This window comes from Rhinolophus ferrumequinum, chromosome 23 (genome assembly GCF_004115265.2).
Source record: "Rhinolophus ferrumequinum isolate MPI-CBG mRhiFer1 chromosome 23, mRhiFer1_v1.p, whole genome shotgun sequence".
NCBI classification, from domain to species: Eukaryota; Metazoa; Chordata; class Mammalia; order Chiroptera; family Rhinolophidae; genus Rhinolophus; species Rhinolophus ferrumequinum.
In genome coordinates, this window is record NC_046306.1 from 598,713 (window position 1) to 665,619 (window position 66,907).

The 66,907-nt window shown below is 61.7% G+C and overlaps 3 protein-coding genes across 12 annotated transcripts; 1 reads left to right on the forward strand and 2 right to left on the reverse strand.

Moving 5' to 3' along the window:
* The first annotated feature begins 6,716 nt into the window (after positions 1-6,716).
* On the forward strand, positions 6,717-17,060 carry CHRNA4 (cholinergic receptor nicotinic alpha 4 subunit). Its single transcript, XM_033094379.1, has 6 exons — positions 6,717-6,976; positions 8,410-8,561; positions 10,794-10,838; positions 10,939-11,048; positions 12,822-14,205; positions 16,647-17,060. Exons 1-6 carry the CDS (start codon positions 6,898-6,900, stop codon positions 16,770-16,772), a joined length of 1,896 nt encoding a protein of 631 aa, XP_032950270.1. The 5' UTR covers positions 6,717-6,897; the 3' UTR covers positions 16,773-17,060.
* A 2,742-nt stretch (positions 17,061-19,802) lies between these two features.
* On the reverse strand, positions 19,803-42,002 carry COL20A1 (collagen type XX alpha 1 chain). Its single transcript, XM_033095054.1, has 37 exons — positions 41,896-42,002; positions 41,712-41,822; positions 38,675-38,818; positions 38,231-38,374; positions 37,814-37,936; positions 36,766-36,924; positions 36,353-36,472; positions 35,583-35,747; positions 34,908-35,072; positions 34,487-34,656; positions 34,033-34,162; positions 33,029-33,174; positions 32,818-32,941; positions 32,486-32,625; positions 31,924-32,053; positions 31,347-31,489; positions 31,078-31,207; positions 30,539-30,681; positions 30,215-30,344; positions 29,142-29,180; positions 27,969-28,107; positions 27,532-27,674; positions 27,253-27,362; positions 26,670-26,828; positions 26,478-26,555; positions 25,930-26,016; positions 25,280-25,333; positions 23,773-23,868; positions 23,625-23,678; positions 23,466-23,519; positions 23,176-23,229; positions 22,302-22,373; positions 21,650-21,685; positions 21,463-21,529; positions 21,166-21,312; positions 20,316-20,393; positions 19,803-19,942 (listed from the first exon to the last, which is right to left on the reverse strand). The coding sequence occupies exons 1-37, from the start codon at positions 41,945-41,947 to the stop codon at positions 19,917-19,919; spliced, it is 4,062 nt and encodes a 1,353-aa protein (XP_032950945.1). The 5' UTR covers positions 41,948-42,002; the 3' UTR covers positions 19,803-19,916.
* Positions 42,003-47,950: 5,948 nt separating this feature from the next.
* ARFGAP1 (ADP ribosylation factor GTPase activating protein 1) lies at positions 47,951-60,234 on the reverse strand. Of its 10 annotated transcripts, none has more exons than XM_033095179.1 (14): positions 60,091-60,234; positions 57,095-57,158; positions 56,780-56,889; positions 56,465-56,636; positions 55,924-56,024; positions 55,395-55,481; positions 54,778-54,874; positions 53,360-53,416; positions 52,112-52,144; positions 51,143-51,172; positions 50,345-50,401; positions 49,804-49,863; positions 49,279-49,355; positions 47,951-48,408 (listed from the first exon to the last, which is right to left on the reverse strand). In XM_033095179.1, the coding sequence occupies exons 2-14, from the start codon at positions 57,152-57,154 to the stop codon at positions 48,099-48,101; spliced, it is 1,251 nt and encodes a 416-aa protein (XP_032951070.1). In that variant the 5' UTR covers positions 57,155-57,158; positions 60,091-60,234; the 3' UTR covers positions 47,951-48,098. The 10 variants fall into 10 exon arrangements, with proteins under 10 accessions (XP_032951070.1, XP_032951071.1, XP_032951074.1 ...); XM_033095180.1 differs by having other exon boundaries at positions 57,095-57,155; positions 60,091-60,229; XM_033095183.1 differs by lacking the exon at positions 49,804-49,863 and having other exon boundaries at positions 49,279-49,349.
* Positions 60,235-66,907: the final 6,673 nt, after the last annotated feature.

Below are 66,907 nucleotides of genomic sequence, written 5' to 3' on the forward strand. Positions count from 1 at the left end.
CTGTGCAAACTTTCCAGGAAATGGCCTGCGGCCTCCAGGCTCTCTGCCTGCCTCTGGGCCTGCACTGTCCAGCTGGCTTTGGGTGGAAGTGCAGGGTCTTCCTCTCCCATCTCCTCCGCTGGGCCTGAGGCAGCTCAGACCCCAGAGAGACCCCACCGCTGCAGAGCAAGCACGAGGAGCTCTGGCCAAGCCCGGACGTGACTCCTCCATTGGCCCAGAGGGGCCAGGCCTCGGAGTGGGGTGGGGGCTCCTGGCCCCAGGCAGACCTCCATCTGCAGCGGCAAGGGTCTCTGACTGGTGCCAGGTTTGGGGCTGGCAGGTGTCTCGGAGGTGAAGGAGGAAGGGCAGGTCAGTGTCCCCTGCAGGGCCTCAGCTCTGCTCAGCAGCTCTCAGTCGCGGGCAGTCACTCCGACCACGTCCTCCCTGCTCCACCAAGGGACATGGTGACCCTCGGCCCTCAGCCGATCCCCTTGGGACATCTGCAAGGCTCAGGCAGGGAGTTATTGGCAGGCGGCCAGCTGGCCGGGACAAAGGGCTTTTCTGTGCCAGTGGCCTGTCAGGACGCAATTCTTCACAAGGAGCTGAACTCTCTCTGCTAACATCTGCCTTGGGGGCGCAGCCGGAGGCTCCGTGGTCTGTGTCCACTGGCTAGAGGGGACCCAGAGACCTGCCATTTGGGTCCTCTGTTAGGCTGTTTGCGACGGAGCCCTGTGTGGGGTCCTTGGCCCAGACCTGAGCACATGCCGCTCGCACACGCTGTGGTCCCTGGGGCAGGTGGCAGGGCCCACACCGGGCCTGGCCCGGGGGCTTCCATGCCTGGACTCTGAGGGCACCTGAGTTGTGACCCTGAGTCTAGCCCCGTAGCTGTTGGCACATGGACCTTCCCCTGGAAGGGCAGAGCAGGAATTGCCAGGGTGGCTTCCGTTTAATGGCAATTTTAAGCCGCAGCAGCAGTGACAAGTCAGCAACTGCCAGACACTCAGCCAGGTACTCTGAATGCCGCAGGCCCAACCCCGCTCCATCCTCGCAATGGCCCCATGAGTTGGGGGACTGTCACTACCCCCACTTAGCAACTGATGCTCAAAGAGGTGTCTGGCTGGCAGAGGCAGAGCCAGCATTTTAAACTCACGTCTAAGCACCCATTGGTGTTTGCTGGGTCAACCTGCGAGCCTGGACGCAGAACACACGTGCCCAATCGTTCGTGTTCATTGCAAACTGAGTCTTCACTCTGCAGACGGCTCCACCTGGAGGCTGCAGCCCTCCTGGGGGTGTCTATGGATGGGGCAGAGGCGTGTCAGGTGTGGAGCGGGGGCAGGCACACTTACAGCCGTGAAGGGGACGCCAGCCAATGGCTGCCTAAGGAGACCCTGCAGGTTTCAAGGATGACCTCAGCTTACAGGAAGCCCAGCTGTGCAGGCGTGCTTTGGAAGGTCGGGGGTGGGGCTCAGCCCCACTCGATTGGCTCAGAGGGATAAGGGGGGCTGCCAAGACACTCCAGCTTGGGCCGGAGCCCCAGCAGTAAGGGGGGCCTGTCGACAGCTGCCAGCTTTGGGCAGCACAACCTCCAGGCCAGGGCTGAGGGACGGAAGCCCAGGACGCTGGGCCAGGAGGAAATGTGCTTGGGGTCCACGGCTTACCCCAGTCCTCGGGGAGAGGCCAGCTGTGCGCTGCTGTCCAGCCTCCTTTGCAAGACAGTGCCTGGGATTTTAGGTGGTGACGCTTGGACGGAACTGCCCTCTGCCCTGTCCCACCTCTCACCGCAGTCTATGTGGCCTCCAGCTGACTGGCACCGGTGTCTGTGTAAGGAGTCTGCTTGGAAGCTTGTGCAGCTGGGGAAAGAGGAGGGCACTGCCCCTTTGGAGATATGGCCCCAGCGTCCACGTTTCTCCTGCTTTCAAAACTTTTGCTGAAAGAAATGGGCAAAGACGGCCTCAGATGGCCTTTGTCCCCTGGGAGCTGGGAGGTGGGTGGAGCTGTCCCTGGTGCTGAGAGCGGGGAGACTACAGGGGCCTGGAGAGCACGAGGAGCCAGCCTGGGGGAGGTGGTCAGCAGAGGCCTCTAGCCCAGGAGGATGCCTGTTCCCCCACAATGATCAGGGTGGCTGGGGGCTGGACCGGCACCTTTCATTTACTCGCCGGTAGTGTGTGCTGGACCACAGTTCCTGCTGAGGGACAGATGCCAAGGCCAGGCTCGGTCCTCCTAATAGCCCGAAGAGAATGTCGCCAGGCCCAGCCCAGGGCTCTGCCAGGCAGGGTCCACTGTGCATTAGGGGAGGGTCCCATGGGCATAAATGGCCCAGAAGAGTTTCAGGGGCAGCCAGACGGTGGGCGCCAGGGCATCAGAGGGAGGGCAGAGTGGCCTCGCCAGGCCTAGTGAGGCGAGAACCACCAAGTCACTCCAATGCATTCCTGACAGATGACAGGAAGCTCAGTGAGGGGAGCGTGGCTCAGGCCCCTCCCCAGTCCCCGGCCCCTTGCTGCTGCCTCACCAACATGGTCATCATTTCTCCCTCCCGGTGTCACCTGCCTGGAAGTTCAGGGCCAACATAAACCACCTGGGTCCTCCCAGCCTGAATGTGCAGAGTCTGGGCCAGCTGGGGGTTGGTGTGCAGCACACAGGGGCCCAAAGGGACCTGGCCTCACCTGTATCTTCCTGACAATCATCCATCATCCGTCTACTCACTCAACAGCCCTTACTAAGAGCCAGGTGTTGTGTGTGAAGCCTAGAGCCTCCCCTCGTGAACTTACATTATTAGCAGGGATGGGGGCCGGGGAGAGGCAACAGAAGACATGCAATATGTGTGGTGGTGACGAGCACTAGGAAGAGACATACAGCTGGTTATGCAGCAGAAGTCGGGGAGGCGGGGTGAGAGAAAACACTTCTGGAAAGTTTAGTTACAAGGGAGCACTGCACTTCGCACGGGTCCCCTCCATCAGGGGTACTTGGTGTTCAAGGGCTGCTGTGGCTGACCCTAGGAAGAAATGGAGGGACATCTGGTACCGTGTCACCCTGGGTGGGGCAGAGGTTTGAGCAGGGCAGGGATGGACATCCCCCGCCCCTTGGGTGAGGCCAGGCAGAAGGCGGGAGGAGAAGTCTCTAGGGCTGTGGGAGAACAGGTAAGACTCTGCCTCCCAGCCGAGCTCACCAGCACTGCCCCTGGGCTCCTGGGGGTCATTAAAGCCCCATTGGGTTCTGGTGCTGATGGGCCCCTCCTGTCCCCTCCCAGCGTCACCTCCCTCAGACCCTACACGATTCCCCCACACACCATGCAGCTCCGACTGGGCACCCAGCCGAAGCTCCCACCTTTAATTCCAATCCCTGCTTACACCAATAACTGGTTACCATGGAAATGTCCTTGGGATAGGGTGGAGGGTGGAGAGGGCAACAGCAGGGGGGAGGCCTTCCTGCAGAGATGACGTTCTGCTTCAGCCGCAGCCTTTGGAGCTAGTGTGACATTGGCTGGGGTGGGGTGCAGGTGGGGAGGGGTCTCCGGGAGCCTGCGCCCACACCCCTGCCCCTTGGCCTCCACCCGTGATCACCCTCAGAGGACCCCGACCTGCCGCAGAGGACTCGGGGTATGGAGGTACCCTCTCCAGAGCTGGTCTCATTTGTCTGTGAACCACGTTTTCCTTCCCTCAGAACAGTTTCAGCAGCAGCCAGAGGGAGGGGCCTAGAGGCTTGGAGTAGGACCCAATTCAGAGGCTGCGATGATTGCTAGGTTCTGTGCTTTCCAGCGGGCCCAGGTGGGGAGGGAGGGCTGTGCAAATTAATGAGTTAGACCCCATTAATCTTGCCACATTAGCAAATCCTCTGGGAAAGCCAAACGAGGTTGGACAGACGTGTGAGTGTGCATGTCAGAGCCCTGAGGACTGGCGCTAACCCAGCTGGCCTCGGGCGCCGGGAGACACGGGTCTGCTGGCCTTGCTGGGCTCACTGGCTGAACTTACCTGTGGGAATGGCACAAGCGCACCATCCCCACCCACTGTTTGAGCCAAAGTGAGGGGACACACGACAGCTGACTGCATGTGTGCTGCTCCTGCCGAGAACATGGGGCCTCTTTCACCAGAGACATGTGCCATGGGGACGATTCCAGCACCTGCCCAGGCCAGGACGCCAGGCTGAGCCGTGGCCAGGGGTGGGGGCCCCACCTGACTGCTACATGACTCCTTGGCCAAATCAGCTCGAAGGCTGAGGCCTCCAGCATCAGAGCTGCCTGAGATGGCAGTCACAGATCACAGGTGTGGGGGTCTCCGCCCAGGCTGAATAAGTTGCGTGGGGGAATTGCCAGAATCTGGAACTTAAGCAAACTGCAGGCTATTCTCTGTGCATGATGGAGTGGATGTCCATGGTCCCTGGGCTACGATCCTGTGTGCCCCTTCCTCCAGGAAGCCTTCACAGACTGTCCAGCCTCACCATGCACCCTTCTTTCTTTTAAACATTCTCGGAGCACCCAACCTTAAGTCCCAATGGATGAGCCCAAATGCAGAAGCATGAGGAAGCATTCTCACCTCAAAAGGTCTGTGTGCACAGGATGACAGGACAAGGCAAACGTCACTTTATCAGGCAGTGACAGACCGTTTATGCCTCACCGTTCTAGATCGTCAAGAGCGTAATGGTGACCTCTGCTTCTTAGGGGTGCTGACATAGCTGGGAGTGACCCATCCAGAGCACGGTTGGCCTCTCCACTAATAAAAGAATGTGGAATCAGCTCTGCAAACCACCCCATCCAGCACTGTCCTGTGTGTTCTGGGATTTCTCATCAAGATAGCATGTACAGACAAAGGAGGGCTGTACGCACTTTTCCCCACGCTCATCACCCTCCCTGGACCCCTCCCAAGAGGGGGGCTCTGGCAGGTTCTAAACCTCACTAGCCCTGCCCTGGGAGGAGATGGCCTTTGCCTGCCACGTGGTGGGACATGGTCTGGGAGCCTTCACCCCTCCCTGTGCTCTGTCAACGACAGGCAGGCCCTGCTCCACCAGCTCCTGCTCAGCCCACTCTCCACTCAGCTTGCAGAACCTTCTGGTTCCTAGCACAGAGCTGGTTCATGAAGGAGCATACAATGCAGAAGAACCCAGTGTCTGGCACTGCCTGAGAGGCTTCGGCGGGTAAGAAGGAGGAGAGGGGGGACAGGAAGTCTTGTTTGGAGGGACTACGGCTCTAGGTCTGTGGGTTGGTCCGAAGGAGGGGCAATGTACCAGAGCTGGGAGGTCCAGGGGTTTCCCCAAGGGCAGACTTCCCTTGGCTCCAGGGAGGACAGACCATGGCTGCCACCAGGAGTTCATCTCAGTAGGGGCACAGGCCAGCCTGGGGACATGCTATGCCCCAGGCCTGGAGGAAGCCAGGTTGCAGACCCTGAAGAAAGGCGGCCTGGGTTGGACTCTCACTACTGGCTGTGTGACCTTGGGCACGTGGCTTAACCTCTCTGGGCATCCCTTTCCTCATCCCTATCCAGGGACAAGCCCAGAGCCCACCTCCTCAGGGTGCTGTGAGGGTCCAGTGAGTCCACACCTCTCAAAGGCTTGGACCAGCATCTGGGAAGCCCACAGACCTGAGCAAGCAGCACCGCTGAGACTGGACACTCAGGGCCCAGCAAGTGAAAGTTCTGTGTGTGCCTGCCCCAGGGACGAGTGAGAAGAATGGGGAGGTGGAGGGGGCAGGGCAGGAGAGATGGGCGCAGGGGCTGTCACAGACATTCTGGCCCTTCAGGGGCGGGCTGCCTTCTTTCTCTGCCCCCATGCTGGAGGGAAGTCTCTGGGGGGCTGGGTCCCCCGCAGAGCCTGGGATGGCCGCCCATCTCATTCCTGCCGCGCGCCCCCTCGCCTCGCCCTCGCCGCAGACTGGTTTTATCGTACAGAGCAGCCCCTCCCGGGCCTTCGTCCAGGCACCTGCTGCTCTGTGGGTGGTAACCTTGACCTGCCTGAGGACGGAGACCCTGCCTGTCAAGCAGCACAGCCCGCGGGACCTCGGTTGAGGCCCAGAGTTTTGAAGATCCCTGCGGGGACGCCGGGGGTCTGTTCTCCAGGCACCTGAGCCTGACACCCTCCGTGCTGCCCCACGGCCACTGCCCACAGAGCGTGGGGTGGGAGGGTGCCCTCACGCCCTGGCAGTCCAGGGCTCCCTGGCACGAGGAGGTGGGGCTGAGACTCCCGCCCCAGGCTTGACCAGGAGGCAGCAAGAGGCGGCTTGCCTCTCCCCAGAAGTAGGGCCGCAGGGCCTGGGCTCCCTGCTGGACGCTGCCCAGTCTGCCGGGAACGGGCCGATAGGGGTGGGCTCTTTCCCGAACGCCTCACCAGGCAGATGATGAGGGATTTGTGATTTCCAAACTGCAAAGCGGGGCGGGGGTGATGGAGTTAAGCAGACGAGTGCGGGGCACCCCTCCTCGCTCCCAGAACCCCTGGGTGCTCGTACCCCTCCGGGCAGGCTGCGGGGAGCAGGACTGGGGTCGGTGCCTCGTGGTCCGAAACCAGCACTGCGCCGCGATCCCCCAATAGCACGCAGTGACCACCGTCCCCATCCACGGCTGGGGCACGTTCTCAGCCCCGGGAGGGCGAGGGAAACTTTACCCCGTGCGGGCTGAGCCCAGCCTCCGCGCCCCTGTCGGCTCGCGGTCTGGCCCCGCTTCCTCCCACCCTCCCGCCCTCGCCTTCCCTCCGGCTACCTCCCTCTCCCCCTCCTCCTAGTCCCCGCCGGCTGGAGGCAGGCAGGGCCGGGCGGGGACGCGCCGCTGAACCCACAGTCCTGCGCTCCCAGCCCAGCGGGAGGAGCGGCCGAGCCAGGCCGGGCGGACAGAGCGGCCGGCGCGGCGCGGGGTGCATGAAGTTGGGCGCGTGCGGGCCTCGGAGCGGGGGCGCGGCGGAGACAGGAGCGGTCCGCGTCTACAGCCCGCTCGGTGCGCCATGGAGCTCGAGGACCCGGGGGCGCTGCCACCTCCGCCGCTGGCGCTGCTGTTGCTTCTCGGGGTCGGCCTCCTGCCTGGTAAGTTCCGGGCGCTGGACTGGCCCCCTTTCGTCCGCGTTCAGGGCAGCCCAGGACCTCGGAAGCCAGAGGAGGGGAGGCTCCTGGCTGCGGTCCCAAACCGCGGGTGCGCGCAACCGGGCAGCCGCGGAGGCTCCCGCACCCCCGAAACGCAAAGGCTGTCCTGCGGCGTGGCGAAGCCGGCACAGGAGTTAAGGCGCCCGCGAATGCGGGAGAGGGGTTTGGTGGGGTGGGGGCTGCTGTTCAATAGTTGGACCCAGAAGCTCCTACTAGGGTTGAGAGAGGTGGGGTCCATCTCATCCTTCCCCTGCCCCCATCTGGCCAAATTAAACTGCAGACCCTGTTCCGATGCTCGCTCCTGGTTGGGAGGGATCAGAGGGGTGGCCTCTGCGCTTTTCTGCTCCCCTGGGCTCAGAGGGACAGAGGGAGTTCCAGTCTGTCCCCCCTCTCCTCCCCATGGCAGCACCTCGCTGTTTAGGGCAAGTGGAGGGAATTGAAGCCCTGGCCCCCACTGAGAAGTGGCTACACCTTCCTGGTCAAAGGGACAAGGAGACCAGGTCGGTGCTCTGGGCTGGGGGTGCAGTGTCCAATGTCCAGGAGGGACCCCAGGGGTGTGTGAGTCCTCTTCAGGTTCTGTCTGTGACTCACAGGTGAGCAGGGCAAGCAGGAGGTCTCCTGTCCCCTCCCCCAAACCCCTCATGATGCAGGCCCCAGGGGAGGCAGGGAGGCCTTCAGTCCACAGATCACCCTTGGGCTGTGGTGGGCTGGACGAGAAGGGCTCCTCCCAGGCCCTCCCCAGTGGGGGGCTCCCCCCAGCCTTCGTGGAGGGCAATCTGTGTGTCCATCCAAGAACACAGGACGCTGGGCTGGCTGTCAGAGTCAGCACTTAAAATGTCCCTTAGACATCATCAGGGAACAAGAGAGAGCTCCTTCTAGATGGTAACTCGATACTGAGCGCGGCTGGCAGCCACGGGGAGCAGGCTGTGGGGGTGTGGACCCTCACTGTCCGGTCCCCGCCATCTCCCGCCTGGGCCCGCCCCACTGCCGTCTGCCCCTCACCCTGCACTGACCCCACCTTGGCTTTGAGAAGGCTTCGCACTCCACTGGTCACTGGAGGTTACAGCCGCCAACGCGACTTACCCACATCAGCGCTTGTGGAAACAGCTGTCCGCTGTGTGTGATGGGCAGGTGTTTGAAAGGCCTGAGCGGCCTGGGAGGTCTGGCAAGGCTTCCCTGAGGACATGACACTTACTCCCGGGGTAGAAGGGAACCGGAGAACCTGGAGGAGGGTGCAAATGTCTGAGGTGAGAGGAACCTGCTGAGAGGAGCTGGGAGGAAGCCAGGTGGCTGAGTGCGGCCTCGGCCTCGAGGGAGGCGGGCGGGGGCAGTCTGGACGGTACCTGCTCCTGAGCCCTTGCCTGCCGGTCCCCCAGCGGGCAGCCACGTGGAGACCCGGGCCCACGCAGAGGAACGGCTGCTGAGGAAGCTCTTCTCTGGCTACAACAAGTGGTCCCGGCCTGTGGCCAATATCTCGGACGTGGTCCTCGTCCACTTCGGCCTGTCCATCGCACAACTCATTGACGTGGTAGGTGTGGGGGTGGGGGGCAGGCAGTTCTGGGCCTCGGCTGTCACACATGGTGACAGAGCATCCCCTGACACGAGTACCTGTGTCTGGGAGGCCAGCCTTGAGGTGGCCCTGGGGCTGGGGAGTCTGGACGAGCTGGAAGGGCTACTGTCCTGGCCTGCGGAATGCCTTAGCCATGGGGTTCCAAGGACAGGCAGGCCCTGTGCACCCCTGCTCCAGGCCCTGCCCTCCTCTCCCCTCCCCCACACGGAAAACCAAAGTGCCAGGTTTTCAGCAATGGGTCAGGGAGGCCACCTTCAGAAGCAAAGAGCAGAAAATGCCTCTGTGGGGGTCGTGGGGGTGGGGGGCGGCTGCCCAGGCCTGCACGTGGCTGGCTCGAGCCACGTGTGAGCTGTGTGCTGGCTGACCGGGAGCTGCTCCAGGAGGCCCCGTTACGCCCGGTCTAGAATGCAAGGGTTCAGGTGAGCCATGGACAGGTCTGGGGTGTTTATCTTCCTGGTTAGGGACCCAGGGGGCTGCTGGAAAGGCGCAGGGGTCCAGTCTCTGAGTAGCCATTGCTATGGAGGTGCTGGGGCATCTTTTGGGGTGGGGCACCTCCCGCGGGGGTGATCTGACGGTGCTGGGTACACAGCCTGCGGTGCGGGTCCCAAGGGCCTTGGCGTGTGGGCCCCTGACTGGCAGGGAGGGGCCTCTGGGAGCCCGGCTCGCTCACCATGAGGAGGTCCTCAGCCTGCTGGGTTGGAAGGGCTGGGGTTTTCCACACTAGGATCCAGCCACAGGGGGCTGCAGATACCCCCAAATGCCCACCCCATTCCCCTGCCAGGACCTCAGCCTCGGGTCAGTTCTGTGAGGGCTCTGGAGGCCCTTGTGTCAGGCCGTTATGGTGACACCTTCAGCTGCCTGCCTATCTCCTCGTCTGTGAAATGGGCTGAGCATAGCGTGGCCTCCTGGGGCTGAGAAGGCAGCATCCAAGGGGCTTTGGGAGGTGGGAGGGGCTGTGGCCACCTTCAAAAGGACAGAAAGGGCCAGCATGGGCCCCGTTAGCAAGGAGACCCAGCCAGCTTGCCCTGTGCTCAGCTGTGCCCAGGCTTCTGCCAGCAGGCAACATGGAACAGGTCCTTGGACAGTTCCTGCAAAGTGCTCCTGGCTGGGCCGCAGCCAGGAGGCAACCAGAGGTGCCCAAGGTTCCTTAACCTGCTGGGGTTTGCAAACACGGCTCAAGGTGGTAGCTGGTGGAGGCGGCCGCTGGCGGCCGCTCAAGATTAAGCGTCGGCGCACAGCAGCCTGGCTGCCTACCTGAGTTCCCTGGGGCTCACTCCTCACTTCCCGCACCGCCCATCTTCCCAGTATGCCCAGGAGAAGCTGAGACCAGGAGGGAGCACACCGGCTCCAAGACCCCAGGCCCGTGGCAGCACCAGGCAGGGAGGGACCAGCTCCCAGGCTGTGCTGTGGCCCTGAGGCTGACCAAGCACAGGCCCCACACATGTGTGCGTGCTGGTGGGCCAGCCTCGCTGGAGCCCTGGGTGCTGGCTGCAGGGCCACCATGCTGTGGTGGGAGGGGCCAGCCCCGCCTCTGAGCCCCTCAGCCTGTGCCTTTGCCGCAGGTTTGTGTCTGGAGGCGAGCGCTTGCGTGTGTGTGTGTGTGTGTGTGTGTGTGTGTGTGTGTGTGTGTGAGCTCACCCCTCCAGGAGCCTGAGGCGGCTGGGTGTTTTCCCGGCCTGGGCTGACTTTGCAGGAATGCACAGAGAGCGCTTCACACACAGGGCGGGGGCAGGCCCTGTCACCTTGAAAATCCCTGGGGGTTGGAGGGGGAGGGAACTGGGGCACAGCAGGGGCAGGCTGTCCTCCTACAAGGAAGGGCAGGACTGCCGGGCACCAGTTCGGGGCTCTGGCCGGCAACGTTGTCCAGGAGGAACCAGGAGCCGCCTCCGTTTCCCACACACCCGCTGGTAGCTGAGGGAGGGCCAGGTCCCAGCCACCTACGAAGTGGGCTAAACCTTGTCCCGGCTTTCCTTCTGGAAAGAGTCAGGGGTCCTTGTCCCCACATCCCTAAGTGTCCTTAGGGCCTGCCATCCTGGGCTTGGTTACCTCTAGAGACGAGGTGCTCACTCTCTCCCCATGTTCAACCTTGGCCTGTCCTAGTGGATAAGGACATTCAGGGCCAGAGAGAGATGTGTCCCATGACTGTCACCGAGGGGGTTACGACCTCCCTTCTTCTCATTTGTGTCCTAGGACGAGAAGAACCAGATGATGACAACGAATGTGTGGGTGAAGCAGGTGAGTGGGAGGGGACACGTCCGCCGCCGCCCCCCGCCCCCCCCCCCCGCCCCTACCCCACAAGCCCTCTCAGGTGGCTCTCTCTTCCTGCCTGCCCCAGGAGTGGCATGACTATAAGCTGCGCTGGGACCCCAGCGACTATGAGAATGTGACCTCCATCAGAATCCCCTCCGAGCTCATCTGGCGGCCGGACATCGTCCTGTACAACAAGTGAGCCCCAGGGGACTTAGCGGAGGGGGTGGGGCCACCTCGCTCTGAGCTGAATGCAGGCCTGGGATTCCGTAGGGCTTACAATGCAGCAATTGGAAGAGCACTTAGCTCCCTCTGGTTCCGGCCTTCTGGCCGCAGCCCCTGCTCTCCCCACTGCCAGACCCCGAAAGGCTCCTGCCCCGCCCACTCCAGGGCCGTGGGCGCTGGGCCTGACCTACAAAACATTATCTGATTACAAACGGCTGGGCTCTTCTTCACCTTAATTGATTCCAGTAATGGCAGCGAGAAAAGCAGCCACACATGAAGGAGCTGGGAGATGGTTTTCAGGGGCGCTAGGGGGTCAGCTTGGGTGGGGGGGGCACTTCTCCTCCTGCCCCTGGCAGGCTGTCTGCTCTCTGAAAACTACTGGGTCTGAACCAGGAGCCCTGCGTCCTCCCGCCCCCCACCCGCACCCCCCCCCCCCCGTGCTCCCCAGCCTTCCTGGGGCCCACGCTCAGCTCTCCGAGCCCCACCCCCAAGACCTTAGCTCCAGGGAACACACATCAGCTTAATGCTCTGGGACCCAGGGGAGCATTCAGGTTCAGGGGGAGCTACGACTCCCTGGGGAGAACTGCACCTCTCCCACAGGCTCTGGGGCCGGTACAGCCCCCCAGGCTGCAGCCCAGAGGTGTGGAGGGCCGCCGCCAAGTTCCCTCCTCTCTCCTCCTGCCAGGACCTATGGAAGGAGTGGGCTGCACCCTACTTCTCTGTGGGGCTGTGGTCAGCATCGAGGCTGTCTCTGGATGGGGCTGAGGGGTGGGTGAGCCTGGACCCTTGGGCTGGAGGCTGATGCTGGCTGGGCCACAGCCACTGAGGAGGCCCCTTTCCCATGTTGTGGGTGGAGAAACCCAGACCTGAGGCCCTGGGTTTGGATTTTAAGCCCCTGGGATCGGTCATCTTCTGGAACATGCCATGGGCTGCCACCAGCTCACACCACTAGAGGGAGCTACTGAGGTCCCCGCAGTGTTTGCTGAATGGGGCGTCTGCTCATTTGTCCTGTGAGCACGTTTGAATTTGTGCCTCAAAGGGGTGAGACTGGTTTTTGGAGAGATGGAGCCAGGGGAAGGGAGTAAATGAGACGAGGCCATTTTGTGTCCACTCCTCACGTAGGTGTTCTGTGTGGAGCCAGCTTGATGGGAGGAGCGGGGCGCCAGCCCAGGAGGGTACAAGGGGGTCAGTGGGCACCGACTGAGGCTGTTGGGGGCTCGGAGCTTGGGGACCTTTAGGTCCAGGCCCCAGCAGGATGCTGGGTGCCACACACAGAAGGTCTGAGGGTCCTGGGGTGGCCACTGTGGCCGCCTTGTGCCTAGCCAGGCCAGCTGGGGTCTCCTGTGGGCTATGGCTCCATCGCCAGCCAGGCTGCCTGGTGGTTCCCCGTGCAGACTTGTTCGTAGCCCTAGGACTGGGAGGGACGAGGCACCACCTACTCCGTGGGCTTGGAGGCTCAGGGTGCCCGGGAGGAAGCTGGGGACACTGGCCACAGTCCCTGCCCCAAGCCCCAAACATTCGCCATTATCATCACCCACATGCTTGTGTGTCACCCCTGGGGTAGGGGTGACCAGGCTGAGGCGGGGAGGCGAATGGCATGCCCAGGGCCAGCAGCCAGCTCTGCCCAGTCCTGTCCCGGGCGAGGCCACCCGCCTTCCTTTGCTCACCAGTGAAGTGGGAATGGCAGGCGCACAGGGGTGGGGGCGGGCCAGCAGGCCTCACCCCGCCCTCTCTCTCCCTGCCCAGCGCGGATGGGGACTTCGCTGTCACCCACCTGACCAAGGCCCACCTGTTCCATGACGGCCGGGTACAGTGGACGCCCCCCGCCATCTACAAGAGCTCCTGCAGCATCGACGTGACCTTCTTCCCCTTCGACCAGCAGAACTGCACCATGAAGTTCGGCTCCTGGACGTACGACAAGGCGAAGATCGACCTGGTGAGCATGCACAGCCGCGTGGACCAGCTGGACTTCTGGGAGAGCGGCGAGTGGGTGATCGTGGAGGCCGTGGGCACCTACAACACCCGGAAGTACGAGTGCTGTGCCGAGGTGTACCCCGACATCACGTACGCCTTCGTCATCCGGCGCCTGCCGCTCTTCTACACGGTCAACCTCATCATCCCCTGCCTGCTCATCTCCTGCCTCACCGTGCTCGTCTTCTACCTGCCGTCCCAGTGCGGCGAGAAGGTGACGCTCTGCATCTCGGTGCTGCTGGCCCTCACCGTCTTCCTGCTGCTCATCACCGAGATCATCCCGTCCACCTCGCTGGTCATCCCGCTCATCGGCGAGTACCTGCTCTTCACCATGATCTTCGTCACGCTGTCCATCGTCATCACCGTCTTTGTGCTCAACGTGCACCACCGCTCCCCGCGCACACACAGCATGCCCGCCTGGGTGCGTCGGGTCTTCCTGGATGCCATGCCGCGCCTGCTGCTCATGAAGCGGCCGTCTGTGGTCAAGGACAGCTGCCGGCGGCTCATCGAGTCCATGCACAAGACGGCCGGTGCCCCACGCCTCTGGCCCGAGCCCGAGCCCCAGGGGGAGTCCCACCACGCAAGCAGAGCCCAGAGCTGGGGCCCCTCGCCCAGCCGGTCCTTCTGTGGCCCCCTGGACGAGCCTGTCAGGCCCCAGCCTGCCTGCAAGCCGCCCTCGGACCAGGTCCCTGTTCTGCCGCCCTCAGAGGCCCAGAAAGCCAGCCCCTGCCCCTCGCCAGTCACCTTCCGCTCACTCACCGGCACCAGGGCCGCCGGGCTCAACAAAGCCCGGTCCCTGAGTGTGCAGCACATGTCCAGCCCTGGCAAAGCAGCTGAGGGCGGTGTCCGGTGCAGGTCTCACAGCATCCAGTACTGCGTTCCCCGAGAGCAGGCCGCCTCCCAGGCCGATGGCCAGACTGCCAGCTCCCCCGCCTCCCTGAAGGTCCCCCCAGCGGAGCTCCCACCCCCAGACCAGGCTTCTCCATGCAAATGCAAGTGCAAGAGGGAGCGGTCCAGAGGGTCCCCAAACGCTGCCCTGAAAGCCCGCAGCACCAAAGCCTCTCCCCGGCACCTGCCCCTGTCACCGGCCCTGACGCGGGCGGTCGAGGGTGTCCAGTACATCGCAGACCACCTGAAGGCAGAAGACACAGATTTTTCGGTAAGGCCCCGTCCCTGGCTGCATCCCAAGGTGCCCCTGGCCCAAATGAGGCAAGCGGACACTCAAGCTGCCCTCTCTGCTCTGAAGGAGGGAGTGGCCAGTGAAAAAATCCAGCAACTGGGCCCAGACCCAGGCTGCCAGCCCAAGTCCCCAGTCTCCTGTTCCCTCTTCCCCGAGACACCAACACTTGTGGGGTTCCTGGGCTGGAGCGGGGCCGGGTGGCCCAGAGTGGCTATCGGGAGCACATTGTGGGCCCAGGACACAAGAGCCCGTGGGCAGCAGGGAGGGGCCGCTAGCCTCATCTGTGCCCCAGAGGGGCTGAAAAGAGCCAGATGGGCCTGACGGGAAGAGAGGAGGGGGCATCTGGGCCAGCCCCAAGCTGGGGAGAGGGAGCACAGTCTGGGTGGGGGTGCAGGAGGTTGGTGGGGCTGCTCCCTGAGTTCTGGGCTCTTCTGGCTCTGCTGCCCGCATCTCGCATCTTGGGGTGTGCTCGAGGGTGTGTCCAGATTGATGGTGAGTCCCCAGCTCAGAGCAGGGGCGAGAGCGGGAGGGCAGGGCCAGCCGTGGGGCAGCAGGGGGAAGGCGCTGCCTGCCCACCTGTCAGTCATTCTCTGCTCTCCTGGGGCCCAGCCCTGCGTCAGCTTCCTCTGACCCCGGTGTACACACTCCGCTGACCCTCAGCTCGTCTGGGGCTCCTCCTCGTCCCCTCTGCCTCCTCTGAAGGGGCCACAGCCTCCTGGGGTCTCGGCTGAGCTGGTTTATCAGACCTGTAACCTGTCCTGGTAGCTGAGTGAACCCCAGAAAGGAAGCCGGGCTTTCACACAGTGACCCCCGAGAAGTGAGTGACCCAGTCTCCCCCGCTCACCCCACTGAATCCCAAGAGGCTGTGGAAAAGTTCTGCCCGGGAGCAGCCAGCTCTGGGATAGCATTTTGCTGCCAGCTCTCAAAACAAGACCTCTCCAGACTGGTAACGGGTCTGAGTGGCGCCAGATCAGAACCATTTCAGTGGAATGCAGGGTGGGTGCCATGTCACCACCGCCTGCGTGCTCTGGCTGCCAGACCTGCTTCTGGTTCCGGAACCTGGCGGCTCTGGGCAGCGACGGCGTCTCATCCTCAGGATGGGGACGCCGGGGGTGGATGAAAGGCAGAGTGGGGACAGCGGGCTCCTGGGTGGCCTCTATTTATAAGTGACCCTGTTGGCGCTCAGGGTTCCTGTGAATAAACAGGGCATTTGGTTTGGTTTAAACCATCAGGACGCCTCTGATGACTTTAAAAAGCAGACAAAAAATGGCAGTGAGGGGCCCACAGACAAACACTGAGCCCTGCCCCTCGCCCAGGCCTCTCAGACCCTCTGAACAGCTGACCAGGCCCTGAGCTGCTTCCTTTCCCGTCACTTGGGCGCTGCCAGGCTGCCCTCCCTCCCCCAGGACCTGCTGTGGCTCTGCCAAGCCCCCTGAGCCTTTGCTCCTGGGGTCACCCAGGGAGCTGTCACTCCTGCTTCAGGCCAGGTGGAGCCCCGAGGTGGGGGTAGGAGCCATCCCGAGCTGGGGTCTGCTCCCCCCACAGCCACGCTGGGCCTCAGTGTCCCCACCTCTCCATGGGACAGTATTGCCACCTTCTTCAAGTGACCGACCGCAGATGACATACTCAGCGTGCTTCATGCGTGTGTGTATGCATGTGCCCCTGGCCCACCCTATGGCTTCGTGCCTGGACCCCCTCAAGCCCAGGGCTCCTCCCCCTCTGCTCGCAGCACCCAGGGCTGTGCCACCTTGAGAGGCTTTAGGGACAAAGCTGAGAGACCCCACTGGCAGTGAGGGACCTCGGCCACGTAGGCAGCTGTCCTCCAAGCACCTGCCCCAAGGCGGGGACGGCAGGAGTGGAGGGCAGTCATGCTCGGACGCTGTCCAACACGGGGCCCCTGAGGCCCTGGTTGCAGGTTAGTCCCTGTCACCAAGGGTCCTCCTGGCCCTCGTCCTGCACGGCCTATGGGTGTGGCGGGCCCTCTCAGGGCCTCACTTGCTCCATCTGCACAATGGGGGTGTACTCCGTGATCTCCACAGCGCCCCGCACACCTTTAGCAAACCCAGAGCCATGTTCACTGTGAAGCAGCTGGGCCCTGGTTTCCTCCAAAGGCAGCCCCGCCTCTACCCCTGGGGGTCAGGCGTCCTCCCCAACAGTTGCCGTGGGGCACAGTGCCAAATGCTCATCTCCCACAGCAGTAGCCCCCGACGCTGGCCCCGAGAGGCACTGGCCCCTCTGCAGCCCAGACTTCAGCTGGACAGGCCACTTCCCTACTCATCACCTCAGTACCGGTATACCTGCGACCCTGCTGGCAAGGATAGGAAACGGAGAACTTGCCATGCAAAGCACCAGGCTCTAGAATGTTCCCGCTGCCTGTGAGGCCGCCGGGCAGTGGTAGGAGTAACGTATTTGTGTTGCAGGTGAAGGAGGATTGGAAGTACGTGGCTATGGTCATTGACCGTGTCTTCCTCTGGGTGTTCGTCATCGTCTGCCTGCTGGGGACCGCGGGCCTCTTCCTGCCGCCCTGGCTGGCTGGCATGCTCTAGGGGCCGGGACGGCGGGGCCCCGGTGCCTGCATGACAACGGCAGCGTCTACGGAGCTGCACCTGCTCTGCACGGGACCCCCTGCACCCACCGGGGTCACGCCCTTTCCCAGACTGTCCCCCCTTCTGTTTACTGTAAGACGGACTTGGGAAGAGCTCCTGCCTCTTGGGGGTGCAGGGCGCTCAGTCCTGTCCCAGGGCAGCCAGCGGCAAAGGGGCCGGGCTGGTAAATGCTTGTTTTTGTCTGCAGGGCAGTGTCACCGCCTGAGTCTTAATAAAGCTTATTGGGAGCATGGCCACACGTTGGCTTCCTGTCCAGGACGCGCGTCTGACCCCTCTCAGCAAAGGTCCCAGCCGTCCCCATGTCCTGTGACCATGCCCTCTTTCCCTCTCAGCCCCAAACGCCTGTCCTCCCTGTGGGACCCCTGGAGGCCATGGCCACCCCTCCTCCCGGGTGTGGGGGCGCTGCCCGGATCCTCGGCCAGCTCTGGCGAGTCAGCAAACACGCAAATCTCATTTGCCAGGCTGGGTCCAAGCAGGGGTTTGGTTTTGTTTTGTTTTGTTTCAGTAAATTAGTGAAAACCCAAGTTTGTGTCTGAGGGACCTTGGGGAGTGGAGCTGTTAGACCTGCTCATGCTTGGAAGAGAATTAGGGGGCAGGTCCCCCACAGGGGAGGGACCCCCGGGCTCTGGGATTCCAGACGTCCACCTTCCAGGGGTCCTGTGGGATCTCGTGCAAGCACTTTGCAGGGACCCTGGTCCCCATGGGCACTGGTGGTTTGTGAGGATCCTGGCGCAGCGTCCAGGCTGTCCCCACACCTCTCTGTGGGCTCCCCCTCTGCGTACAGCCCCTCGAGATCCACTCTGGGGCTTCTCAGCCACAGGGAGTCTGGGGTTCCCTGAGGACAGCCTACTCTGGGACACTCTGGGGTGCGGTCCCTTGGGGGGGCCTTTGTGGGAGGTGGAGGGGACCCCTCTTAATGGCCTCCTGCCTCTGGACTCGTTCTCTGGGGACCACCAGAGCCAAGGAGCCTCTGTCACGTGGAATACAAGGGGTTATCTTGCCCAGAGGTGGGGGGAGGCCCAAGGGCAATGGTTCTGGGGGCCCAGTGTCCTCCCCCGAAGGCAGAGGACGGGGTAATACCAGCAGTGATCCCTGTGACCTGGGGAAACACTGCCCCTGGGTGGCCGGGGGTGGGCGAGTGCTACCCTAGGCCCCATTCTTTGTCACCCTCAAGTTCCAAGTGTGGGGGTGGGGGGACACTGTGGCCCCTTCACCAAAAGTGACGAGGGACATTGGCTGGCAGAAGGAGGCCTGGTGGCTGAAGGAATCATTCCTCCTGTTAGTGGTCCAAGTCCCACGTCAGGGGCGCTGCGAGCAGGCTGGACCAGGTCCCGAGGTACTTGGGGGACTGAGTGAATAATTTGGTGGAGTTCAGAGCCTGGGACAGGCCAAGTGTACGATGAACCAGAGACTGATGTGCCGGTCCCAGACTGGGGGGCTGCACCCCCACCCGGGTGCCTGGAGTCCTCGTGCCCAGGAGTGGGATGCAGAGGTCCCAGTGCCTAAATCCTGGACTCTCTTTCCTCCCTGGCCTGCAGCCCATCTAGGAGCCCAGCTGTGCGGGCACCTGCCTCCTGGGAGCCGCCTGGGGTTCAGCCCCAGGATGCAGGGGGATGCGGGCCCCAGGGGGGCTGGGATGCAGATTTCAGAAGTAAGCGCCTCGATCCTCTTATGTAACTGGTACGGCTGCCAGCTGTGCGGGGATCTGCCAGGAGCCACCCTGGCACAGGCCCAGCTGCAGATGTGCTTTTCTGGGTCTGGAGAGAGACGCCGCACGCAGGCAGTGGCAGGAGAGACACAGGGACCTGCCTCTGGCCCTTGGTGGCTCGGCCTGCACGGTGAGCCGATCGCACAGTCATCACGGGAAGCCATCACAGATCTCTGCACACGCACTCACACGCACACACGGCTCACACATGCACACGCATGGTGCCCACGTGTGCACACACACAGTCCATCTGTGGACTCGCCAACCCTCCCGGCTGGCTCCCCTCACCACCTGCTTACTGGTGGGCTGCACCTGGGACCTGCTCTCCTGCCCACAGCCTGTTCCTGGGGTCTTCCGGGGTCTCCCCGACTTGGCCAGGGGCTCGCCAACTGCCTGCCTGAATCCCTCCCCACAGCCAAGCCACCTCCATGTCAGTGGACGACGGCTGAGGTCCCACGTCACGTGGCTCCCTGAGCTCTTATCTTCAGGTGGTCACGTCAGCTCCCTGCTCAGAACCCTGGTGGCTCCCTCTAAGGGCAGAACCAGATCCCTCCCCACAGCGCCCGCCCAAGTTTGGTGAGCCCTCCCCTGGTGCTGTGCTCGGCCTTCTCTGTCCCCTCCATCTGCCTTCCCACAGTTTCCAGGTCGTGCCCAGCCGGGTCCAGACTTAGGCTTCTCACGTGCTGTGCCCCTGCCGCCACCTCCTGTCGTCTTCACTCCCTGCTTTGTTCCTGCCTTGTCTCACTGTCACCTGGGAAGCCTTAGCTGACTACCGCATCTAAAGAAGTGCCCGCCCCCAAATCCTCCTGGTGTTTAGAAAACTACTACTTGGTGTTGAAGGCAGAGCAGGTGACACCTGGGGCCCACAGCTGCTGGGGTTTCCAGGTGAGCAAGTGCAGATGGCCTGGCCGAGGGGAGGCTGCTGGGGTGGGGGGTGTGAGCCGAGGATGCCCAGGCTGGTCCAGACGGTCACGTCGCAGTCTGAGCGCAACTCAAAATGCAGCTGAGGTCAAGGACCCCTGGCCTGAGCTCTGGGGGGTCCGGGGCTGGGGGAAGAAGGGGTGAGCCTCAAGGTAACAGGGAGACCGTTGCGGGTTCCTTGCGGCCACAGAAGGACGGAGGCTTCTCTCTGAGACGGGGTGGGGAATCTCGACCCTACGTGACAGGGGTGCACGCTGGCCCCAGCACACGCCCTCCCCCAGTAACGAGAGGCCACCTTGCTTGAGGAGCACAGCACTCGGGTTTATGTGAACGTGGAAACAGCAGAGGCAGGGCTCCCAGGCCCGTCCGCTCTGCTACGTCCCGCTCCTCCCCACACTGTCTCCAGCTCCTCCGTCCACAGCTCAGAGCCTGGAGACTCCAGCGTGAAGTGCAGGTCACTCGGGGCAGCACGGAGAATGTCCTGGCCGGACAAGGCGGGCAGGTCTGAGGTAGGCGGCTGCCGGCTCACACCCGGTCAGCCCGCCCAGTGCCATGCATCCAGCCCCAGTGTCCGGTGAGTCCAGCGGGGCAGAGGCGTGCGCCCTCAGCTTGAACAGACTCCCAGCGCCACTCCCACTGCGCCTGCCTGGCCTGTGCCCGGGCCGTGCTCCAGCATGGGCCGCTCCACCGCCTGCATGCTAATCCCTGACCAGGGCCTCCCTGGGCTCCCATTAGGGGGCTTTCCATACCCACCCAAGTCTGGCTGGGCCCCCACACACCCCACTGCCCACACCTGCACAGTCGGTCCTCACTGCACCCCTACCCCGGCTGCCCCTCCCACAGGTGGGGCTTACCTGCTCGTCCAGGGGGTCCCAGAGGCTGCTTCCTCTGTGGCCCAGGGGTGCCCACCTGACTGAGGGCTCCAGGCTCACCTGGGAGGGAGGGGGATGTACTAGGACGAGGGGTGCGGGAGGCAACACTGCCTTTCTCGGCGCCCCTGTGCTGGCCAAGGGGATGTGGGTCCCTGAGCCCTCAGTAGGTACCTATCGTCAGCTCGGTGGCCGAGGTTTAGTGGGAGGCAGGGCCCAGTGGGGGAGGCATTGGGAGGGGTCCTCACGACAACACCTGCCAGCCTTGTCTAGACAGGTGGTGCAAAGAGGGGTGCTGATCCCAAAGGCACAATCTGGGGGACTGATGGGCGGGTGGGCGGGGGTTCCCCTAGTCAGGGCCCTCCCCTGCACCCAGGAATGCACAGCAAGAGGCAAGGCAGGAATTGCTCCCTCCCTCACACACGGTGCAGGGCTGTCCCCCACCCCCAGCCCTTTCACCCACGAGCTCGCTCCCATCTCCCCTAAAAATCTCAGCATCTGAGCAGCCCGGTCAGATGGACAAGACGACAAGGTCCCTGGACCGAGCCTCCTGTGTGTCCCAGGCAAGGAGAGAGGGGAGGAGCATGAGGGGAAGATGGGAGGACGGGGAGGTGCCCTCAGCTCAAGCTTCAGGGAGATGGGGGAGGGGCCGTTTTGAGGACGAGCCGGGAACCCAGTGGCTTCCAGCTCTACGGTTTTAAACCTCTGAGGCGGCTGTGTTCCCACAGCCAGGAGGCCTGGTGTGGGGGCTGCTGTGGGCCACACAGAGTGACCAGCCCCAGGACGGTCGGGGGAAGACATGGTCACTCCAGACCCTCCCCAAGGAAGCCAGTACCTCTGTCTTCAGGGCGGGGGCCACCATGTCCCCCTTCTCCAGGAAGCTGGATGTCACTGCTCACGCCAGGGGGCCTGGGGGCCTCCAAGATGGGCATGGGGGGCCTGGTGCTCTCATGGAGGAAGGAGTCGAACTTCAGCATGTGTGCTGGGAGGGGTGGGTGGACAGAGGGAGGAAATCAGCAGGGCGGGGTGGGTGGGAAGGCCCCGTTTGCCTCCCCCAGCTCTGTGGACATGGTCATGAGAGGCTGAGTGAGGGGACAGCACGGGGTCCTCACGAGGAGGCCGGGCCACTCACTCTGGATGGCAGACTCGCAGGCCTGGCTCACGAGCTGGTAGATGGTGGCCAGGGACTGTGGCTCGCCCTGCGAGGGAAGACGGGCCACGTGGCCTTGTGCAGTGACCGCCCGGCCCAGGGCCACGGGGGCTGGCACCACCCTCATGCCCTGCAGAAAGGGCCCAGACCTCAAACCCTGTGCACTCACCTTTTCTCCTCGTTCCCCCTTGGGCCCTGGCAGCCCCTGAGGGGGAGGAAAAGGAAAAATCAGGTCAGCAGAGAGAAGTAAACCAAAAACAGGGAGAAGCCAGGGCCCTGGGCCTGCGCACAGCCACCCCGCCTGCTCCCCTCACTGTCCTGACTGCCTGGCAGCATGGGGGTCCTGTCCATCTGGCAGGAGGGCAGCCAAGTATGCAGGACCCCAGAGAATGGACAGAATTCACCATCCCTGAAAGGCTGGCCACAGGAGTCCCCAGTGGGCAAAAGACCTGCCTCTTGGAGCGGGAGGAACCCCGAGGAGAATAGACCCCGGCCCATAGCCCGGTGCCCTGGCCTGAGCCAGCCAGGCCTGCACAGAGCAAGCTCAGCACCTGTCCCACCTGCCTCCACCTCCCCAGCTCCCGGGAACCCTCTGGACCCCTCACCCGCCATTACCTGCCCCCAGCCATCTGTCTTGGGCCTGGCAGGGGCAGCTCCAGCTCTGGCTGCTTCAGGCAAGCCCCAAACCCCTGCTCTGTGTGTACAGACCTCATCTGACAAACATGCTGGCTGCAGAAAATCCCTGAGCATCCAGGGCGAGTTTGCACATGTCTGTCGCCCCACACTGTCGGTCAGGCTGTCTGGATGGGGAAGGGACTTACCGTGGGCCCCACAGCCCCTGGGGGTCCTTGCTCCCCACTGGTCCCCCGGGCCCCTGCCATGCCCTGGAAGCCCTGCCAAGATGCAGAGGTCAGGGCTTAATGCAGCCCCCAACTAGTCTGGCCCCTCTTTCCTGCAGCCCTGACCCCATCCTGGACCACTGTCCTACACCCAGACCAGACCCTTCCATTTGCCTCCAGCCTCTGTAGGCCTGTTCTTCCTACCTCGGAGCTCGGCCAGGACCTACTGTGCTCATCGAGCAGCCTGGACGGACCCCGCCCACCCCTGCCTGATGGCACAACCCTGCACTAATGCCCCTGGCTGTGTTCTGGGCCCTCCAGAGGGTGGGCTCCTATGGAAGGGGCAGCTGGGCTCCCTGGCACCCAGCAGAGGACCACCCAGGGAGATCCCAGCAGGGTCTGGGCTGCCTGCTCGGACCCCCACTTAGCATGGGCCCCCAGGAGGAAGATGCTTCGTAGAGAGGGAGGGTGCACCAGCCCTCCAGCAGAGGTGGCCTCCCAGGTGGAGGGAGAAGGGCCTGGGGTCACATTCATTCAGAGTCAGGCCAAGAGGGAACCCAGATGCCCTCCTGCCGTGTGGAGTCAGGGTGCAGGCCTGACTGGGGCTGCACTAAGGCTGCATTTCCACACCACCCTGCCCAGTGGGGGTGAGCAAGCTGCTCACCAGGGTGGCCTTCCCCTCCCTTGGGGACAAAGGACACTACATGCCCACAGGGCCCAGGAAGGTGCCAGCCAGGAGACTGAGGACTCCCAGGTCCCCTCACGGTGGTGACCGCACTCAGTTCAGCCCCAAGGAAGCTCAGGGAGTGTGGGCGGGCTGGGTGGGGTGAGGGCTCATGGGGGAGGTGGTGCCTACCCTGGGGCCAGGGGGTCCGGGCAGGCCAGCAGTGCCCTCCAGACCTCTCATTCCCTGAGGGCAAAGGAAGGTGGGTTGGGGCTGGGGCTCACACCCCACACACCCCTCCCATGCCTGTGCCCGCTGCCCACCAAGCTCAGGGCCTGCCCTCTGCCCCCCACCATGTGCAGGCTGATGCTCCCCTCCCCCCAGCCAGGCCACCCGTGGGGTAGGATGGGGTGGGGGCAGAGGAGGAAACCCCACCCCACAGCATCCATCGCGAGACCCTCCCCGGTGGGCTTCTCTCCCACCTTTGGTCCCTGGAGGCCAACCTTCCCAGGGGCGCCCTGGTGGCCGGGGTGGCCCTGGAAGAGAACAGAGGCACTAGCCAGGCTGGGGCCACGTCTGACCTAGCAGAGGAGGCAGTGTCCCTCCTGGGCACACCGAGTGTGGTCTGACCCCCTCCCTACCTGTAGACCTGGGAGTCCATGGTCCCCCTTCTCTCCTTTGATACCTGGAGGCCCCTGGAGGGGAAATAGAGACTGGGCAGCGGGGAGAACAGAGAGGGGCCAAGGGCAAGGGGGACAGCAGGAGGAGGGGAGGGGAGGCAGCACCTACCACAGGTCCCTGGACGGCTCGGCCCTGGGTCCCTGGTGAGCCCTGCTGACCTCCGGGACCCTCAGGTCCTGTCTGCCCAGGTGGCCCAGGCTCTCCCTGGAGCACAGGCAAGGGAAGGGCTGAGAAGGCAACCGGCCCCTCCTGCAGCCCCTCCCCTGATCCTGTCCTCCAGGCCCCTCTGCCTGTGATATCCAGACCAGGCCCTCAGAGGGGCTTTTACTGCCACTGCCCACCCTGGGTGGGGGTCCCGCTGCGGGGCCGAGGCTGCTTCTCCAGGTCACAGAGCTGGTGAGCGAGAACACCCCAAACACCAGATCAGACCTCACTGGAACCTTCTACCGAACCTCTAAGGACAAATGACACCAACGCCATTTAAACAGATTGCAGGGAAAAAATGCTTTGAAATATTTTTTGTGAATCAAGCATATCAACGTGCCAAACTCCATGAAGAAAACTATAAAATTTTCTCTTGTAAATGTGAAAATCCAAAAGCCCGGGAAGAGCCTGTCTGCTCCCCCTGCTGTCCTCGGACCAAGTTCTGCGTGTTCACCACTCAGGGCGCAAGATACAGAAACGAGCATCGAAGTCAGAAAGGATGAGCAGGTTTCTGCTGGTGATGCATGTTTAAACCAGGAAAGTCCAAGAAAACCGCCTGGGAATAAAAAAACTATTGCAAACAGGATAACTGAGTAAGAAAGGGAGCACAAAAATAACACAGAGATCTGAGGGCGCGGGGAGGTAACGGCGGAGCGGACAGTAGCTGCACGCGCAGTCTGCCTGATGTAGGTCTAAGTGTTGGAACGAGAGTCTGTGACAGCTCGGGTGTGACAGACACAGGGAAGAGACGTTCGATAAAGGTGCAGGCGACATGGCAGTGACCTTGGGAGCAGGAAGTGGACCCCTCGCTCACACCTTAAAATAAATTTAGGTGAATCAACACTGAAATGTTTAAAGGTACTAGAAGTGCTAGAAGAAACTTGGGGAGGATGTACGCCCTGAGGCCGAGGAAGACCTTTCAGAAAGCGACAGGAAGGCAACGGCTACAGGAGACAGACCCATATGGCTGACGAAACAAAGGCCATAAACAAGGTCAAAAGACAACAAAATGCTAAGTCTCGTCGTGGTCGGCTCAGATCACAGAAAAGCGGCTCATTTCCATAAAATACAGAGTGCTCCCACGAATCAGGAAGAAAGATAAGCTGGTGCAGAAGGGCCAAAGGACACATGTGCCTCCAGAAAATCCCAGAGAATTCCAAAGGCTGCAGGAGCTGCTTGGAGGGACGCAAATGACCGCGCATCTTCACCTGTCACATTGCCAAGACCAGTGACCACTCTAGATGCTCGGGGTGGGTGGTGGGGACCTGGCCCCTCATGGGGAGGGCACCTCGCTCCCAGTCGGGGAGCCTCCTCCCCCCAGGATTAGGCTGCTTGGTGCCCACTCCTGTGTTGCTGTGAATGTGCCAGGGGCTCTCCCCTGGGAGGTAGGATCCAGGGCCCCATGACTCACCCTGGGCCCAGGGAAGCCCTGCTGTCCAGGGGCTCCATTCCTCCCGGGGAGGCCCTGTGGGTACAAGCAACACTGAGCCCCCCACGGCCCACCTGAGGCGGGGTGCACATGGCCCCAGCCTTGCCCTGGACTCCAGGCCCTGCCTTGGGGTGGAGAAGGGGAAGGGGCTTCTGGGCAACAGCCTCTGGCCCACCCTTCCACCCTATAGCTGCTGGTCGCTGGTCACGATGCAGACTGGGGTTCGGGTGGCCTCAGTCAGGTGAGGTCTGTGCACGGCCGAGCGGTGCTCACGAACCCCTTCACACTGCAGCCCTGGAGCCTTGCTTGTGGGGCAGAAGGGCTGGGCCTGCCCCTCGGTGCTGCAGGCCTGCTGGGCCTGGGCCCCCAGCCCCACCAGGAAAGATGGGCCATACTAAGTCTCAGCAGAGAGGGTCGGCTCTGGAGAGGGAGTGGGTGTGGGGAGCTTGCCAGGAGGAGTGGATGTGGCAATGAGGGGACCAGTGAAGTGTGTGTGCAGCAGGCCTGGGGACAGCTGCTGGGACCCGGCTCCCATGTAGGGGCATGGGAGGGGCCACCCTCGTCTGCCAGTGGCAGCGAGATGTTGCCAGGAGAACCTGGTCACCCGCGGAAGGGATGCTGGACTTACTTACCGGAGGTCCCTGGGGCCCGGGGGGCCCAGGGGTCTGCCAGGAACACGGGCAGGCAGAAGGCAAGGCAGGGCAGGTCTCTCCTTCCTTCTGGAAGAAGGAGACCCCGCTCATTAAGTGGACCTTCTCCCGGGCTCCTGTCTGACCCTAGAGCTCAATGTAGCCATAGACAGCTTGGTCCAGAGAACCCCCAAACCCAGACCTGGGAGGCTGGGGGTGAGGGGTGGGGACCCGATCTTGGGGGCCGACTCTCAGGCTGCCCAGCACAAGCCCCAGGGCAGGACACCCCCTCTCACTACCAAGCACGCCCTCAACATAGCCAAGCCCAGCGTGGGTACACGGGGCTGTCACAGAACAGGGGCCCCCGAGTTTGAGGCTTCAGCCACCCTGCAGCTGGGGACTTCCTGGCCACTCCACCCTGCCTTGCCCCCAGGGCCTGTAGGACAGTGCCTCCTCCAGGAAGCCTGCCTGATCTCTCCCAGCACTGTGACAACCTGGCCGGCCTGTCCACCTTCAGACTTTATGGCACTTGGTGGGCACTCAGCACCTACCGCCCCAGGGAGCTCGCAGCACCTGTCCTCCTCTGCCCAGGTGTCACTGCATATGATCTGCAGCATCTGGAGCTGGAACTACAGAGCATGGGGGTGGGGGTGGGGCAAGGTCAGTGGGATTCAGCTTGGGAGGGGGAAGGCGGGCAGTCCACTGGCCCCCGACTGGCCAGGCAGCACAAAACCGAGGCTCACCGTGGCTGAGCTGCTCCGGGGGCCCCGGGCCTTGGCCAGCCTCCCCAGCGTGACGAAGCCGGTGGAGGGTGGGCTGCCGGTCTCCCCAATGGACCTCTCAGCCACCTTCCGGCAGTCCACATAGAGCTGGACCTTGGAGCGGCCCACGGCCACGTGCACCTGCGAGACACCATGGAGGTTCCCCCGCAGCTCTGGCCAGGTGCGGGGGAGGTGCCCATCACCTGCGGCCTGATCCCACCCCCAAGTCCCGTGGGAACCCTTCCGTGGGCCTCAGTTTCCCTCTGTACATGGGCCACATGATACCAACACGGGCCTCTCCCAGGATTTGCGAGACCAGAGAGCAGAGCTGAGATGCTTTCAACTAAAATTAAGATGGGACGTCCGAGGCAGAGGGGACCATAGGGGCAGAGGTAACTGTCAGGAAAGTTCTGGCGTTCTGGGGGGACCCCTGGTGTCGAGCAGCCTGCTGTGGGGAGGCAGGTACGCAAGTCCTGCAGAGCCCAAGGGGGTCTGTTCCAGAAGTTGGAGCAGATCTTAGGCAGGGGGAGACGTGTGTGTCAGTCCTTCCGGAACCTTCCAGGACCTTGTGGAAGCTCCCAAAGAATATCTTCCTCACTTCGGGCAGATCGAAGGTCACTTCCTGTAAGGCCGCCCTGGGGTCGTGGCTGAAGTAGGTCAGGGACTTTCTGCTGGCTACAGGGGAGAGTGAGGCAACTGTGAGACCCCCACGCCCACCCTGGGCGTGCAGAGCCGTGGGGGTCGCGCCTCAGCCAGGCCTGGAGGGGCACTTGCTCAGGGCCCACAGCCTGCGAGGCTTCGACGGGCAAGCTGGGCTCTGCACCCGCCCTCCCTCCCGACTGACCATCCAGCAGGACGCCCAGCACGGGCCGGAGGTCCTCGGCTGTCATCTGCCACAGTGCGAAGGCCTCACGGGGCGTGTCGGGGAGCAGGCGTACCAGGAAGCCCACCGTGTGCTCCGGGGGGAGGGCGGCCGGGTGGATGTCACTGTGGGGCCGAGTGGGGTGGCCACAGGCCTGGAGGTCATGGCCGTTCCCCAGAGCCCAGCCCCGCGGGACTGCAGAAGGGGGGGCTCAACGGGGCTGAGCTGGGGCTCTCCTGCCTCGGTTTCCCCATGAGTAACACATGGTGCAAAGGACAGAACCACGTCCCAGGGCTGTCGGGAGCTCAGTGACAGCTGCAAGGGTGTGGCACCGAGCCCTCTGCCTCCGAGGCCGGGGCCAAAGGCCACCCCACCACAGCCAGCGTCCACGCCCTGCGCCAGCCCATGCCCTGCCCCACCTGGTCCTGCGCGTCAGCTGAGCGTCCTTGAACAGGGTGAAGGTTCTGGTCGGGCCAAATGCCGAGGGCTCCATGGCCACGCCACGGATGGAGGCGTACTCTTCCTGCACCAGGCCAAAGGCGGCCATCAAGTCAAAGCCTGGATGAGACAGACAGGGACAGGAGGTGAGGGAGGGTCGGGCAGGTGGCAAAGAGAGAGAAAACCAGGTGTCAGGGTGAGGGGCAGAGAGCAGGAGGAGCGGAGCGTGAACACCCAAGGCCAAGAGCTTAGGATAGAGATGGGGACGCACAGGGACGGGACACACAGAGATGGGGAGAGCGTGAAACTAAAGAGGCACAGGGGCCGATTGCGGCGCTCAGGTGGGTGGCAGTTGGGAGCTCAGGGTCCACCTGGCACCCCGAGACCCCTCCGGCCACACTGCACCCCCAGGTGGCCCTTTCCCTCTGTCCTGACCTGGCATCGCCCCACCCCCTCCGCTGCCCACAGCCTTCAGCTTCCTGTGACTCTGCTGACCCTCTGCCCAGCAGAGTCATGGGTGCCCAGTGGCTGGTCCCACCACCCGCCCGGCCTTGGTCGACAGCACCTGCAACTTCTCCAACGTTGACAGCACAAAGTAAGCGTGAAATCTCACTTCACTGGGTGCTCAGTGCCCAGGGCGGGTGTAGGCAGGAGTGAGCAGCCTGGCCTGTCCCCACTGCCCAGCCACAGGTGGGCCCTGCACTCTTTGTGGTCTGAGACCCCAGGAGACTCAGCCATCAGGGTGGACGACCCTCCCTGCAACCCCACAGCTGGCACCCACATATCAGCCCTCTCTGGGGAGGGTCTCAGACTCACAAAGATCTAAAGACGCTGAGTGACCCTGGGCAGGCCCTCTCCCCGCCCAGCAGAGGCTCACGGAGGCTGGACAGGGCCCCTGCTTTGCCTCTCCCCACCACACCCTGACCGTGACCTTGGACAAGCCTCAGTAAGTTGCACTGTGAATCAGCCCTAAAGGCACCAGTCAACCTGGAGGGACCCTCGTGTGAAGGTGTGAGCCCTGCCTGTCTGAACATCCTCTGACGTCACAGTGACAAGTCCCAGGACGCCCTTCCCCACGAGGACCCGAGAGGAGGAGGAACTGGGTGGGGGGAGGGCTGGGAGGGAGAGCAGCTGCCACACAGGCCAGGACCCACCTGCTAGGGAGCCGTCTGGGTGGAGGGCCGGGCAGGCTGCTGAGAGACAACAGGGAGGGGGCGGTCAGTGGACAGGGCCTCAGCCTCCTCCTGGGCAGCTGTCTGCCCTGTGGTCCGAGAGTGGCTTGGAGCTGCACTGCTGTATGCGCCCCCTCGCAGGACCTCAGGCCTGTGGTCCCCACGCCTCAGGGATGGGGAAGGGACAGGATGGTGTCCTGCCACCTCAGGGCTCTCACTCCCAGCCCCCAGAAAATAGCAACCAGCTGAGATGCTCCCACTGTGTACTGAACCCTGAGAGGGTACCAGGCACCCAACGTGCCCCAAATGGCAGGGCCAGGGAGAGGCTGCATGGTGGGCACACAGATGGGCCTGGCTGTGCAGGCTTGCTCCCCCGCCAGGCGGGCAGCAGGCGTTCGGAAGTGTTTGTGGGTGAGCAAAGGCAGACCCTGGGACCCATAGGGCCCTCCAATGGGAAGGGGGCTATGCCTCGACAGCTGTTCATGCAGTAGTGAGGCCCCCGCCCCGAGGCACCAAGCCAGAACTAGATAACCCCATGGAGGGGACACAGGAAAGCAGACGTGGGCAGGTTGACTAGCCTCAGAGGGCTTTGAGTTCCCATGTGTGACTGTCCACGATACCAGCACAGACAAGCAGAGGCAGCAGGTCCCTTCCAGCAGGGGTCCAGCCTGGGGGGACGGGACCCAGGGACGACTGCTGCCACGGCCGCGGGCCTGGGGCCTCTCTTAAGTCATCTCCTGTGTGTGCCCCCTGCCCACCCGCCCTGTCCAGGAGCTGTTCCGACAGGCTAGACATGTGCCCTGACCTCCCAGACGCAGACAGAGGAGAAGGACGGCCGTTCCCCAGGTCTGGGCTTCCGTAGGCCTGGCCACACCAGCCTGTTAGATGGTTCCACCTCCACATGGAAGCCCCGCTCCCCTTCTGCTCAGCTCTGCAGCGCTGGGCCGTAAGGGGAGTGGCAGGGCGCATGCCCAGCTGGCAGGCCCCAGCAGAGTGGCCACACAGGTGCGGGCACCTGGGGGCCTGGCAGGGTCTGGGCTGTCATGCCTGCTCACCTGTCCGGCCCGTGGCAGACACTGCCGTGCTCTCCCCTGCTCCATAGACTGCTGAGACCAGGACCCTGTATTTGGTGGCTGCCATCAGGTCGGGGAGTGTCACGTGGCTTGTGGGTCCTGGAACAGTGACCTGGAGGACCATGTCACCTGAGCCACCCCTCCTGAGAGCCTCTGATCTCTTAGGCAACTCAGCTCCTTTTTGTCTGTGTGTGCCACCACAGAAGAGCTGGCACCCTTTACAGACAGGTGGGCCATGTCCCCCCACTGCCACCAGGACCCAGGGGCCCACAAGGGGCGATGGCTCCCAGCTCCGCCAAGACCCACCGATTTCTCGGGTCCTGAGCCCGAGGCCAGTGCGTACGTGAGCCGGTAATGCAGGACACGGCCACTTGGGGGTGTCCAGCTGACCTGCAGGCTGCTGGGTGACTTGGACGCCAGGGCCAAGTTAGAGGGCGGGCTCCTGCTGACTGAGCACAGGGGGAGGGGCTCAGCAAGGGTGGGGCCAGAAGACAGCAGACACCCACTGAGCTCTGTACCCGCCCTGCCATGCCCCCCACCATCCCCACCTCCCCAACTACTCCTGTCCACCCCCGCATGACACCCGCTGTCCTGTGACCTCAGCACAGACCAGGTCAGCTCCAAGACCACCTTGAGCACTGTCACACCAGGTGACTTGGACCCTCAGCCACTCAGGGACACCTGCCTGGAGGGCTCAGGGAGACCCCAAGAACCCAAGCGGTCAGGCCAGAGGGTCAGGGACTCGTGGAACCGCCTGTCAGTGATTCTGGGAGTTCGGGGTCCCGGGCTCATGGAGCTGGGGGAGCCGGGGCTGCTCCTGCCCATGCAGCTGAGGGGTCACGTACGGGGGGTGTAGCGGAGGGACACAGGGTCGCTGCGGGCCCCGTCCCTGTAGTAGGCAAGGATGGTGATCTCGTACTCCGAGTGCCTTCCCACGGGCAGGACGGCCGTGCCCAGATTCCCCGGGATGGATATCTGCGGAGAGGAGGGGCCAGGTGTCCACACGCCGGGGTCGGCTCCCAGGCCACAGGTGGCAGGTGCTCCATGATGCAGCACTGTGGGGGGAGCCCGGGGAGCTGGGCGTGGGAGGGGGTCTTCTCTCCCCACCCCACACCTCATGGGCCTTCCCATCTCCCAGGGGTGTCCACTTGATCTGGTAGACGAGCACACCAGAGGCCGCTGCAGCCGCCCACTCCAGCCGGACCTCGTCCCCAGGGAGCTCTGTCACTGACAGCTGGCTCGGGCTGGGGACTTTCCCTGGAAGACGGAAGAGGGACACTGAGGCTGGGGTGGCAGGGCCTGGATCAGTGATGACTGCACCAGGGAGGAGCCCTTCAGGTGATTCATTGGAAGCACCCTCAGGTGCTCCTTAAGGAGGTTTTGCTGGCACAGGTCACACTTGGGGGCCAGGGGGACCCCAGTCCTCACATGGCTGCCATGACCACATGTCCCCTTTTCCCAGTGTGGGCCTGGTTCTTGAAGGTGGTCCAGCCCCGTCTCTGCTCAACAGCCGGGGCCGCTGTGTCCTGCCCTCAAGGGCCCTGCACCTCACCACCTCACCATGTACCTGTGCATGTACCTGTCGCCACCTGGCTCAGGGCTGCACAGAGCAGACACCTAAGCATACGTGTTGATTTGAACCATCCACGGGGGCAGAGGGATACAGTCCAGCCTGACCATTGCCCACTCACGTGTGGTCAGGCGCCCAGTCATCGTGGAAGAGCTGCCCCCGGGGTACAGGCAGGTGACACGGACGGTGTACGTGGTAGAGGAGGACAGGGGGCCCAGAATGGCTGAGGTGGCATTCCCAGGAGCTTCCGTCTGCAAGGCGGGTGGGGACACAGGCAGGGCCTGGGGCTGACCCCCCAAGCCGGAGAGGGGACAGCCCTTGCCCAGATGGAGGCCCAGGCCCAGGACCTCACCCAGAGTGGGGCAGGAGGTGTGGGACCTCATACTGGGGCGGGGCCTCCTGGGGCCCCGCCCACCCCTGTGTCAAACAGCCCAATCAGCTGCATTCCCGCCTCTCAGCCTCCACAGGGCTGAGCTTCCCAGTAATTTTAGGGCTCTGCTTCCTATCTGTCTCCTCCCACTCCCATCAGATGGGCCCCCCCAAGAGTTGCGGTGTCAGTGCTGCTGGGCTTCCCCTGCACCAGGCTGTGAGTGGGGGTGAGGGCACCAGTCCCCCTGTGGACATTTCAGCCCCCCTGCAGGCCAGGTTCCCCCATGGCCCCACAGAACATGGCCTGCTCTTACCTGCCCAGAGTGGCCGCCCTCGCTGGACACATAGCTGACCCTGAACAGGCGCACAGGCCTTGGGGTGCCCTCCCAGGACACACGGGCTGAGTCATGGCTCACATCCGAGAAGGCCAGGTGTCTCGGGGGGGCCGGGGGTGCTGCGGAGCCAAGCAAGACCTCAGGGACCCGCTGCCACCCCTCCCCCAGTGTGTGGGGAAAGGATGGGCGGTGGCCAGGGCTGAGGGGGCTGCCAGATGGGGTTTGGAGTCCTCCGCCCCATGGAAGGCTTGGGGAACCAGGCTGCCACCTCTGCCCATGGGCGGGTAGCAGCCTATGGGGGGCGCACTCACGGGTCCTGGCACGGATGCCCCGGGCCTCGCTGGCTTCTGCTCCCCTCAGACTCTGCACCCAGAGGTCGTAGTCCCGGGCGGGTTCCAGGCCATCCAGTACTACCTCTGGCAGCCTCACCCGCACCTGTGAGGACAGACACTCACCTGGCTCCTGCCCGCCACCCTCCCCGCCCCACCTGCTGGCTCCTTCTTCCACCTGTCTGCCACGCACCTCTCTGCCCTCCTCCTCCCCCTTGGGGGCGGCAGGTGCACACCGCACCAGGTACTGGGTAGCTCCAGACGAAGGCTGCCAGGTGAGACGGACAGTTCTGGGTGTCACTGTGGCCAGGGTGAGCGCCTGGGGTGGAGGCAGGGGTGCTGGAAGAGGGGGGACAGCACAGTAGAGATCATACCATGGACCAGGAGACAGAGGGTCTCCCGTGGGGACACAGGCAGGAGAACGGCCCCTGGGGCACTGCTCCACGCACAAGTCTAAGTCTCTGCCCCAACCTCGCCCTGGGCCAAACGTCTGACTCACAGCTCTGGGGAAACACAGCCCCCCTGTGGGTTTCTGTTCGAGGGTGTGAGGGCCATGGCCTCCACGGGCAAAGGGCCCATGGAAAGCCAAACATGACAGGCCACACACTTGTGGTCCCATCTATACAAAAGTTCCGGAAATTGCAAACCCCTGGAGACAGAAGCAGATTAGGGAGTGCCAGGGGCTGGAGGTGGGGAGGATTGGCGTGATAGCTAAGGATGCAGGGTCTCTGTTCAGGGTGATAAAATTGCTCTAAAGTTGAGTGTGGTGATGGGTACACAACTCTGTGACTGTACAACAAACCACAGAACTGTACACTGTAAATGGTGACTTGCAGGACATGTCACAATGAAGCTGCCATGAGGGGCTCAAGGCAGTCCCTGGGGCTGCAGCCCAGGGCAGCGGGGTGGGCTGGAGGTGCTCCATAAATGTGTGAGCAGTAACAGTCAGTACTGGGTCCTAGTTGTGGTTGTGGTGATGACACGAATGATGTCACTTTTGTTCAGAAGAGGACACTGAGGGTCAGAGAGGTCCAGTGATTCAGCCTCGGTTACACAGCAAGTTGGGGAGGGTGCCCACACCCCAGGATAAGATCCATAACTGCGTGCTGCACCGCCCTTCCTGGTGCCAGGCTCCAGAGGAGTCTGCAGGTGACAGCAGTCCCCACCCTGAGCCCCGCCCACCTCGCCCCCACCCACCTGTTGTCACCAGGCCCCGCAGGCCCTCTGCTGCCCCCGCCTCGTACACAGGGAACACGGACACCAGGTACTCCGTGCTGGAGGTCAGGTTGTGCAGCTCCGTGGACGAGCTAGGCCCCTCCACCACCACCTGGAATGGCAGCCTGGTGGAGTGGGCAGTGGGGTACAGGGCAGGGAAACATGGCCAACTCGGGGAGGCTGGGGTCAGTCCTCGGTCCATGTGCAACTTGTCCCTGGCTCCGGGAGCAGAGCAGCTCCTGGCCACCAAGCAGCCATCGCGGGCAAGCGCATCCCTACATACTCCATCCTGCTCACTCGGCCTCCTAGGTGCGCCCGTGGGCCTGGGGTCTCTGGCACAGGCGCCCCCTCTGCTCATCCCCTACGCTGACTTCATAACCTGGGGCCTCATGCCAGCCGTGACTTTGCAGGGAGCAGGCAGAGGGTCATCTCTCACCTCCCTGGGGATGCCACCCCTAGAAGGCCGCCAAACGACCAGGTACTTGAGGGGTGGCTGTGGGGCTGGAGTCCAGGACAGGTGGACGCTGGAGGAAGTCACCTGGCTCAGGACCAGGCTGGTGGGAGTGGAGAGGGGGTCCAGGGCCGGAGCGGCTGAGGCTGGTTTGGCTGAGAGAGGAAAGGTGCATGGCTCACGACCCCAGCAGGCAGCTGGCTTTAGCAGCTCCGCCTGCCTCCCCTGGCAGCTGCTTCCAGGAAGGACAGGTGTTCCCCAGACTGCAGACCCCCTAGGAGCCATGGGAATAGGGGAGTGAGGGGGTTCGGGGAGTTCCTTAAGGGAGCCAGTCCCTGTTCCTCTGCCCAGAGTGTCCAGATGGGGCTGGCGGGGCTGTGAGCATGGTCACCACCTGCCCACTCACCTGGGCCCCCATGCAGCCTCCTGCCCTGGACCTTCTGACAGATGAGGCGGCTGAGTAGGCCGGCCAGCGTGCTGAGCTGGGGGAAGTCCTGCACATTGTGGACTGTGATGTCCAGCGGCTGGGATGCCAGGAGCCTCAGCTCGGCCTCGTCGGCGTTCTTCACGCCTGCCCGCGGGGCATGGGGGTGAGAGGTGCCCCTCGCACTGTTGTTCCACCGTACAGCCAGGCCACTGGGACCCTGCCCGTCACCCAGTGGGTTAGGGGCCTTCCCAAGGCACATACAAGACCCCACAGGTCCCTAGATGGGGTCACCTGGCAAGGCCCTGTGAGAGATGGCAGCCGGGACTGATGTAAAGGTGGGCCAGACCCCCCACGACCCCTCACAGGCTGTGCCACGCCCTGGGGGGCTGGGAACGGCAATGTCTACAGACGATGCCGCAAACTGGCCTATTCCCCAGCAAGGGACTCGTGGGGCCACTTGCCGAGCACCCATGGGTGCTCAGGTCCTCACTTGTGCACTGTCACCAGCTCCCGGAGCAGAGTCTGGTCTCCCGCGTCACAGACTCGGGGCTGAGAGGCTCAGAGATGCCTCGAGACCTCTAGCCCAGGATGAAGGTGGGGCACCAACTCCTGCCTGTGCCAGGAGCCCACCCCGCGGGGGTCTGGGCTCCTCACCCACAGCAAAGACGTCAATGTTCAGGTCCTTGAGGACGCAACCAGCAGTGTGGACATCGTCCTGAGACTTGCCGTCTGTCACTAGAATCACCACCTTGGCTGCCTCTGGACGGGGACCTGCTGTGGGCTTCAGGTTCTCTTGCAGCACGTGGGTCAGGGCCAGGCCTTGGGCGCAGTGAGAATAAAGGTCAGGTGGCCCCAAACACCCCTCCTCGCACCTTCCCGCTACCCTGCTCACCCGCCACCACTGGACCAGCCCGTTGGCCCACGTGCTCTGCCGGCTGTTGTCAGTCCTGGCCTGTCCAGGCTGGGGGCATTCAGAGGGCGGGCACTCCTCCTCCCCTCCCCCAAAAAGCACCCCACACCCTGCTGCTTCAGCAGCTGGTGCCTCCAGGAGAGTAGGGAGACCCAGAATGTGAGAACAGGAAGGAGACTGTGCCCTGTGCCGGAGGGGCTGCTTCCAGTAAAGCCGTGCCCAGACCTCCTGGCTGCCCCTTCCAGAAGCTCTGTCTTCAGAGCCACTCCCTTTCAGTGACTGCCCCACACACACCACATTCTCGCCAAGGAGAAATAAGAGCGATCTGCTGTTTGCAAAGGTGAGACTGGAGCTCGGCCCCACCCAGCACCCCACGGGGCGGTTCACACACACGTCTCAGAGCTGGGAGGAGCGTAAAGGGAGGCTGGCGCGCACGGTGGAGCGAGGGTCTTCGTTCAGGACCAGGACCTGAGCAGGCGGCCGAGGGTGGGGGCACGGGGTGGGGGGGGCAGACCTGTGAACGTGTTTCCCCCTTTGTAGTGAAGATGCTGCACAGCGCCCAGCACCTCCTCCTTGGTGCCGAAGGCGTTCAGGTCCCACTCGGTCTGAGGGTGTCCACTGTACTGAGTCAGGCCTGGGAAGGGGGCCAGGCATGGCTGCTGGAGAGCCAAGTGGGAGGCCGACACACACAGCCTCTCTGCCTGGGGTCCCCAGGGGGGCACGTGTGTGCAAAGCCCCGCTGTCCACACAGGAGTCTCCAGAACACCCTCCCAGGAGCCAGCTGTCCCATCAGTCCAGGTGGGGACACCCACCCGGCCTCGCCTGGTGCAGCTCTCCTTCCGGTTGCTCCCCCAGTTCTCCCAGAGTGGGAGCTTGTAAGTTGTGAGGCCTGTCAGGGCTGGGGTGCAGGGCAGGATTGGTACCCACCTACTTGGACTTTGTCTGGCCCGATTTCAAAGGGCTCAATGACACTGGCCAGGAAGGCTTTGATCTGCTGGAAGTGACTGTGGCCGATGCTCCAGGACCCGTCCACCAGGAATATCATGTCCGCAGGCGTGGGGGGCATGCAGCGGAACTGGGGGACGGCTGGGTGGGAGGGGAGGGAGGGGATGTGGGCGAGGCCCCCAGGATCTCTTTCCGGGGGATTGGTGGGGGGCGAGGGGCCACAGGGCTCCGGCCTCAAGTGAGGAAGGAAGCTGAATCGTGGAGGGCAGGAACTCCCGAGGCACTTGGGTCTCACCAGTCAGAAAACCCCATGTGGACTTTGGTCCATCGGCTCAGCCCCTCCAAGCCCCCTAAAGGGAGCTAATGAGACACTCAGGTGCTCGGGCGCCTCTGCCCTCCAGTGGCCTTGGCAGGGCCGTTCATGACATGGTTGTCTATGTGGGGGCTGCTATGGGGGCCTTGCCATCTTCCCAGCCACCCAGCCAATACCCAGGCCCAGCAGGCAGAGGTTGCCCACGGTTGAGTCCACTGAGATGGGGGTGGTCAGCACCGCAGACAGCTACACCAGCCAGCTCGGGGATGGCGGCTTGTCCTGAGGACCCAGGAGCTCTTGGGAGACAAAACCTCGCCTCCCTCACCTCCGATCTGGGGTCTGAGGCTCCCTGAGTTTTGCACAGACAGCGCCGCCTCAGAGCCAGGCTGAGCCCAGAGCCAGGGTCAGACCCCACATTGAGGCTCCTGGGAGGGCAGTGCATTGGGACCCCGTCAAATCGGGGAGGCACAGCCCTGCCCTCAAGGCCCTGCATAGTGGGGAGACCACCCTGGCAGACCGCATGTCCACTGGGAGACAGCGGGGGGCCTGGACCCCAGTACCCCATAGGAGAGGGGCTATACTTGTCTGAGGAGGCAGATGCCTCCTTCCATCCCATGTCTGATGGGGGCACAGCCCCGCCTGCAGAACACGCCCAGCTGCCTGCCCTGTGCCGGGTCACACAGCAGCCTGCAGAGCCTGGAGCCTTGGCCATTTTACCCGGCTTCTCTCTCCTTCCCACGGAGGCCCTGGCGTGGCTCTGCCTCTCCAGATCTGGGCTGGGCTGAGCAGGGGCCTTCCCGCCGGGGCCTCTGGGGGGAGGCTGCTCCTCGCTGGGCACACCTGGGGAAGGTCACAGCTGTGTCACCTCTCACCTGCCACACTCAGGCAGGGGGACACCTGAGAGGGGTCGGATGGTGAGACCAGGCACTGGGGCCTCAAGTATACCCCTGTGGATGACCTGCCCCCAGTGCGCTTGAGAGAACCCAGGAGAGTGGGAAGCAAGCTTCAGTTAAAGCTAGATAGTGTGAGGTCAGATATGAGGAAGAACTTTCTGCTCATGGAGAGAAAATGTGGGAAGCTAAAGATTACTCACTCCCTCCCCCCGCAACTTACTTTCATCCCACTTTGACTCACCCAAACTGGGCGGGTCTTGGCTTGGGACCACAGTGACTGGGGGCTCAGGGTCTGGGCTCCCCACGTGGGAGGGTGTGGGCCCCAGAGCTGCCCCCAATGGCCTCCGGCTGCTCCTGCTCACGGAGTTACTCTTCAAATCCTCAACTGTAAATAAACGCAAGGGGCTGTCAGGACCCCCTGCCCAGGGCTGGGCAGAGGCCTGGTGGCCCTGGGGGGCCTGCAAGCACAACCCCCCCTACAAAGGCACACCCTGGGCTCCCCCAGTCCCTGGGAGACTGGCAGGGGTGGCAGCAGCTCTAAGCAACCCTCGTGGGCAGCTGCATGAGGGAGCAGAGTTCCGGCGCAGGGCTCCCAGCCCAGAGGTGCCCGCAGGGCTCAGCTCCAGCCTCCACACACACTCGCCCCCCAGAGGCTGGAATTCCATGTGGAAAATGGGGGACTTACTCACAAACTCCCTCCGAGCCAGCAGGACGTTCCCTGAGCCAGTGAGCTGGAAGATCTGCAGGGTGTACCCTTTGGAGGGGCTCAGGCCTCCGACCGTGGCCTTGGGGCTCTTGGTGGTCAGCATCACCTCCTGTTCCGAGTCCCCTGGGTGGGGTTAGGGAGAGCTGTCGAGGCCACCAAGTGGGTGGGTGTGTGTGTGTGCACGTGTGTCAGGGAGTGGAAATCCTCCAGGCTCCTCCTCTTTCCCTCCCCGTGCTCCCCGGTAGGACCTGGTGGGAGGCGCTGCACTCCTGGCACATGAAGTGAGAGAATGTACCTCTGTGTCCTTTACCAATGCCTCCCAGGGGGATTTCTCCCGGTGAGAACCCAGCTCAACAGACTGGGGGACACCTGAGGGTACGTGAGAGAGGATGATGGGAAGCGCCGGGCCCCCACCGCCCTGTGCACCCAGGGCCGGATGGCGTGATGCCAGCCAGCCTCCAAACGCCTCAGGGTCTGTGACTCCAGGAATCCAAGCTTGGGGCTGCCTTTCAAGTATTAAAAACAAATGATTCCAAGGGACGCTGCCCTGTTCTCAGAGGACATGTTCTTGGAACAAACAGGACAGGCGGCAGTCAGATGTCCGGAAGGGCTTGGTGACCCTCCAGTCTCAACTGTAAGACAGGAGGAAGGACCTGTGCCCCCAGCCCTGGAGGGACAGCCGGCCGTGACCGCCTCACCCAGGGCCCAGCGGCTGCGGGTGGGACAGGCAGGCAGGGGTGAGGTCACAGGTGTCACGGGTGTGGTTATCCGCTGCCTTTCACTGAGCACCCGCTACGCGCCCAGCAGCTATCTGGGTCCTTCACGTGCAGCAAGCTGTGTAATTTTCACCCACCCGTTAACGTCACTTTGCAGGCGGGAACTGAGCCCACTCAGGGACTGTCCAATTACTCAGGTCCAGGTCTGTCCGAACCCTCAGCCGCCTGCACAGATGTGTGATTGACAAGCACAGATGGTGGGATTCACACCCGTGCACACTGCCCAGCCCGGGCGCCCATACCACCCCCGCTGCCACGCACTGCTGACCTCATGCAGCCGAGCCTCGGTATCAGAACACAGCCTTAATCCCACGTGCCCCACGCACTCTTGCAGGCTCGTTATTTTTAAAAGGTCGAGCGTGAACCATCTCAAGCGAGCTCATGGCTGTACGATCCCAGCGACCACCACTGTACAGATGCCTGCCCCCCGTCCACACCACGCACTCGATGGGCACCCCTCCTGCTGCGAGGGTTAGGAAACCGGACAGAACATTTTTTAAGACTCTGCCTGAAGGCTGAGAGCCAACAAGACAGCGAAGAATGGCAGGAAAGGAGAAAAGTACAACAAATGTAACAACAACAACAAAATAGGAAGATGGTAGATTTAAACTCAAATATATCAGCAATTAAATGTAATGGAAATGGAAACAAATGTTTCAATTAAAAGGCAAAGATTGTCACTCACTGGACGAAAACAATACCAATTCTACGCCCCTTAGAAGATGCACCTCAAATGAAAGACTGGAGGAAGGCGGAATGAGTGGATGGCAAAGGGAAAATACTTAGAGCAAACAGTGCCCGGGCCGGCACTGTGGCATGGACAGCGGTGTGAGCGGGAGCACTACAGGGAGATGGAAGGGGCCCCTCTGCAATGGAAAGGCTCAGCGTGCCGGGAAGCCTTACTTGTTCTGGAGCCTGGACATCTAAAGCAAAGATTGGTAAGACAGCCAGAGAAAAACGCATCGACAGCCACAGTCGGGATTTAAATGCTTCTCAGGAACTGATAGGATACGTAGATCAAAAAAATCAATTCCACTTGTGGGTGCTTATCTGAAGGAAACTCAATCACTCAATCACAGGTGCAGAGACACCTGCACCTGTGTCCACAGCAATGTGATTCACAACAGCCGAGACACAAGCAGCCTAGGCATCCATGGACAGATAAATGGATAGGGAAAATGTGGGGTGATGCAGTACCACTCCGCCAGAAAACGTGAGGAAATCCTACCATCGCTGACCCCATGGAAAGACCCGGAAGAAATCATGTTAAGTGAAATAGGTGAGACAAACAAACACTGTGTGAGCTCACTCACATGCGGAACCTAAAAAAGCAAACAAAAGAAAACTCCTGGAAAAAGAGGCGGGACTTATGATTTTCAGAGGCGGAGGGTGGGGTGGGGGACGGGGAGTTGGAGGAAGGTGGTCCAAAGGCGCAGAGTCCAGTTATAGGACAAGTGAGTTAGGGACGCGACGTGCTGCATGGTGACAGTAGCTGCCACTGCTGTAGGATACATAGGAAAGTTGTTAAGAGAGTTTCCAGCACAAGGAAAACTTGTTTTCTTCTGTTGTATCTTCAGAGATGACGGATGTCAGCTGAACCTGCCATGATCGTTCGACAATACGTGCAAAGCATATCCTCATGCCCTACATTATTTCTCAGTAAAACTGGGAAAGATATAAAAGACTTGAAAAATGAGGGAAATGAATTCAGCTTAATGGAAACAGAAAGCTACGCCCACATCAAGCGGGTCATTCGTGGGAGTAGAGAGTGCTGGGGCCGGGGACAGGACCAGGGGCTCCTTTTCATCCCCGGGGGCGAGTTCAGGTTCACACCCGTCCCACGTCCTGCAATTACACACTCCTGTCTGTGGGCTTTGCTTCCGGTTTTTACAACTCGCGCGTGATGGCGTCTGCAGCGCTCTGTGGCCGGCCTGGGCTAGGCCTTCAGGCCCTCTCGGCCTCCCTCCTGTGACTGCAGGGTTCCCCCTGTGGGCAGATGCCACACCCCACCCGCTCAGCTGTTGGAAGGGCTCTAAGCCCTACGGGGATTCACTGCTTCACCAGAAGGTCTGGGGAGCCAGCCGTGGGAAATTCAAGCCCTTCTCCTGCTGTACCCACAGTGCTGGGCACGGCCTGGAAGGGACAGAGTCAGACAGACATGCGGACGCTGAGATGCAGGCATGGGCACAGCAGCCATGGAGCTGGGCACCGTCACTGGCCATCCTCACAGAGGCCCTTACCTGCCATGGGCTTCACCTGTACCAAGTAGCCAAGGCCGCTCCCGTCCGACTCCCTCCATTTCATTTGCAGCCGGTCCTCGGGCAGCACAGTCAGCCTCAGGCGGCCGCTCGCTGGAGAAACAGGTGGTCAGGACTGCCGCCCAGTAACCACCCCAGCTGGCTGTTGGGGGCCAGGGGGACTGACCCAGAGTGGTGCAAGGAGGCCTTGGCCCCACTGGGGGATCAGAGGGGACCATGGCCTCCTGGGAGGACCTTGAGAAGATGAGGCCCCACCCAGGGCTGGAGGGAACCATCCAAGGCACCAGGGCCGCCTGGTAGCTCCAGGAGAGGGGCTTCTGCCCCCAGTCTGGCCTAGTGAGGGTCAGGCCAACATCCGGGACTCAGCTGCCAAGGTCACAGCTGGGTTCACACAGCCCCATGGGGTCTGTTCCCCTGGGGGGCAATGGGGGCCTGCGCCCTAGGAAATGGCCTACCCCTCCAGAGAAGCATCCGGAGCTCCATGGCGGAAGCAGCTATTTTTGGATAACGGGACAGAGATGGGCTTCTTCTAGATGCCCCACTGGGAGCCGGGGTGCACAGAAGAAGCAAGGGCTGGGGTGCCCAGGGCAAACACAATGATGGCTTCAGAGAGGGAAGCAGCTGAGCCTGTGTCTGGTGGGCCGGCTGCTCCCCTGGGGCGTCTGGCTGAAAGGCAGGACTGTTTGGGGGGAAGGGGCTCTGAAAGGCCACTTGTGAGCAAGGATCCCAGCTCCGGCTCATGAAGAGCCCTCTGTCACTGTGTCTCTGACAGGCTGCCTTCTGGGGAACCCCTGTTGGAGGCCTAGGCAGGGCGCTGTAAAGACAGCTGGGGGCTCCCCAGGAGCACCCCCTCCCCAGGGCCAGTCTCAGGAAGGGCTGCCTGGACACGCGAGCCAGGCAACCCCAGTGTCAGCCCAGAGCCTGCAGGGACCCGGTGAGGGGCAGCCCAGCCTGTGAATTCTGAACTCAGCTTTTCCGAGGGTCACTTCGTGACTTTGTCCCACCTTGGGGTGGTCCTATCAGAGTCACAGGGAACAAAGGACCCACCCAGGCAGCAGTCACCAACCTGGGTGTGAAACCAAACAGGAGACCTGCCACAAAATAAGAAAGCAGTTAGCAGGTCGGGGATACCCGCTGCTCTCACTGCCTGATGCCCCCAAAGCAGAAGCATTCTTCAGACCCAACGTGAGACCTCAGCGGTAATCCAAGAGAACAGCTTCAGACCGTCATGCGATGTGGCCTCTTGCCCTCACGTCACCCAGTGGGAGCTGGCACATGCGAGGGACCCACACGGCTGGAGGCAAAGCCAGCTCGCTGCGTGACTAGAGCCTCGGAGTCCCCAGGACACAGAGACCATCTCCTAGCGTCGGTGTCACCCAGCTCTCTGTGGGGCAAGCTCAGCCAGGACATGTCCCTTTTGGGGTGTTACAAATGACACCGCAATGAACGTCACCCCAAAAGGGAAATGCCAAAAATGCCCACCATGCAGCAGTCGGACAGAAGTGTCCCCCCGCTGGACAAATCACAGCCACCAAAAGGCATGACAGGGAACAGACCCCACATGTGGGTGCTAGGGGCAGAAGCTGGTGTGAACTGTGACCCCTGCAAGTGCCTAAAATGGCCTGGGGAGGTGCTGGAAGCTGAGGCCTGGTGCTAGGGCCTCACTTTTACTGCAGATTTGTGCTCCTGACCGTGAAAATTTTATGTGGAAAAGGCATCTGTGGAATACTTAAAAACAAAACATTAACGACAGAGAATTAAGTGCACAGAGGGCTAATTATCTGTTAAAAAACCCAGAACACAGAAGCATCCCTGACAAGGTGAAAGGTCGCAAAGCCAAAGGTCAAGCCGAGAGCTGGAGCGAGGCTTTGGGCAGAGGAGCACAGATGACCCCTGGGGCTGTCCGGTCCTATCTATTAATGGAGTGGGCTTCCTACTGGAGCGGCTGCCACCGGGGGTCAGAAGCAGGAGGCAGAAGCTCGTTGTCCAGTGGGGCCTCTGCCCTGGCCGCTTGATCCAGGCGGCTGCTGCGGGGGCCAGGAGGGGGCGGACAGAGACACGATGCCCGGGAAGCCCTTACCCCACCACCACCCCCGTCCTTACCTTGTCCCTGACCACGTCCCAGAACGACACCCAACCACAGCCAGAGGCAGACGTGCAGGTGGGGGCGCACGGGGGCACTCATGGTGCGTGCCCTGTGGAAGCAGAGGCCACTCAGCCCTGTCCGTCTGCCCCTCCTGACCACAAAGCCCATTTCTCCATCCACATGCTCGTGGGCGGGGGCTGAGCCCATGCCAGACACCTGCACATGCAGGTGTGGAGACCCCGGGTCCTGTCCACTGTGGGCCAGCGCCCGCAGGAGCTTCCAGGAGCAGGCCCGTTGCCCTGCTGCCCACCCCCCCCCCCCGACACGTCTGGCTCTGTCACAGCCTCAGTCCCAATCCTGCCTTCAGGACACTCTCCACAGGGCAGCACGGGTCCTGACCGCTGCTTGTCACTCACTAATCACTAGGACCAGACTGGGATGGACGTTGTCAGGGCTGAGGTGGGTGGGGTGGGACTGGGTCCCCAATTTGAGCAGAACCTCTCAGGAGTGCCCTCTCAGCAGTCGGGGGGGAGGCCCACAGAGGTGAGCTTTGGGTCCTGAGGGAGCTCTCTGGGGGCAGCCCTCTCCAGGAAACTGTCCCCATTTGTGGGGCCCCTTCCAGCGGCACGGGATCATGGCTGTAGACGGGAGCCCTGGGCCCATGCCAGCTCAGCTCCTCCCACCATTTCTGAAAGCTCTAGGTCGTCCTCGGATCACAGACCTCAGCGGATCCCTGCTGGCCCTCCTCACCCACCCCCATGACCACAGGTGAGTCCCCAACCTGCTCCTGCTCCGAGGGTGGCGTCTCGTGCTCCCTGAGTGCTCAGGTCCAGTCTGGTCGTGCTGCGGCCACAGGGAGGCCAGGGCTCATGAAGGCCCCTCTGACGTCACTGCCCCAGCCCACCCCCTGGCCCACCCCTTGGCCTCCTCCCCTCCCCTGGCTGTCCTCACAGGATGATCCTCTAAGAGTGAGGGGGACACAGGCCCCAGCGTGAAGGACCCCATCTCACAGCAGGGTGGGGATCCCGTATCAGGGAGGGTACAGCACTGGCCAAACATCTCACTCCACAGGGTCTGCCCCAAAGGGGCTCATGGGGAAGGCAGAGCAGGGATAGGGCCCTGGATGCCACAATGTGGGTGGTGGGCACTGGGGGCTGGCATGGGGGGCAGCCTGGACCAGCACCTAGACCCTGGGGCCACACCAGCCTGCACTCCCTCCCCACTCATCCAGCATCACCGCCAGGGTCAGGTTCCTAAACCTGAGCCGCTGGGTCTCTGCAGTAGTCTCCAGAACCCTGGCCCCCACTGCCCACCCAAGCCGCCTCTCTACTGGCCACGTCTCTACAATGCTCCCTGGTCTGCATGGTCAGGCAAGCTCGGTCCCTTTCCGTGCCCTCCCAGCCCCCAAGGAGACGGTCCCACTGCCTGACCGACCTGGCAGCTGGGAACGAGTGCTTGGAGGGGGTGCCCAGTCTGGGACCCAGGCACCCACCAGGCCCTGCCCCCGCCCAGGCAGTTGAGGGGTGGGAAGACCTGACCTCTGGGTGATCTCAGAGGCTGCCAGGAACCCAGCAGGGCTGGGGGCTGCTCTGAGTTCAGCCTCTGGAGACAGAGGCACTTTGGGAGAGGTAGGCAGACAGCACGGGCCCTCAGGGTGAAGTCGGGGGCTGGCCCATCCCCAACTCCATGGGGCTCACCCCTCTCCTCAGACCGCCTTGCCTCGCCCCTGCTGGCTGGTCCACCAGCTCGAAGCCTGGGAACACTGCTGGGAGGGCCCCCGAGTCCCAGGCCTGGGAGGAAACTGCAGCCCAGGAGCCCACTTTGCCCCAGGTCTGTCGAAGGCCCCTCCTGACCCCCCATCCGGACAGACAGCAGACAGCATTGTGACCCAGCTTCTCACTCTGGCGGCCGGTGCTCCTGACCGTGAGCACCTCAGGACAAAAGGAGCTCCATGACTTGTGATGTGCTGTAGCCTAGGAGCCACCCAAGCCTGAGGACCCAAGGTGTCCTGCCATCAGACACTGGACACTGATGTCCTGAAAGGGGCTGGGACTGGGGGTGTCCTGGGACCCAGGGTGCCCATCCAGAGGGCTCTGCAGATCCATGAAGTGGCCAGTAGAGGGAGTGTGGCCTAGCCGCCAGACTCCAGACACAGGTCAGGGTCACTTGGGACACACGTGTGCCTCACACAGCCCAGAGGTGCAGCCCTTCACACACACGACCGTCAGGTCTCCAGCGTTCTTGTCTGGACCCCAACCACCCCTCATCTGTAGGCCTGCGCCAGACTCCCTGCACCCAGTGAGCTGCATGCCCGTGGCCCTGCCCCGAGGACCACTGAGCAGTCGGGGCTCTGTCCTAGGTCACAGCTGAGGAAGGGCAGGACAGAGCTGGGCGCTGGCCCCTTGCTGAGAAAGAATCCTGTCTGCCTTCTGGGGGTGGCGTAACAGCCAGTCTCCTCCTGGTTGCGCACCCCTCTCCTGTCACGTGCAGGTGGGGATGTGGCCCCAGGAGCTCCTGTTCTGACCCCCTCCCCACCCCCTCCATGCCACCCTGCCCAGGCGAAGGGGTCCCAGCAGAGCTACAGCGGCTGGGTGTGCAGGCCTGTTGGCAGGGCCACCTAGCTGGGGGTGGCTGCTCAGCAAGGCGGCAGCAAAGGTGGATGGGCAAAGGGGGAGGACACACAGACCACCACTGCTCGTAAGTTCCAGAAAGGAAAGCTAAGCTGGGCAGGGGCTTGGCTTTGAAGCGTCTGTTGGTCAGTCCCGTGCATTGGGCAAGGGTCTGGGGCAAACATGGTGGAGGCTGGCCAGGAGGCTTAACCCGGTGGTGGACACACGGGTCCTGGATCAGCCTGGCCTCCTGGAGGCCGAGTCTGGCTGGTCCAGGTGGAGCTCAGCCTCGTCCTGCCTCCCACCCAGCTGGTCAGAGGCAGAGGCCCAGCTGGCCAGCTAGGTGGGTGGGGCAATGGGGCTCAGCCAGGAGTATCTGCAGGACAGCCACGCCCCACCCAGACCTGCCTCCACCTGTCCGGCCTCAGCCCACCCACCCTGAAGCACCGCCTGGGACATGACGACCCACAGGAGACCACAGGAAGACACAACTCCAACTCCAGACCCTCCACTCAGCCACTTTCCTCAGTGGCTCAGGATGCAGGCTCGGGTGGAGGGCAGAGGCCGTGCGCCCCTGGCTGCCCCAGGCACAGGGTCTGGGGAGTCTCAACCCAGAGCCAGCCAGCCACTGGAATACAATGCGCCTGGTGAAAGCTTGGATGACAGTGACACGAGGGTCAGCAGACGAGCACTGACCACCGCCTTGTACCACAGACCAATGGGGAGCAAGCAGGCACCCCATTCGTACTTGACCGTAGGAACAGCAGTGGCCAACCCACAGGAGCTCAAAGCCAGGTGCCTCTGGGAAGATGGAGAGATCCAAACGACAGAGGAGACAAGAGGACAGCCAGTGGGGGCAGCTGATGCTCGTGGGGATGGAGTGCTGGAGCCTGCCAGGCGCAAACTCGCTCCATGCTCCCCACGCCCAGCCGTCGCCCACACTGACGTCCTGGACACGCATCAGAACACCAACGGGCAGAGTCCAGGGTGGTGTGGCCCAGCCGCTACCCAGTGAAGGCCCCACACTGCTCCGCGATGGCTCAGGAAGGAGGCCCTGGGGAGCCCGCCCTGCCGTCATGCCCCCCAGGCCTGGCAGGGGATGGACGCAGCTCACAGGGCACTGGGCCTGCCTGCCGCCTGGACCGCACTGTACTCAAGAGCTGTCTGGGGCATCCTGGGTAGGGGCTGCCACCAGCTTAGCGGGCGCAGCTGAGTCCAAGCGCTGACAACAGCTCAGGTTGGGTGTGGGGGACAGATGGCAGCAGGAATGCTGCTGTCGCAAAACGTTAGCATTTGTCTCTAAAACCTTGGGCATTTCCTATGAAAACAGAACTCAAGCAGACCGAGATCAGGACACTCACGTCTCACGTCACAGACGCAGACCAGCACTCAGTAGGGTGTTTATTAGAGTGCGCCAGCCTGCAGCGGGGACCTGCCTTGGACGGTGCCTGCAAACCCAGGAGGGACGTGGATGGCAGGACAGCAGCTGGGCCTCCATCCCGCTGTAGCCGTCGAGGGCGGGTCCCCACGCGCTGAATCCCCCTCGTGGGCCAGCAGTCCCACCCCCAGGGTCCTGCCCAAGGCGCTGTCTTCACACTGCGGCCGGGATTTCTTGGGTCAGATGGAAGGAAGTGCAATGAGGGCCGATTCAGCCGCCGGGGGCCAGGGGCCTGCCTACCAGTCCTGGTTGTCCCAGCCCTCATCCACCTGCGTGGTGGGGGGCGCCGGCTTCCTGGCAGCCTTGGCCCTGCCCTCCCCCCAGGCCTCCCCCACGTCGCTATGGTCACTGCTCTTGCTGTTGGATGCAGAGCCCGAGCCCCACACATCCCAGCTGTCTGAACTCCGCTTCTCGGCTGAGGCGTCGGCGCACGTCCAGCTGTCACTGCTCGGGGATCTGTGGGCCTTGGCGGGGTCATTACTCCCAAAGGTCTCCCAGAAGCTCTGGTCCACGGCGCTGCTCTGGTACCCCTGGCCGTCCGGGGGTCTTGGAAACAAAGGAGGCCATGAACAGCTGTTCTCGAAAGCAGGATATGGTCCCAGCACCTGGCGCACCTAGCGTGCCCTTGGCATGGCCCCAGGAAGAGCCGACCCAAGCCCCACGGCCATTCTTGCTCAGGGCCAGAGGAAGCCAGGCTCACTGCAGCCCCAGGCAGGTGCCCTGGACGCGGACCCTGGTGGGCACACTCAGACCGGCCTCCCGCCAGAGCCCACTCTCCAGGCCCACCCAGCATAAAAGGTGCATAAACATAAAACATGGGGACTCTGCAGAGATTAAGGGAAAACGGAAACGCAGAGCACTCAAGATGGCCAGCTCGGCACAGGGCCTACCAACCCAGTCACACCACGTAAAACACCAAGCAGCATTATCAGGAAGAGAGTGGTGCCATCAGCCCGTGGGCAGGGCAAACGTGCCCCATCCTGGGAGTACGGACCGGCAGCGCCCACCCGGCTGGCCTCTCAGCAGCTAGCGCTCCAGGCCCGGCCCATGGCCACCTGCCTATCAGCCACCCATGAATCAGAGAAGCAGCCCAGCCAGATGGCGTCCCAGCAGGAGGGCCCAGGCACAGGCCCAAGTGCTGGACTCGGGACTGGGCTACCGAGGGGACGGCGCTGCACCCACCCAGACTCCATGGACAGCGGGTCAGGACGGCCGCCCTCCTCAAGGGCTCCTGCTCCCACCCGCAGCCAACCCGTCCCTCCCTCCTGAGTCCCCAGTGGCAGTTCCCACAGGGTCAAAAGGAGAATTGGGCCACTGCACTGGGACCCCAGGGCCCCTGGGGTGCTGACTTCCCCAGAGACCCTGTGGGAAAAACACTAGAGAGGGGACCCATGCCAGGACGGTCACCCACCATACCTGTCCGAGGAGTCATCTGCTCTCCCAGAAAAAAAGGTGGTGACATCCCGCCATCCCCTGCTGCCAACCCCCTGCACCTGGAAGGAGACAAGAGGCAGCTCGGCCTGGGCTCACACGTGAGCACACACGGTGAGAGCGTGCCAAGGCTCCCTGCCAGCACCACGGTTCCCCCAGGTGGATGGTGAGGGGCCGTGGCTCTTGGCGAGGCAGGCACAGGAAGCAGCCCCCCACCCCCCTGCACTGGAAGGCAGAGATGGCGGGCAGGCGTCCCCCGCAGGAGAGGGGGCCAGCACTCACCAGGGGGCGGTCAGCGGCAGCAAGAAGAGGGCACAAGGAAAGAAGCGACAGGTTAGGGGCTGTGCTGGCCATGCAGCCGTCCCCACATTCTCCAGCCGTCAGCACCACAGCACCTGCCTGACCCCTCACGTCTGAGGACAGGTGCGGCCGAGGGCCGCTCTCGGTGCCAGCGCATGGGAATGTGGGGACCGCCAGCTGCGGCCGCACATAAGGCGGGACCCACCCTACCTTGGATGCCAACTGAGAAACCCCACTGGTCACATCATCAAAAATCTTTCCCTCCTTCACCTGGTGAATTAAACAGTGCCGTCAGCCAGGGGGCAGAAGCCCGCTGCTCTTCCCTGACCGGACAACGCCCGCAGGTACAGAGCGTCTGGTGAGCCTGCCTCGCGGCTCTACCCCCCAGCCCCAAAGTGACAACACACCCCTAGCTGCCTTACGCTGTGCCGCCCCTGAGGGTCTCCCACATCACCCCAATCTCTCCAGGGCAGGCTGGCACTGCTCCCAAAGTCCCCAGACCACCAAGAGCTTCTCCTGCCTAGTCTGGGCCACCCGGCCCCAGCAGGGGGGACCCCTCACTGGCAAGGCCAGACTTCACTGAGCCTGGGGACAGGAGCCCATAGGGACATGGGAGTGTGAGGGACACGGAGAGCACAGGAGCACAGGGAACATGGGCCAAAGCCCCACCCAAGGCACTGCGCTCCCAGCTGGCCTACGGGGGACACGACGAGCCTGCCCGAGTGTCCAGCGGGCACCAGCAGTGCGTTACCTTCTCCTGGGCGGGCCTGAGAACGTTCTCATTCAGACTGTGGCCCAGTTCTGACGCCTGCGTGAAGGAAAGACGCCATGAGAGGAAGGTGGGGAGCTCCTGGGCAGCACGTTCACCCCAGGACAAGGAACAGCACAGCAGCACCAGCTTGTGGGCAGCGACAGTGAGCCGCCCAGCAGCACACAGGATGCGCCCCCTCTCACGCAGCAGCTGCACAGGAGTGGTCCCCAGGCACCTGGCCAAACAGAAGCCAGACCACTGCCCCAGGTGTGGGAAGGGGCCCAGAGACAGGACGGCACAAGCCCTCGGGCCCACCCTGTCCAGCCACCACCCGAGTCGCCCCATCAGAGCCCGGACAGTCCCGTTGGTGATGACAGCATGTGCCAAGAGCAGGTAACACGCTCCCCCACGATGTGGCCAGCACATACTCATCACCAGCCCCGTGAGGCCTGCCCGCTCTGCAGCAGGCACCGTGGGAGCTGGCCAGGGGCAGGGAAGGGGACGGACCGGAGAGGTCATGCTCAGGTGGGGGTAGGGCTGGGCCGATTGGGGGACCGTGAGAAAGGATGCCGGGGAGTGGTGGCCCCGACGGGGGGGGACTGTCAGGCCCTCACTCCTGGGTAAGACGCCTTTGAGTGTGAAATGGAAACCCCGCCAAGTAGCCCGAGGGGCCCCAGGCCATCAGCGCCCCACAGGACAGCGTGCAGGAGCCCCAGGCCGGCGAGAAGCCCTGAGCGTGGGCACACGTAAGCACAGCACAGACGAAGGGGCATGCTGACAGCAGACAGGGGGCCTTACCAGCTCTGGCTGCTGCTTGGAGCCCCAAAACTGTACCGAGCCGGCACAGGGAGACAGGGGAGAGAGAGACAGAGCAAGGCGGTAGGAGCAGCACGGCGCAACACCAGGAAGCACCTCGCGACGCGTCCTTAACGTCATGTTTCCCACAGAGTCACCCAACGGCCCCCCAGGTCCTTGGGGCTACCTTCACCGCTGCTCGACCTGACTGACCGCTTTCCACCCCCAGCCACCTTCCAGAATGGTGTGAGCGAGTGCAATTCAGGGCCCCAAGTGGGGGGCTCAGGGACAGAAGTGGAGCAGGGACCCTGGGTAGGGAGGTGACAAAGCACCCCCCAGCCAGGTGATGCCCCCCTTTACTCAGGGCATGAGGGCAGGCCCCACGCAGCCCTGAGCCGTCCTGGGACAGCCCTGCAGCCGCTGCCTTTTGTGTGAGTCCTGACCCCAGCCCCGGAGGAAGGGCCAGCCCAGAGTCCTGGCACCTCGTGGGGATGGCAAGGGGCCCTATCCAAGACTTGAGGGAAAAAACGCTCAGGCCCAAGTGCTGCCTACAAGGGAAAAGGCACTGCCCAGGGACAGAGGTCAACCCCACCGTCTCCAGGAGCCGGCTCGGGGGTCACAGCACAGCCTCAGGGACACTGAGCCTCCTTCTGCCCAGCGACGCAGACCGCCTGCTCCTCCCTGAGGAGGGGGCCGGCTGCCCAGCACCCAGGCTGCGGTGGGCGGGGTGATGGTGCCAGCCCGACAGGCCCCGAGTGGGTACAGCGTCTTATGCCACCTCCAAGCCCGCAGGCCCCCAAGTAACGTGCGGTGGCACGAGCTTGGGGGACAAACCCGTGCACGGGGCCTGTGGGTGCCCAGGCCGCACGCATGTCCCCTCCACTGAGTGTGGGGCCTGAGGACACACCAGGCAGTGCCATTTGAGGACCTGAGGCCAGATTAACGAGCACAGGGGCAGAAGCTTCCTCTCACCTTCTGACTCGCCTGGGATCCAAACTTTGTAGCCTGAAAGGAGAAGAGACGGGCTTTCAGACCAACTAACCTGCCTTGGCCACTCACTTACTGGGCCGCGTTCTCCCCAGGCACAGACAGACGCTGTCCCAGGCCTGTCTCCTGAGGCCACCAAGGCACCAGAGCTCACCCTGCTGTGGCTCTGAGGGCCCCACCAGCTCCAAGGGGCCCAGCAAAGCTGACCATGCTGCCACCCCACACTGGAGGAAGGTCAGCAGGGAAAGGGTGCCCCTGCCATGCCCAGGGCCAACTCTGTCCCACTCGCTCTCTGGATGACAGGTCCCACAGGCCCACTGATCAGGGGTGACCACCCCAATCCCACCTTCACTGGGCTTTCCCACAGCCCTGTGGGATCCAGTTCCAATAGCTAATCACTATGGTAACAAGGAAGGGAAAGGCCTGGCCACACAGTCCAGCTGAAAGGCCCCCGGGCCCCCAGCTGCAGCCCTCCTTCAGGGACAGGGCCTCGTAGAGAAGCCACAGGACTGGGCCAGGCAGTGGTGCCAGCGGGGCGGAGCCCTTCCACAGCAGGCTCTGCCCAGGGCCCCCTCCAGGCAGCTGGGGGCATGCATGGCACGGTGGCCCGCGAGGAGCAGTGCTCTGTATGACTTCACTCCAGCCCAGAGCCAACCCCAGGTTCCCTGGTTGTCCCTGGAGCTGCGGCACCCGGCTGGCCCCAGCCCCCTGGCGTTGGCCCTCGGCACTCCTGTGTGCCCCGGGGTCAGTGCAGCAGGAACCTGCTGTCTCTGCCCAGGGCTCTCGGCCACGCCCACGGCCACGCTGCCCGGCCCATGGGCTCTCTCCCAGGCTAACATCCTCAGGCCGCTTCCCAGCCTGCTCCTTTCCTCCCGGCACTTGCCCGGGTCACTCCCAGGAGCACGAGCACGTTCCCCTTTTCCACTTGTCTGTCCTAAAAAACCCCCACCCCCTCCCTCGGCCTCAGGCAAAACTCCGACTGTCAGACTCCTCTGAGACCCAGCAGCAGAACGTGAGGGGCCATGAGGCCACCACCTCCTGCCCCGGGCCTGTGCCAGCACTGTGGGGTGGGGGGAGTTTGGGTCACCATCTGTCCCCACTCAACACGGTGTCTATTAGAGCCAGCTCGTGTGATACACAGGCAAGCACGGCTGTTCGCGCAGAGAACTGTGTGGCTCTGGGAACTGTGGCTGGTGGCAGGGCGCAGCCCTAAGCGTGGGGGCGGCTACTTACACCCTCCTTGGCTGCCGAGGCGAACTTGCTGGCTCCAGTGGCAAAGCTGCTCCAGCCCTGTACGGAGACAAAGGCCATGTCCAGTCCCTCAGCGACGCCCGAGGCTGCTTTCTGACCTTGCCAAGGTCAGGAAGGACGTGGAAGAGGCAGGCCTGGACCACACCATGGGTGCCCCACCTGCCCCACAGCCCCGCCTTCAGCCTGTGCCTGCTCCCCCTGTGGCTCTCGGTCCCCCTGCCTCCCAAGGGGTACAGGCCTGGCACCCACTTGGGACAGATGGACCCTGGGGCGGGGGCACTGCACCCTGCTCTCCTGAGTTCAAGGCTGTTTTCTCCTAAGGCCCCAAACAAATGCAAGCTATTTAGGAAGGTGTAAATGCCACCGGAGACTCTCCTCCTCAGGGAAACCCCAGGGCGCCGCGAGAGGATGGTGGGCACCGAGGGAACTGTGAGGGGTGAAGACTGGCTAAGACAGGGACCACGGAGATGCGGCCTTCGAGGGCGGGCCTGTTTCTATACAGACTCCCCCACAGCAGGCTTCCGGCCCAAACTCTGCCTTTCTTCCCTGGAAAAGACTCAGTAGCCACTGTGGGCAAAACGAGCTCGGGCCCAGGGCTCCCGCTCACCCTCCCAGGCTCCAGGGTGCAGGGCTGAGGCTGGATGACGTGCCCCATGGGGAAGGCAGCTGTAAATAACTCTCAGTGAGAAGTGCATTCGTTTTTGGAGTAAATTGATACGGCTGGAGAAGACGGTACGAAGTGGCAGTGACCGCCCCACTGCGTCTGACTCAAACCCTAAGGCGACAGCTGGGCGGGGACCGCTTCTATGTCCCCCTGTACACCCGCCCTCCTGCACTCGCTTTGTTCACCCACCACTGGAGACCTTGTCCCCCCAGCGTAAAGAGCCCTTCCTGCGCGTTCACGTGTGGCAGCGCCCACCAGTGCCCCAGGCAGACCCTTGAGTGTCTGCAATTATTAGTATCACCGTCGAGGCTGCAACGAATAAACACCATTTTTAAAAAACAGTAAGTTTCCCTGGAAAATGATGGTTTAAACTGGAGCGGCCGAGGGTAGTGGGACAGGCCATCCCCAGAGGACACCGAGCCCTGCAGCTTAGGCGCACGTTAACCTCTGCCCCCTGAACCTCATCTTTCCCAGGATGGCCAACAGGGCAACGCCGTGAACCAACACGGCTCAGTCAGGCGGGCTGCCCGGCGCCGCGCCAGGTGAGAGGTCAGCACGCAGGTTACTCCCAGGGCATTAGCACTTTGGAGAAAATGCGTTGTTACACTCCAAACACTGTGGATGTCACCAGAGCAAGCCCGTGACTGAAAGCACCTGGGATCTGAGCCACACGGAGAGTCTGATGGGAGGGGAGGAGCCCCAGGACCCGAGTGAGGCCCCAGGACAGCATCCTCACCGAGTACAGGGACGACATGGCGTTGTTGAGGAAGTCATCGTCTCTCTTCTGAGGCGGTGCCGTGTTCCCAAACCCCACGTAGCGACTCTCCTGGGCCCTGAGGGGGACACAAGCAGCCACCGTGCTGCTCCTGAAAGCTGCAGGTGTGGGCGGCGCCCAGACCCCAGGACAGACCCATGGCCCGGCCGGCCCCAGGACCCCCTTAGGACATGGGATGCCCACGTATGTCCTGCAACGGCAGCACACGGGGGGCGGGTTTTCCTCAGCTCACTGGAGACCTTCCTGCTGCATCCAACCAGGGAGCCCGGGCAAGGCCCACAGCCACCAAGCAGTGGTGGCAAGAACCCGCCAACAGTGTAAGCTGACGGTTCCGGAGATACACCGTTGCAGGCCAGGCGGGGCCAGGAAGGAAAACATACTCTCCTTCTAAGCAGGCTTCGTCTCCACTCCAGACCCCCATTCACGCTGGGCAGGCCGGGGCCAGCAGCCGTGCTGACTGCACGCTCGGGTGCACAAACGATAGGCCTGGCCAGCCGCAGGGGCAGTGCTGCCCCGAGGGGCCAAACCCTCCATGCTGGTCAGCCTAGCACCCTGCTGCCCCCATCACCCGGCCTCACCCTTGATAGGAGCTGAGGTCCTCGTTCAGCCAATCCTCAAAGGCCTTGTCAGAGGACGTGGTGGAGCTCTGCGGCTGGCCCGGGGCTCTGCAACGGAGTCAAAGGTCGGTGTGGCCACCAGAGGGCAGCAGACGCCCACCCGGCACCACCTGGGCCTCCGGGAAGAAATACTGTCAGGGACACATGGGCACACCAGCTCCATCGTGCAAGTCACAAGTCGCAGGGGGACCACCCTGGGACAGCGTGCCTGCGCTCTGGGGAGGTGGGCAGCCCTCAGACAGGACAGAGCGGGAAGGTCCTGCAGAGCCGCACAGAGGTCGTGGGCACCTGTCAGGAGTGATCGGCCCTTGGCTGACGCCTGACATTTCCCATTAAACACGTCTTGAATTTTTACTGAAAGCGACATACAACGTTGTTTCTCCCACTGACTTTTGGGAAGAGCTCACAACTGGCTGTCACCACAGCAGCGTGGGACACTGGGCTACAACTGAGAGCAGGACCCCGAGAGCAGCGGCCAGATGACCCCTACCGCTGGGCAGCGGACGGCAACGTCCTGGGCTGGGGCGGGGTCCAGTTCTGAGCGGGCGATGACTCCAGAGACCACTGTCTGCCTTCGGCCTCAGTGGCCACCTGCCGAGGGGACAGGGGTCTGAGCCCGCACCTGTCAGTGCAGCCTCCTGGGCGCAGCGGCCGTGGGCTGGGGTCTCTGCCTCGTGTGAGCACTGTCACCGGGCCTCCCTCTGCAGTGACACTAACCCCAAGTGCCCAGGACCCACCTGTGTGTCTCCCAGTGGGCACCACTGTCCTCAGGAGTATTTTAACTAGATGGATGGAGCCGAGCGGACACCATACCCTCGCAGGGGTTGGGGAGAAAGGCCCAACCTTCACCCCTGCTAACTATCAGCCACCTGCTTCCTCTCGGGTGGGACGAGACGGGGCCACACGCCCGTGGACTGCATGCGGCTGCCATGGCTATGTCAGAACCCACACAGGAATCCCAACTCCTGGAGCCACTGAAGCCGCCAACGGGAGCACCTGCGGCACCGCCAGCCAGCCTGGCAGGTCCTCACCTTATCCCTGAAGAGGGCTGCGGCTTTGCTGCTGTACTTCTCCTGCAGGGACCAGCCGGGGTCGAAGTCCTCCTGAGATTCCAAGAACTGCTGGAACTTAGCGTTGCCACCAGCTTTCATCTTCTCGAGCTCAATGTCCTTCCACTTGTCCATGGTGGCAGAGCGCACGAAGCTAGAAACCAGACGATCGATCAGCCCAATCACGGTGAGCGAGGTACCCAAGGGCCCCGCCCCAGGCAAGCTGGGGATCAGACGCCTATCTTCTTGGGACGGGCACGCTGGGGACATGCGGAGCGGCCAGAGCGGGGCACTGACCTGAGGTGCACCCCGAGCCCGCGGTGTTTCCCCGAGCACTCCAGACAGATCCAGATGCCATAGGTCACGCTCACCCACTGAGGGTTAAATGCACCACACTCGAAACACACCTGAGAAAGGGGCCACATACCACTCACCGGGGTAGCTCAGGCCAGGTCCCAGGAGCCCCAAAGACCCAATGGGTGGCCCCAAGAGGGAGCAGAGGCCAGGCTGGCTGGGGGACCGACAGTGACAGCGAGGGCGGACTCCGACGCTGCAAGCGACTCCCGAGGATGCGAGCCCTAACGGCAGCAGCAGAAACATGCAGACACTCACGTTGTTCTCATCCTGCACCCTGATATCCTTGAGCACTTTCCTGGTCCTTGGGCTGGCCATGCTGCTGCAAAGAAGAAAAACAAACTTAAGACTCACAAACAGGTCACTTTACGAGAAAATCAGTAGTCAGTGCAAGAACACTACGAAACACAGCTTCAGAGAAGAGAAGTTCTGTTAAGCTGCCTGGCATCGACAGGGCGAGGCCGCCGTCACCGCAGGCAGCGCTGGGGACCGCTGACGGAGGAAGGCTGTTCTCCACACCCCGAGAGCACCAAGAGCAGGTGGACGTTCCCAGGCCAAGGGCAATGCAACCATGCGGGGCAACATGGGTGTCCCCTTTGCTTAAGCATCACGCACCCCACAACTGCATAAGTTAGAGGGAGTCCTGTCCTCTAAAAAACTTTATTCACAGCAAGGATGGTCATTACTAAAACACACACAGATTGATTAGCCCCTAAAGGGCGACACACAGGCCTGGGCTGACAGCCTTCCAAGACAGGCAGCCACGTTCCCTGCACTGCACACCTGTCCTCCCATCCCTGCTGCGCTGTGGGGGGTGGCCCTGACGGACATGTGAGGAGCATGAAGAAAATGGCTGGCAGGAGGGAGAGAGGTGACAGATGGCCACAGTAGGGCAGATCTACCCCCACGCCTCACAGGGACACTGCTGGGCAACGGCAGTCACACAGCTTGGCCTGAAAAAGCCACTTATTTCTTTACATATGTCTCCTTGCTTTCGGAAAATTCAACCTCAACCTGTGGCCCACTGAATTCATGACCAGGAAAACCAAAATAAAAGATTCCAGCAGGAGGAAGGGGGTGGGAGCCAAGCACCATGTGGGCATCACCGCGGGTCGGGCCTGGGTTTCAGGCCACCTCTACCACCTCCAGCCCACAACCGGGTTTGTGGCCTTTCTGAAGTTTGCCCTTCACTCGACTGCGAATGGAATCTGTGAGCTGTGCCCTGTAACTCACATGGCACCACACGTCCTCTCGAGAACACTAGTCAGAGCTGTGTTCCTGCACTGCTGCCATCCCACACCACCACCTCTCTACCACTTCCCTGCTGCGCGGAAGGGAACTGCTCACACCGGCTTTCCTATCAGTGGTGCAGCTGGAGCTTCACGCTGAGGGGCGGGTAAAAACTAAAGGCAGCTCCGTCCTCTACTTCACCTTCAATCATAGGGACGCAGAAACACGTGATTCATTAAGGGATCCCGACTGTGCACACAACCAAGCCTAAACCTGGAGCCCAGGACTCGAATGTCCCTCAGTGCCCACTTCGAAGCCAGATGAAGTTAAGAAATAAACGTTTGTTTTCTGTATTTGATGGAAACAAACCAGAGCTCAACTGCGGCTCCTTTCTGCCCAGGAGTTCTCTGCACCGCATGTGATGGTCCCCAGAAACCCCCCGACCTCAGGGGCAAACGTGTGAATGCACCGTCCTGCCCAGCATGGCCGTTGGCCATGCCACCACTCTGGTGGAATGCTGTCACTCCACTGAGCGTGTATTCTTCCAAAGCACGAAAGGCAGAAGTGGGCAAACACACACATGGCGAGATGTCCTGGGGGGTGAGAATTTACAAAGCCCTTTGAACACACTGGTGTCACGGTAGCCACAGGAGCCCCTTGCGGGCATGTGTGTGGGGCTGACACGCACACCTGCCCGATACAGGTCTCTACACCTGGCTTCATAGAGCTGTGCCTGCCCTCAGAGGCTGACGTTTGGCCAACAGGACACAGGCACACAGAAGTCAGCACTGGGGTGAGCCTGCTCTGCATTTCTCAGCGTGGAAAACAGCAGAGTGAACATCTGCAGAACCACTACAGAGAAAAATATGTGAAAAGTGAATGACTTAGCTTGGATTTAAAAGGACACCCCCCTCCCCGCCCTCAGTCACTGGTTTTGGATGTCAGAATCGTCGAGTTCTCTGAAATGCTGTTTAATACAAGCAGCTCCTAACTTTCAAAAGTTTAAATATTGATTCATCTTGAAAAATGATCTAAAAACTCCTGTCTTAACACTTGAAAGCAAGATGGCACAATGTAGCTTTTTCTGCAAGGGGATATAACTTCAGCCAATGTTGGACTAAGTGAGGACACTCTGTCCTAGTTCATTAAGTAATCCACTTGTCAGGCTGCAGACTGTTTGGTCTTTCTCAACATCTGAGATTAGAAGAGATGACTAAAGCGCACTGCTCAGTCCCCAGGGCCGTTATACAGGTGACAGGCAGAAACAGGAGTCACCTTTCTCAGAAACCGAACGAGGCATCCAAAGCACTTGTCTCTAAGAACAACCCTTTCTCACACTAATAAGAGTATTTCTGAACTTCCTGGCGGTGTGGCCCTGGAAAGGGATGCCAAAACGAACCCAAGAGCCAGCTATTCCCGGGCCATTATTGCAGCCCCGTCGGGCACTGTCATAAACACAGGACACGGAATATTAGAGCCGCACAATTATTTCTCAAAATCGGTGGTTTGCCATGAAGTTGTTTAACAGGCCAGACAAAAAGCATATAGTCCTTCCACGTAAATCCACGTAAACGGAAAATGTGTAAGTCCTTTCCTGGTTTCTTCTCCCTCCCTCGAGACAATCACCCACCGCAAAGGGCGAGGAAAGGGAACGAAAGCACGCTGAGGCTGCCCTTTCCGGTGAGACGGACCCCTGCCCGCCCCCGCCCCCGCCCCCACACCTGCGGGAGGAACCCTCGCTTCTTAGGGCTGGAAGGCCCTTCATAGTCGGCCTGACCGGACCCTGTGTCCAGGCCAGGTGCTGGGTCCGAGGGAGGGGACAGGGCCGGGGCCGGCTCGGCCCACGCGGGGGGATGATGGGCAGGATGATGTGACTGGTGGAGAATTCCAGATGCTGAGGTGGGGGAGTGGGGGCAGCTCCAGAGGAGAAGGGTGGCCGGCTGAGGACGCGCGTAGGGTGGGGGCGTCCGCCGGGCCGGGCCGGCGGGCGGGCGGGCGCCAGGGGCCTCAGGCCGCGCGCTTACCTGGTGGGCGGGCTCGATCCTGCGCGCCGGGTCGGCCGTGTTCCGGAGGCTCGGGCGGGGTCCGGGCCAGGGTCGCGCAGCTCGCAGCACGGAGGACTCTAGCCCGCCGCCCACCCCGCCGCCACCAGCTTCCGGCTACGTTGCGCCTCCCAGGGCATCACGGGAAGCCGGGGGCTGCTGGCAGGGGCGGGACTTCCGCTCTGCAGGCCGGACCGGAAGCACCGCCCCCCCGTCGCCATGGGGACGCGTCCCGGCGCCGCGCAGCTGCCAGGTTGGCCCAGACGCCGACCGGGGCAGGAGGCCGGTGCTGACGGCCCTGGGGCCGGACTCCGGGTCCTCTTCGCGTCGCTTCGCCTCGTCGTGGTCGGCCCTGCGGATCCCCAATGCTGCTGCGCGGGGCTGGGTTAGCGACTGTGTCAGAACTGGAGGCCTGGGGACCGCCGGCCATCCTTAACGTGGACACGGAAGTGCGTCCACGCGCATCCTCAGGGTCTGTTCGAGAAACTGACGGCCTGTTCAAATTAGGATGATTCGAGGATGGTTTGTTTACACGGGAACTAGTTAGGAAGGTGTGCGTGGCTTTCGGGAAACCACAGGAATTCTGCCGGAGCAGCAGGGCTGTGACGTCAGGAGGCTCCGAGGGACGTGCGGAGGGAGGGGGCCGGTACCCAGGAAGGAGAGAGTCTTTAGGGCCTCTGCCCAGAGGAGCTGTCATCTTTGTCTGAGGGCATCTCCAGCCCACGGTGACCAGAAGGAGAAGCCACAAGAATAAGTACCTGGCCTCTCTGACCTCTCACCCTCCGCTCTCCCTATTTGCCTCCTGTTGGCGGAGCCCATTGGTGTCGTCGGGGGTGGAGAGGGTGGGGGGTGGGTATGGAGCGCAGCTGCAGAGAGAGAGAGAGAGAGAAATGAGGGGGTGGGGAGAGAGAGAAGGAACACATCACACAGGCGGGGCAATCCGGCTGTAAAGCAGTGTGAATAGCAGGATCCCAAACATGGGGAAATGACTGTACAAAGAGAATTGTTGAAAGTGATCTCTGAGGGGTATAATTGCAAGTGGTTGTCAGTTATTCCTTTGTGCTTTTCTGTATTCCACATACTTTTAGGGATCTGTGTAACTTGGGATGGTCCAGTATAAACATTTTTACGTTCCATAACTTGTACAGCTCAGAGAGTTTGGACAAACGCATGCCCAGTGTACCTCCACAACAATCAGCTACAGAACGTTTCCATCGGAGGCAACCACTGTTCTCATGTCTAGCCTCATACCTCAGTTTTGTCTGTTCTAGAACGTCACATAAATAAGACATGCGATATGTACTTAGGATGTCCTTCGGTTAACGTGATGGTTTTAAGATCCACCCATGTGGGTGTGTGCCTCTATTCTCAGTATTTCATATAAATGGAATCGTACAACATGTGACCTTTGGTGTCTGACTGTCACTCAGCATCATGTTTCCAGGGTTCATCCACATTGTAGCACGAATCAGTGCCTCATTCCTTTTTATTCCATTAAATGAAAATACCATTTCATTTATCCATTCATACAATGGTCACTGGACTCATTTCTAAGTTTTGGCTATTATGAATAAAGCTGCCCTGAAATCCATGTACATGTCTTTTTGTGGACATACTTTTTGTGTCTGTCACTTAATTACTTAGAAGTAAAATTGCTGGGTGATGGGGTAGGTGTGTGTTGAACCTTATAAGCAACTGACAGCCTTCCAAAATGCTTGTATTATTCTGTATTTCCACCAGCAGTCTGAGGGTTCCAGTCGCTCCACATCTTTGTCAACACTTGGTGTTGTCAGTCTTTTTATTGCAGCCAGTCTCGTGGGTACCAAGTGGTATCTCATTGCAGTTTAATCTGCCTTCTCTCCATCACTGGTTGAGTGACGCCCTGAGTGCTTACCTTACTCCTCAGCACTTCCAGCCTGCCCTGGGCCCAGCTGAGCATAAGCACCCTCCTGCGTCCGGGGCCACCCCACGGGAAGAGTCACCAGTTCCTGCAATAAGAAGCCACTGGCACTCACAGAAATGGCGAGGGCTGAGATGGTTTGGACGAAGCACCAATAGGGTCTACACAGGCGGTAATATGAGACAACACAGATGTCGGTGTAGATTTCAGATCCTGTGGTTGTGCCTGTGTAGGCTCCACGGGTTCAGAAAGTGAGAGGCAAGTGCTGGATCAGTTAGTTACAGTGGGCTTCCTGGAGGAGGCAGGCTGAGAAGGATGAGGTGTTGAGAAGGAGAAGAGGAAAAGGGAAGGCATTCCTGGAAAGGGCACATTTGGCACCGACTACACCAAACAAGCAATGGAGGCTGGATTTCCAGTTTTCTGATCAGTTTTCTAAAAAGTCAACCTTCCACCCACCCCAGGCTATGGGAGGGCTGGGGCTATGTTCACCTCCAGAGCCAAGACTAGAGGGGTGGCCCTTCCAAGGACATGGCGAGCCCACTGCTTCAGAGCCTGTGCGGCAGCCTCTGCCTCGCTCTGTGGTCTCAGGCTCAATCAGTGACCACGTGACAGAGAAGATGAGACACTCACGCACAAGGGCAGAGTGTGGGCCATGCAGCGAGAGGGCGGGCAAGCATACTGAAAGCATTTTATTACTCCATCAAAACACGGAGATCATTTGTTTTACTCTCAGAACTGCCAGCAGCCCATTACTTTTCAGTTATATGTAATGTGATCATCTTGGTGGTTTCCTCCCCAGGGATCCCGAAGTTCTCAATGTGATTAAAACAGAAGGGAATTCACGGGCAGCAAAATGAAAGCCTCAGTGTCAATGGTTGCACAGAGCTGGAGGGCTCCTGGCATTAGCCGGGCCTCACAAGAGGAACAGGAACGAAGCCACTGCCAGCCAGGCATGAGAGCAGGTGGTCTGTGAAGTCGCTGTGGGGCCTGGGCAAAAGCGTTACTTTTTCCCGGACTCAGTTTCCACATCTGTGAAAGGAGGTCTCCAACTCCCCTTTCAGGCCAGGGGCCACATGTCCTGAGCACTTGCCAAAAGTCAGTCCCTGGGCTCGATAAGGACGACCTCCTTTAAGCCACACAGCAAACCTGTGTACTCTTTCTGAGACGAACCCACTGTTCAAGGGAAGACACTGGGGCCCACAGCAATGAAGTAATTTGCCCAAGGTCAAAAAGCTAGTAAGTATGGAGCCAAGGTTTGCACCCAGCTTCTGCTCCATCCTCAGAGCAGGAAGGCGAGTGGACTTCGGGCCTGGTGGGGTGGCCCATCCTGCCCTCTGATCCGAAACCCAGCCCCAGTCTCAGAGGCAGAACCACGGTGGTTTGTTTCCAAACTTGTGCAAGTAACAGAGAAATTGGTTGTGGGGCTGTGAGCGCTGGTTGTCAGTGGCCCCGTGGGGGCCCTACAGCCTGGTCAGCAGGTCTAGGGGGTCCACCAGCTCTGGTAGGGGTGGCAGAGCCTGAAGAAACAGTTGGGGCCACACAGGGCTGGACCTGCCAGTCTGGTTTTCCCACGTCAACATACAGACTGTGGCACTTTTTACACCCTGCTCCAAGGAACTCTTCTTCCCTTGTCAGCCTTCAGCCTGCAGGTGCACATTGTAATTTCTCTAACTGCGCCTTCCGTTGTCATCACTGTTACCATTCTTGCTACTATGTTGCCTCACCCCCAGGTTGTGCAATGATCTCTCTGTGCTCAAGTGCTTCATGGCGTAGGCCCCCAGAAGTGGAAGCTCTGGGTGAATTCTGGCAGATCCTCCCAAATTGTCCCCAAGGCCTTGGTCCCAAAGCACTGATGTGAGCGTGGCTCTTCTTACGACTTCTGCCAGGCCGGGCATCATCAAGCTGCTTGTCTTTGCCATGCCAGCAGCACGTGTGAGTTTTCATTTTCTTAATGGTGGCGGGGCCAGGCACAGGTGTACTAGGCAGCGTCCATCCCCTCCTGATTCCTGTTTGTCCTCTGCCCGTTTGTGTCTTCTGTTGATCACCTTCCACTGCAGGTCCTTCCTGAAACAGCATTGCCCCACATCTGGAGACCAGAGCATGGGCTTGGTTCGGGTCTGCCCAGCTGAGATGCCCACCTCCTGGCCCCTGGCATGCTGAGTGCTCAGACACAGCCCCACGTAGAGAGGGCCTGCTGGCCCCTCTGCTGCTGCCTCTGACTGATGCACAGGGAGAATGGGAGACTGTGACAGAAGGAAATGACAAATGGGAGGAGGCTGGGACGTGTGACCCTGCTCATTTGAGAGGCTGTGTGCCCTACAGCAGCACAAGTATCCCTGGAAATCCCGACCTGTCGTTCTGTCCTAAAACACCCAGCGACTCGCAGCTGTGCTGGGTGACACTTGGTCACACAGGCTAAGGAGTCGCAGCCATGAATGTGTTGAGACTGGGCCAGCTTCTCAGATTGCCAGCCTGTTGGCTCCGATTTGGGACTATGGCAGTAAGGACCCCACCACCCCACCTCAGCCCCTCCTATGTCTATCTTAGTTGGGAATCTTTCCAGAGTCTAGTTGCTAGAGACATAAAACCCAACCCCAAATAGCTTTAAAAACAAAGGAAAGTGATTGACTCATGTGATGAAAAGTCCAGTGGTAAGTTGGCTTTCAGGTGAGGCTTGATCGAGCAGCGCAACAATATTGCCAAGGACGGTTTTCTCTGTCTCTTTGCTCTACAGTTCCGTTTTCATCCTAAGGTCCCAAGAGGCAGCTCCCAAGACTGCAAAGTCCCTGGTGTGCATCCAGCGGGAGAACGTGGCTTTGTACCAGCATCCCAGCCAAAAGCCTGAGATTCACTAGCTTGGGTCATGTGTCCACTTCTAAGCCAAACACAGGCCAAGGCGTGGAATGGCATCTGGGCATCTGTGGCACCTGTGGCATCTGGGAGCTCCAGCCCAGGAGCACCAGAGGAGGCTGGTTTCCAGAACTCTAGGGACCCCCAAACAGCAATGTGAGGTGTTGGGGAGCCGGAGGGCAAGACACTGGAGAGCAGGCGGCCCACACATCTGCACTTTGAGGCCCATCTCCACACTCCATGGGGCCAGGTGAGCTTTCCGTGTGGGGAGCTGAGGTGGGTTCAGGGGTGCAAGCCCTTTCGTGTGGGAAGAGCGTCTGAACACTGTTATCAGTGGGGGTCTTTCCCTTCAGGACGGAGATGTGGGAGCCCGCTCCCTTTGCTTTTCTGCCGTGAACTGGAACGGACCAAATTTTCTTTCAAAGGAAGAGCAGAGCCCACGCCGCCGTCCACGGGCTGCTTCCCACCTGGTCCGGTGGGGGTCAGACTGTCCCCGCTGTGTAGCTGTGGGGCTCGGGCCTCTATGTTCTGAGAGTGTTTGTTGATAGAAATGTCTCCAGTGTCACCTGGAGATTTTGTGCACATGGCAGTGTGGTGCAGGGGCCCTGCAGGTGTTTCCATGGTGATGAGGCAACTTCCGTGCGGGGGCAGTGCCCAGGAATGGGGTGCAGACCCGCTTATCCTGTTGTTCCGGCCGCTCTGCTGGGGCGGTGGGACGGGAGTGTAGGAGAGCACCCCAGAACCTCAGCCCATCCTCTTCAAGTGCAGTGGTTGAATGGCGGCCCCCAAAAGATAGGTTCTAATGCCTGGCACATGTGAATGGACCTAATTTGGAAGAAGGGTCTTTGCTGATGTGGCTGAGCTAAGGACCTTGACGCGAGAGATCGGATGACCTTGGTGGCTCTACATGCCGTCACCAGCAGCTTTATGAGAGACACGCAGAGGACAGAGGCAGACATTGGAGTGATGGGGCCGCAAGCCACGCGACACTAGGACCATGAGAGCGGGAATCAAGGATGCCCTCCCCTAGGGCGTCCAGGGGCCATGGCCTGCCTGCACCTTGATTTGGGACTTACAGCTTCCAGACTGCGGCACAATAGATTTCTGCTGTTTGGGCCCACCCAGTTTGTAGTACATTGTTACAGTTGCCACCGCAATTTAATACACCAGGTTCATTAGGGAAGAAAAAAGAAAGAACACACAAAGTCCTGGTCAGAGGGAGCTCTGTCCTGCAGCTCTCTGAGCGAGGCTGCGCGCCTCCCAGGAAGAAATGGCCCCATGCTCCTCCTCGCAGGGTCTGGCTTTCGCCCTGTAGAAGGCCCCCTAACTGTCCCAGCTCTGTCCCCAGACCCGAAGAGCAAGGCTTCCCCCTGATTTGCAGTCCCTGCTTAGTTCGTGGGCCCTGTTGGCATTCTGGCCTCATGCTGATGACTGAGGCAGCCTTGCCAAGTGTCAGACTCCTGTCAGTGCCCCCAGCCCCTCGCTGGTTTGGGGGGTGCCTGGGGGACCCTGGAGGCAGCCCTCCTCTGTTCTCTGGTTATGACTCACATTGTTGCAGTTTCCTGCTGCCTGTAATCCGCCTCTGGTGGTTTGTAAACTCCAGTGGCAGGTCAGGGTTGAGGTTGCTGCAGGAAACGGATCTTAGCTGACTCCTTGGTGAAGGGGCCAGTGAGAGTGGCACCCAGAGCTCCAAGGATCAGATTCCAGCGAGTGCTCCGCCTGTGCCCTTTCCTGGTGGTGCTGTTGGGCCAGGTCACCGAGGAGCTGGGACCTCTGGCCCTGGGTCGCTGGAGCCAAGAGCAACTGCCCAAGGCTGCAGGGCCACTGCTGGGCTGTCCCAGAAGGGCTACCTATGTTCCTCACCTGGTGGAGACCCTCCCCCCCACCACACGTGTCCCTCTGCTTAGGACCCACCCCTCTGAGGCCTGACCAGGACCGCTCCTGCCTCTCAGCACAAGGTTCCTCTCCTGAGGACGGGGTGACCATGGCTCACCCTGGCCTGGAACCCCAGTGGCTTCCTATGGCAGACGGGATGAGTCCAACCCAGCC

Bases quoted from the DNA above. Each gene is read 5' to 3' on its own strand.
- CHRNA4 (XM_033094379.1), top strand. From the start codon at position 6,898: ATGGAGCTCGAGGACCCGGGGGCGCTGCCACCTCCGCCGCTGGCGCTG. The intron at 8,562-10,793 runs GTAGGTGTGGGG...TTTGTGTCCTAG, and splicing joins TCGCACAACTCATTGACGTG to GACGAGAAGAACCAGATGAT. The intron at 11,049-12,821 runs GTGAGCCCCAGG...CTCCCTGCCCAG, and splicing joins GACATCGTCCTGTACAACAA to CGCGGATGGGGACTTCGCTG.
- COL20A1 (XM_033095054.1), bottom strand. From the start codon at position 41,947: ATGGTCCCCTCTGATCCCCCAGTGGGGCCAAGGCCTCCTTGCACCACT. The intron at 35,073-35,582 runs GTGAGGAGCCCA...CCCCGCGGGCAG, and splicing joins CATTGACGTCTTTGCTGTGG to GCGTGAAGAACGCCGACGAG. The intron at 26,556-26,669 runs GTGAGCCTCGGT...CATGCTCTGTAG, and splicing joins CCCGGAGCAGCTCAGCCACG to TTCCAGCTCCAGATGCTGCA.
- ARFGAP1 (XM_033095179.1), bottom strand. From the start codon at position 57,154: ATGGCCAGCCCAAGGACCAGGAAAGTGCTCAAGGATATCAGGGTGCAG. The intron at 56,890-57,094 runs GTGAGTGTCTGC...CCCCTTTCTCAG, and splicing joins GGGTGCAGGATGAGAACAAC to GTGTGTTTCGAGTGTGGTGC. The intron at 56,637-56,779 runs GTCAGTGCCCCG...TCTGGTTTCTAG, and splicing joins GGGCTCGGGGTGCACCTCAG to CTTCGTGCGCTCTGCCACCA.